Source organism: Malania oleifera, chromosome 13, assembly GCF_029873635.1.
Source record: "Malania oleifera isolate guangnan ecotype guangnan chromosome 13, ASM2987363v1, whole genome shotgun sequence".
Classification (NCBI taxonomy): Eukaryota; Viridiplantae; Streptophyta; class Magnoliopsida; order Santalales; family Ximeniaceae; genus Malania; species Malania oleifera.
The window spans coordinates 579199-629883 of record NC_080429.1 but is presented as its reverse complement, the minus strand read 5'-3'; the positions used below and the strand labels follow the sequence as shown (position 1 = coordinate 629883).

At 38.2% G+C, this 50685-nt stretch overlaps 1 protein-coding gene across 3 annotated transcripts; it reads right to left on the bottom strand.

The window, feature by feature from the left end:
- Nucleotides 1-22936: 22936 nt before the first annotated feature.
- Nucleotides 22937-48802, bottom strand: LOC131146020 (uncharacterized calcium-binding protein At1g02270). 3 transcript variants are annotated; one of them, XM_058095272.1, is made up of 11 exons: nucleotides 48483-48802; nucleotides 47992-48180; nucleotides 47786-47890; nucleotides 47570-47675; nucleotides 46563-46783; nucleotides 46360-46436; nucleotides 46152-46260; nucleotides 45914-46039; nucleotides 24373-24483; nucleotides 24161-24268; nucleotides 22937-23699 (listed from the first exon to the last, which is right to left on the bottom strand). In XM_058095272.1, the coding sequence occupies exons 2-11, from the start codon at nucleotides 48133-48135 to the stop codon at nucleotides 23466-23468; spliced, it is 1341 nt and encodes a 446-aa protein (XP_057951255.1). In that variant the 5' UTR covers nucleotides 48136-48180; nucleotides 48483-48802; the 3' UTR covers nucleotides 22937-23465. The 3 variants fall into 3 exon arrangements, with proteins under 3 accessions (XP_057951255.1, XP_057951256.1, XP_057951257.1); XM_058095273.1 differs by having other exon boundaries at nucleotides 22937-23696; XM_058095274.1 differs by having other exon boundaries at nucleotides 47786-47884.
- Between the last annotated feature and the right edge of the window lie 1883 nt (nucleotides 48803-50685).

The window sequence follows — 50685 nt, the reverse complement described above, 5'->3', positions numbered from 1 at the left end:
GTCAATTCTACACACTTAGGCAAACCTCGTGACCAAGTTAATCAATGAGCTATTGGTGTTTTTCTTTTTCTTTTTTCTTTTTGGTTTCATGGAAAGCTAATGCCCTTATAAGTACAAAGTTACAAATGCTATGCAAACATTATCCTATCTCTTTGTACCGATAACTTGTAACACTAAAAATTTTATATAACCAATATTCTTTGTTCGCAGTAAACTATTCTGGATGCTCTATTTGAGATTGAGGATCCTAGGTGATTTCTAATATCCAAGTGAAAGTATGCTTAAAATCATAATGAAAGAAATGAAGGAAAATTAAGCTTAAAAACCCTAATCACTATCCTTGGCCTTAGTATAAAGGGAATTTTGATTGTGATTGCTATTTTAATTCTAACAAGCTACTTATGCACATTTCAGAATTAGATCAATGCATAATTTGAATTGATGTTTCTTTAGCAAATCATTTGAGTTAAAGATGAATAAATCAATCTAGTAAAAACTTTCATTTAAACCATGATGTAAGTCAAAAGTTTAGGTAAAAGAAAGAAAGGATTAGAGTCTTTTCTTAATCAAATCATACTTCCATCATATTTCAACTTCCTTCTCAAATTCTCTAACCATTGGTCCATTGCATCATGCCCTAGTCAACCATAGGGCTTGGTAGTTTTCTTCTCTTTGTCCGGTGCCACCAATAGTTCCATCAATCTACTCATTTATTCTCTTAAAACATTCAAGTTTTGGTTGACCTCCTCTTGATTCTTCTATTCAAGCCTTGAATTATGCTTTCTAACTAATCCTCCATTATCCTTCATTGATGTCTGATACTGTATATATGTTGGAGGAGTGATATGTGAGGTTCTCTGATATCCAAGTCATTAATTCAAAAGTCATGCATGAATATGCAATAACGAAGTGCAAGGCTTATGTTAAGTGAATGCATGAATACAAAAATAAATAACTTTGTCAAACTCCTGCATAATTCAAAACATTTTTTCATTTCATTTATCTCAACTAAGAATACTTACACGATTCAAATACAACTAAAATAACCTCCTAACACATTAAATTCCCCTATATTTGAATCACAAAAACCCATTATATCATTTTGGTGGAAGATTGTATTAGAAACTATACTTAAGGCCTTAGATCCTCAAATGATGCTGAAATTCTCATCTAAATTATGCCCATTGGCTTGATCTTCTTCCCAAAATTCTTCTTCCCCAATAGATGGCATCCCGTAGCATTTTCAATATTTGCCATTTTGTCGATCATATTCCTGGTTCCAATCATGACATCTAGTTTCTAGACCATGAACCAATGATGTCTTCTCATTAAGTTGGCCTCTGTTCTAGCTAGCTCGGTCCTGTATATAACTTGAACTGCAAAAGATACTGCCTATCAGTTGATGTACTCTATGGCCTTTGGAAGAATCATCAACCCATATATGACAACGGCTACTAGTCTGAGCATAATTTCTTCATCTCCTTCCGTCTCTATAAAACCCCTAAAGTCATATGAGCTAATTGTTATACTTTATCCATTTTTTCTATATTCGAGGCACTTACATAGTTTGCCTTGATTCCATTGGCTTTAGCTAAATGCTTTCGAAGGGTGGCCGTGTTAATGATTCCATAAACTTTGAACTAGAACTAAGGTTTCACCTTAAGTCTGGTATATTCCTTAATAGTTGGTGACACGTCCATTTCATTAATAGTGAAACAACAATGGGGGGTTCCAAATTTGTAATAGTCCGTGATCAAATTCAAGTCAACTCAGACATTAAGCAACAACACTATGTGTAGTGACTCAAAGAATAATAGCATTTTAATAATAATAGGAGGGAGAGAAAATAGATACAGAAACAGAAGGAGGCCGTAGATTTCATCGACGAACACAGGGTCTCGTCGACGAGAAAATACCGAGAGAGGTTTCTGGCTGCTCTGAATTTCGTCGACGAACACAGGGCTTCGTCGACGAACCTGGCAGTATAAAAGGAGGGAAACCGGGATATTTTGTCATTTTCACCGCGCCTCTCTCTCTCTCTCTCTCTCTCTCTCTCTCTCTCTCTCTCTCTCTCTCTCTTTCTCTCTCTCTACGTCTCCCTCTCCTTTCTCTCTTCGATTCCGGCCCCACCAGTCGCCAGATCGACGATCCGAAACTACCACAACACTTCTGGCAGAGTTCTCTGCACATCTGCCGGAGTGGATAGTTGGGAAAACAGAGTTGGATTTCATCCCAAATTCAGGGTAAGGCCTTTTAGCTAGTTTTTGGCTTTCTGGCAGTTATAGGAAATGATATAGACGGAAAAATACCGATATTTTGTTCTGGCATATGTTGGTTTCAGGGTGTTTTATAGGAGGCCCTGCGGGTGTTAGGCTTGTATTCCCTAGAAGCTTTCCAGTAGTCAAATAAGGGAAATATGCTATGTTAGGCATTTCTTAAAATATGATACAATTTATTTAATTACAAAAATTATGTATTTAGTATGGTGTGGCTTGTGAATATGTATATAGTACAGGAATATGTTTTACGAATTTAGTTTCATGATTTTATGAATTTCAGTATTATGATTATGCGAATTTTAGTACCATGATTTTATGGATTTTAGTATCATGATTATACGGATCTCAGTACCATGATTACACGAATTTCAGTATTATGATCATGCAGCTTCAGTATTATGATTACTCAGTTCTCAGTATTACGTATGAATTAGAGTTACAGTTTATACAGCATCATGATTATTTCAGTACTTCAGAATCATGACAAATCATATATATATATATATATATATATATATATATATATATATATTATATGATATCAGACCCTATTGGACTTGCAGCTACAGAGCACGGTACCGTTGCTACAGATACTATGTTACTTATTTAGTGCAACCACCTATTCAGATAATACGTGGTAAGGTCGACCACCTAGGCCCTTGAAGAGGTTAGGCTCCCCATCCAGATGTGGGTTGAGGTGGGCAGGTCGACTAACGGAGTTCAGTGATTTATTCCTGGTTGGCCAGTTAGGGTAAATCCAGCCTACGGGCTGCATAACCCTGTCACGAGGGGGGCAAGTCATGACACACAGATAGCCACAGGGAACAGTTTTAGTTACTATTACATACGTACGGATTTACAGTAACAGGGACTATACTTATGTACACTAGAAGTATTTGAATTATATCTATAATACTGTCATGTTAAGCAATAGGGAAAAGGGGTGGTGTATTCTATTATTTGTACTATACTTTTGTACTCAGTTATTCATGTGTATATGAAAACAGATTTCATGATATATGTATAGTAGCTCATTTGCCACACACTAGCAATAGCATATTTTTCGTTACTGAGCGTTGGCTCATCTCAGTGTTGATATATTTTTTAGGTGATCCAGGTAGGCGAGCAGACCAGGCTCGCAAATAGAAGGGCTTCAGTAGTGCCCTGCCAGAGAGTGGGTATGTTTTTGGGAGTGTTTTTGTACATCCCAGTATAGTTGAGGGAATTTTTGGGAAAACATAAATATGTGTATATTTTGGGAAAAACATGGTAGCACTCTGGTATTGATATTATATGATATGGTCATGTTTATTCAGTTTATGTTTTTCGCTGCTTAGGTTTATGATTGGGTTTTTCCCTAGTATGGTATCAGAGCATGTAAAATATTATAGTATGGAAAGAAAAAAACCCATTTAATTAAGGTGGTCGTTACACTATGTCTTTATGACTAATGATTTTTGTAAAGATTAAATGCAGAATTACGTCAATACTCAAATTAATATTAGCCAAATTTTCAAGAATCAATTCCAATTTTTCAAATTGAACATGTTCTGAAATTTTGCAAATTGATTTTATCATACAATTCTCCTTACTTCTCAACCATTCTACAACATTTGCTTAATCAAACCCAACTTTAATTAAAATGACCAAAACTACATGCATACATGAAAATTTAAAGATACTTACCTCTTAGTCTTTTCCTCTCCAGCCACTATCTTTATTAGCAAAGCTCTCCCTTGTTCGAATTCCTCTTCTATGGTGATTTTGTGCTCTTTTGCTACTTCTTAGCAACTCCTAGCTATTCCTCTTTCTTTAGGGATTTTTTGGCTTCTCTTTCCTTTCCCATTTGGTAGAACCTTGTCTCTTTATTTTTTTTAATCTCTAAACCTCACCCTTAGCTTCTTCTTTTTTTTAAATTCTTACTTCCCCACCATTTCTCTAGAAAACTTTATTTATAAACCAAAGTGAGAACCATCAATTTAACTTTGATTGGTCAACCAAACCCATGGAGGCTGCACTCTCTTTGCTCCCCTTCCTCTATCGATTTGGGTTCATCAGCCTCCATGGAGCCCTCCCACCCTTCAGCCACAAAAATTCAACACACCCACTCAGCCTCCATGAGAGCCTATTCCCCTTCAGCCAAGAAAACACAACAAAAAAGGATATATAATCCTTCAAGAAGAAGACACAGAGTCAGGTATGTATATATTAATAGTGGTTGCAAAAATTTTATAAATAATGTTATTTGCAGTGTTCAATGATGTTAAAATCCATAAATAATGTTTAAATTTTTTTAAAAGGTTAACTGGTATTTTATTAGTAGAAGCTGCTCACAAATGACATTTTTTTTTTTGTTTTCAATAAATTCAATATTACTTCAATATAAATATTTGTTATGTTAACAATTTTCCAAGGTCAAGTGGTGAAGGGAGTCATCCATAATCTTATATTGACCAATTTTCCTGGAGAAAAAAAGTTGATTATTTCCCGATTATGCAAGTATTGGCTTGTAAGTTTTAAACTACTTACTTCAGTGTCAAAGACAAACGCTCAAGCCCCCACGACATGGTGCGGTGGAAAGGCATCAGCAAGTAAGAAGGAGCATCGGGGGTTCAATTCCAGGTAGATACACTCATGGAACTAGCGGTACCTGTGGATGGTGAGAGTTTACTTTGTGAGCCAGGGGGGATCGTGGATGGTGAGAATTCGCTCTGTGAGCTAGTAGGGACCGTGGATGGCGAGAGTTCTCTATAAGCCAGCGGGGACCGTGGATGGTAATGGAGATGTGTCCCGAAAGTCGGGTTGGCCGAACGTCCAACTGATGCATAGAAGTCGTGTTCGCATCCGAACTTTACCCTGATCAGTGAGACCTAGGGGCGAAGGACACTAATCTGTAAGTTTGGTGCCGCACCAGGAGATCCGAAGGACTTGTTGGTGGTTGGAGTTCCTACGTCAATGTTAGGAACCTGTGAGCATCCAGAAAATGTAACACTAGAAATTTAACGTGGTTCGGTCAATATCGACCTACATCCACGAAGCACACACCAAATATTCACTATTTCGCCAAAAAATTACAATTCTCCCTCTCTCTCTCTCTCTCTCTCTCTCCCTCTCTTCCTCCTCTTTCTCTTCTCTGCTCTCTGACTCTCTGAGCTTCTCACTTGTACATATCTTGTATTCCTCAGCCCTCTATTTATAAGGCTGATATTTAAATTACAATTTAATCACAATTAAACATAAATGGGAAGTTACAATGGAGAGATAAAATGGAGATTAATTTCACCGCGTGAGATTAATTGCACCGCGTTCCAACTCAGCTCCAGCTCCTGGCTTTCTACTGGCTCCAACTATAACAATCTCCCACTTAGAGACAAAGACACCTCCTCAATCAATACAATAAATAAATGATGTGCTCAAAATATGTCTTCAAACAAGAAGACCAACTAAAGTTGAACACAACTTCAATTTCTCTGAAGTCACCACCTTCATGTCTACTTGATTCCTGCGGACTAATCTGATGGTTGTTAGCTTCACAACTGGTGCAAAAATTCCGGTGTAGCCAATCCCTTCCTTCTGTTCAAAGTCTTTGACTACCAACCGAGGCTTGTACCTTCTGGAGCCGTCATGCTCCTCTTTGATTCTGTACACCCACTTGTTGTGAAGGCCTTTGGGCAACTCGGCTAGTTCCCACTTTCTGTTGGAGGTGAGGGACTTCATCTCATCCTTCATCGCAAGCTCCCACTTGCTCCTATCTGCCACCTGACATGCTTCATCAAAGCATTCGGGCTCTCCTCCATCTGTAAGAAGTGAGTAATATATATACCTTTTGTTTAGTACATGGGGCCGAGTAGATCTCCTAAGCTCCGGAGCTGGAGTAGGATACGGTGGTGCGACGATCTGCTCCACTGGTTCCTCCACCTAAGGATTCTCGGCATTCTGCTACTGTGTCCCGACACACTTCTTTGGGGCAGGGGTGTTTATTTGGAAACTGACCCTTTTCTGTTTCCTGACTATACAATCCTCACACAAGTCAATCTGCACTGACTGTAAACCATTCAATTTTCCCTTTGAGTGCATCACCCTGAGTCCCTTCTCGCTCATGTGGCCAAGTAAATTTACTTTTATGTTATGGAGAAAAATATTCTTATCTTTTAAAAGATAACTAAAACGTACTCCTAAAAGATTTAATTATAAATCAAATTATGGATAAATATATATTTTTTATTTGTAAAAGTAAATTTCTATAAGACCAACATTCCTAAAAAAAAAAGAGTAAATTTTTTTATATTGTCGCAACGTCCCGGAAAAAGGCTCGAAATGGTGAGGGATAATAAATATTGAAATTTAAATGGAGTCGTCACTAACCTATTATTTACCTTGGTGTGGTTAGAACACCTATTCACTACTCATTGATTAATCTTTAGACTATTCCTATGCCAAAGAATCAGCTGTAAGAACTCGAACCGTGATAAATGGGTTAAATAAATAAGAGAGGGGCAAAATTGAGAATTTGGCAGATTTCGTCGACGAAACCATATTTCGTTGACGAAACCTTTGTTCTTCTCATCGATGAAATTCAGAGACTCGTCGACGAGGAGAAGCCGAGGAGTCTCAGAAAAACCGGAGATGCCAGATTCGTCGACGAGGCCACCGATTCGTCGATGAAGTCAGTGAAAGATTCGTCAATGAAGGCACCGTTTCGTCGATGAATTGGGCCAGGTCAAAGGACTATAAATAGGAAATTTCATTTCTTCTTCATTAAGAAACTTCAAATATCTCCCTCTCTCTCTCTCTCTAAACCTCTCCCTACTCTCTCTCTCTATAGATTTCTTCGTTGATTGTTGATGGAATTGGAAATTTGAAGTTACCACGAAGATCGTGGAAGGATTCTCTACAACTTCTACGGATTAGAATCTCATTTCAGAGATTTTCGGGTTTCAGCGTAAAATTGAGGTAACGCTCGATTTTCAATTCTGATCCGGTAGTTTTGTAGTTAACAGTCTTGTGAGAATATTTTGTACTGTGACTTGTAGGTTTTGGAACTCAGTTCACTGTTTAGGGGCCTTGGAGTTCGTGATTTGTTATTCAGGGAAAAAGTAAGGGGAACTATGTTTATATTGGTTATTTTTTAAATCGAACTCGGTGGAACTGTGGTCCACGGTCCTATGTATGTTTTGACTACTCATTTGGGGGGATCTAACGGGGAAAACTATGGGTTTTTTATTATTACAGTTTTGGGAAAAAGGGAGCGACGGGTTGCATCCCTGGTTTTGTTGAAAACAGTGGGTATATGTTGATTTATACTGTGTTATTGGGATGGTCGTGTCTTGACTTGTTTAAACTATATTTGTTTATAAAACCATGATTTAGATTACCAAATGGGTGTGGTTTGTTTGGTTATATGAGCATGCATATGTTGTATTTTGGTGAAATAGGAACAGGATTCCGAATTGTTCCAGGTTTGAAAATACGGCTTTTGCCGAAGAGTGCGCAATACCACTAGATTGGCCGGCTTTCGAGCCGAAGGGTGTGCGAACACCAGATCTGCACCGGTTCAACGCTGATGCTATGTCAGGTTACCGGGGGCACTGGCGTTTGCCGAAGGGTGCGAAATATCACCAGATCACCGATTTTTACAGAAGGGTGTGAAATACCACCAGATAGTCCAGCTTCGAGCTGAAGGGTGTGAAATATCACCAGACAGTGCGGCTTTGAGCCGAAGGGTGTGATGACACCAGATTGTATTGCTTGGTTTGTGAAAATACTAGAACTGTTTTGATTGTTTTGACTATTGATCCATGCATGTTAGTGTATCATGATAACACTCAAATGTCACACACCGATATAACTTGTGTTCTTCCTTACTGAGGGGTGTCTCACCCCTACTGTACGTACATTTTTACAGGTCCTTCGAGTAACCGGAACTAGCGTCCTAGTGTAGGGAGCGTAGTGGCTGGTGTACTGCGTTTAGTACTTGGGTAAGTTTTAGGACTGTATTTTGATGGGTTGCCATTTTGGGATGTGCTGGGCACCTAGTTTGTATTTTTTGGTAGAGCCATGTTTGCTTTTGTATAGACTCTGGTATGTACTGCATATGTGTATACAGATGACCTTTTTCCGCTGCGTATATGTTTGTAATTGGATGTGTTTAGGGTGCCTGGGAACCCCACGGGGTCGGACCCTCATCCATTGTACTATATATTTGGATGTTTTATCGGATACAAAGATAGGTTAGATTACATTTTCACCCTTGGGTCCCATTTCGGGGTTCGGGCCGTGACAGCTTAGTACCAAAACTTACCAGGTTACTAGATCTTGTAGACTTGGTTAGGCTTAGTTATGAGTACATACCAGAGTATAGGATGTGGATATGGGTAGAGTTGGTTGAGGGTTGTTTGGTTGCTAGATCGGGATTTGTCGAAGGTATTCCGTGTTTTTCCTAGGATGACAATTCCAGTAAAAGTAGGGCAGATCATTGATGACTTTCGTGTCGGTGTGATAGGACAGACCTAGACCTAACAAGAAGTAGTTAACACGATTAGTGCAGATCATTGTGTTAACCATATGTGTTGTAGGGATACTAATAGATTCCTATTGTGCTGCATAATGGATCCCAAGGATAATGACCTGGGAAGTGGATCCGAGGAGACTGCAAGTGATGATTCTCCTTCTGTGCATCGAGGTTTGACGAGGCAGGTATTGCGGGAGATTGGGCGAAGTGTGAGGAGATGCGAGCGCTCTCCTACTGCTGCGGGGGGCACCATTGAGAGGTTCACACGCATGCATCCTCCGACGTTCTCTGGAGGACCTGACCCGACGATAGCAAAAGATCAGATGGATAAGACTGAGAGGATCTTGGAGGTCCTACACTGCACGGACAGGAAGCAAGTCCTTTATGCCACCTTCCAACTGTCTAGGGAGGCATGACGATGGTGGATTGCGGTGAGTCTGCTGGAGAAGCAGAGAACCAGTCCTGAGGAGATGATGTGGAGCCGTTTCAAGGAGGTGTTCTTCGACAGATACTTCCCAACTTCCGTACGTGATGCGAAGGCAAACGAGGTTTCTGGGTTGACTCAGGGGAGTTTGACGATGCAGGGGTATGCGGCTCGATACATAGAGCTGTCCCGCTTTGCACCATGTATGATCTCGAGTGAGTATGAGAAGACTCGGAGGTTCGAGAAGGGTTTGAGGAAGGATATCCACAGTGTAGCGACCTGCCTAATTTCCATGTTATTTCTTTTTATACTATGACATATAACAAGCTCTGATACCATTCTGGGAGTAAACCCAATCATTAGCCTAAGCAGCGAGAAGCAGAAATCACAAAGACATAATCATATGAAAATATATATACAATACCAATACCAGAGTACTAACATGTTTCCCCAAAGTATACACATATATCTGTTTCCCAAAATACCCTCAACTATACTAGGATATACAAAAATCCTCCACAATACTCACTTCACTGACAGGGCACTACTGAAGCCCCTCTATCTGCGAGTCTGGTCTGCTTGCCTACCCGGATCACCTGAAAAATGATTCAACACTGGGATGAGCCAACGATCAGTAAGACGAAATATGCTATTACTAGTGTGTGGCAAATGAACTACAGTATTATGAAAATATGTTTTCATATAATCATGTATAACTGGATACGTAAGTATAGTACAAGTAATAAAATACACCACCCTTTCCATATTGCTTAACATAACAGTATTGCAGGTTACTATTCAAAATACTTCTAATGTACATAAGTATGTTCCCTGTTTCTGTAAATCTATACATACATAGTAGTAACTGAAAATTTTCCCTGTGGATAACTGTGTGTTATGATTTAACCCCTCATGACAGGGTTGTGCGGCTCGTAGGCAGGATCTACACTAGCTGGCCGACCAGGGTAAATCACTATACTCCATCGGTCTGATCTGCCCACCTTAAACCATATCTGATGGGGAGCCTGTCCACATCAAGGGCCTCGGTGATCGACCTACTACCACATATTATCTAAATAGGTGGTTGCACTCATAACATAACATAATATCTGTAGCAACGGTACCGTGCTTTGTAACTACATAGTCCAACAGGGTCTGATACTATATAATATATTTCTATATATAGCTATCTGATTTACCATGATTCTAAAATAACCGTAATTACCATGACATTGAATAAACTGTAACTGTAATCCATATGTCATAGTACTGAGAACTGTATATTCATAACATTGAGAACTGCATAATCATAATACTGAAATTCGTATAATCATGGTACTGAGATTCGTATAATCATGGTACTATAATTCGTATAATTATGGTACTGAAATTCATAAAATCATGATACTAAAGTTCATAAAACATATCTTCATACTATATTCATATTCCCAAGCCACACCATACTTTAATACATAATTTTCATAATTTAATAAACTGTATAAGATTTCAAAATTTCCTAGCATAGCATATTTCCCTTACCTGACGACCAGAAAGCCCCTACGGTATACTGGCCTAACACCCGTAGGGCCTCCTACATAACACCCTGAAAACAACATTTTCCATAATAAAATATCAGTATTTCTTTGCCTATGCCATTTCCTATAACTGTCATAAGGTCAAAAACGAACTAAAAGGTCGTACCCTGAATTTGGGATGAAATCCAACTTCGTTTCACCAACGATTCGCTCTGGCAGACTTGCAGAGAACTTCACCAGGAGCATTGTGGTGGCTTCATATCGTCGATCCAGTGACTAACGGGACCAGAATCAAAGAGAGAAGAGAGAGAGTTCGTAGAAGAGAGAGAGAGAGAGAGAGCGCTGTGAAAATGTGATAAAAATTCAATTTTTCACTACTTATAGGGCCAGATTCATCGACAAGACACGTCACCTCATCGAAGAGTCCTTCATTAAATTCGTCGACGATACCTTGTATACGTCAATAAAATTTAGAGCAGCCCATTCTTCGCTTGGTAGTTTCTCATTGACGAAATCTTGCTTTCATCGACGAGGTCCTGAAGACCTTCGTCAACGAAAGCCTGTATTCATCGGCAAATTTCCTTATGCACTCGTCGACAAACCCCTGTATTTGTCGACGAAGCCTACTGCCTCCTTCTGTTCTTATTTCCATTTCTCTCCCTCATTATTATTTAAATAATATTATTCTTTGGGTCACTACACGCAGATTGGTGGGTATGCTTCAGATCCGTGAATTCTCGGTGTTGGTGGATAAAGCCACAGTGATTGAGACCGGTATCCGAGAGGGCGAGGTGGATCAGGAATCGAGGAAGAGGACAGTACCTTTTGGTTCTCAGACAGGATCTCGTCAAGGATCGTGGAAGAAGAGGAGTAAGGGCTCGGGTTATCGTTAGAATATCAAGCGCTAGGATTCTCAGATGAGCCAGACTGGTGGTCGTTGTACCAGGTGCTTCAAACGGCACGAGGGTGAATGTCGATCTTTTGATGGTAGCTGCTATAACTACGGTCGACCTAGTCACATGGCTCGTGATTGTCGTGCACCGAAGCGAGACGTGCCTACATTCAGTGGGGACCGAGGGAGCAATCAGATACCTCGGGGAACCGCTCAGACGAATACAGCTCCGGCTAGAGTATACTCTCGTACTCTAGCGGACGCTGAGCATGCAGGTAACGTGGTGACAGGTACCTTATTATTACTTTCGAATAAAGCTTCTGTTTTGTTTTATTCGGGTGCAACCCATTCCTTTGTATCTGTGAATTTTGTGGGACGGTGTGGGGTTGAGACCTAAGACATGAATGAGGTGTTATTTGTTACTACACCATCTGGGAGTGTATCTTTCTGTAAGAAGATGTTGGTAGACTGCCCAGTAGAAATTCAGGAAAAGCTGCTACCGATAAATCTTATTATATATGACATGTCGGGGTTTGATGTCATTCTGGGGATGAATTGGTTGTTCTCCAGTTATGTTGTGATCGACTGTGGTAGGAAAGTGGTAGTTTTCAGACCTCTTGGGGAGCAGCATGGCAGGGTAGTGGCGTATGCGTCCAAGCAGTTGAAAGAATATGAAAAGAACTACCCTACACATGATCTTGAATTGGCTGCAGTGATACACGCATTGAAAATTTGGAGGCATTACCTATACGGTGAGCAGTGTGAGATTTTCTCCGACCATAAGAGCTTAAAGTATTTTTTCACGCAGAAGGAACTGAACATGAGGCAGAGAAGGTGGTTGGAGCTGATTAAGGATTTTGATTATACCATCAGTTATCACTCGGGGAAAGCAAACCTGGTAGCTGATGTGTTAAGCAGGAAATCCAAGGAACTAGTGTTGGCAGCTATAAAGATCCAACATCCAATCATGATGGATCTGGAGAGACTCGGCATAAAGTGGTGGAGAGTGATCTTCCAGTGTGTATTTCCAACTTAGTAGTACAGCCTACTCTGCAAGAAAGAATTAAAATCGCTCAAAAGGAAGACCCAGAATTAGCAGAGGTGATGGATAGAGTGCAAAATGGTCAGGGGGAGGAATTCAGTATTGCAGATGATGGAGCTTTGCGGTTCCGTTCTAGATTATGCGTTCCTGCCGATACAGAGATCAGAAAGACTATTTTAGAGGAGGCTCACAAATCTTTGTATACAGTTCATCCCTGTAGTACGAAGATGTACAGAGATCTGCGAGAATCATACTGGTGGAGTGGTATGAAGAGAGAAATCGCCAAGTATGTAGCCCAGTGTTTGACGTGCCAACAGGTAAAGGCTGAGCACCAGAGGCCGACAGGACAGTTGCAACCATTATTTATCCCAAAGTGGAAGTGGAATCATATATCTATGGATTTCGTGTCAGGACTGCCGACGGCATTACATGGCCAGAACGCCATCTGGGTGATTATTGACCATTTGACTAAGACCACCCACTTTATACCTATCAAGATCAGCTACTCCCTCAACCGTTTAGCGGAGATCTACATTCAGAAGATAGTTCGTTCTCATGGGGTGCCAGTATCGATTGTGTCATATCGAGACCCACGCTTTACATCATGTTTTTGGAGGAGCATATAGGAAGCCCTAAGGTCTCAGTTATCGTTTAGCACGACATTCCATCCTCAGTCAGACGAGCAGACTGAGAGGACGATACAGACATTAGAGGATATGCTCCGTGCGTGCGTATTGGATTTTGGGGGTAGTTGGATTTAGTTCATGCCATTAGTAGAGTTCGTATATAATAATAGTTATCATTCTAGCATTGGCATGGCACCATTTGAGGCTCTATATGGTAGGAGATGTCGATCTCCTTTGTTTTGGGATGAAGTGGGTAAGCGGCTAGTAGTGGGGCCAAAGCTTGTGCAGCAAGCGCGTGATAAGGTTCGGCTTATCAGGGACAAGATCAGTCCAACTCAGAGCCGACAGAAAAGTTATGCTGATAATCGCTGCAGAAATCTGGAATTTGATGTGGGGAATCATGTGCTTTTGAAGATAGCTCCGTTAAAAGGGGTTATGCAATTTGGGAAGAAGAGTAAACTTGGTCCTAAGTTTATCAGTCCATTTGAGATTCTAGATAAAGTGGGACCGGTAGCCTACATGCTAACTTTACCACCTTTGTTATCCAGGATCCACAACGTATTTCATGTTATGATGTTGAGGAAATACATCCTAGATCCTTCTCATATCATCAGTTATGATGAATTATAACTTAGTGATTCACTGGTGTATGAGGAGGTACCCGTACAAATTCTAGATAGGAAAGTACAGGAGCTACGTAACAAGAAGATTCCTCAGGTAAAAGTTTTGTGGAGGAATCATGCAATTGAAGAGGCTTCTTGGGAATCTGAGGAACAGATAAAATAGAAGTATCCGCATCTATTCCAAGGGGTCTAAATAGGTAAAATGTAAGTAGTTAGGTGGTATTTTCTTTTGCAGGTATATGTAATGGTTTAATTTAGTGTAGCATTTAAGTTTTGGGAGAAGTTTTTTTTTTGTATATGTAATCTCCCAGGACTTGGAATGTAATCACGGTATTCCTCCTCTAGAAGTGAGGGTAAGTAATAAAATAAGTATACCATTTTGTCTAATAAGGGATGATGAATTATACGAATAGTAAATTTCGAGGAAGAAATTTTATAAGGAGGGGAGAATGTAACGACCCGAATAAAATGGAATTTAAATAATAAAGAGGAAGGGAAATGAAAAACAGTAAAAGAAGGAGGAAGTCGACTTCGTCGACGATATTGCACATTGGAATGAATAACCAAGGGGAATCATCAGAGAATTCGTCGACGAATACAGGGGATTCGTCGACGAGGGTATAAAAGAATTCGTCGAAGAATACAGGGGATTCGTCGACGAGGGCATAAGAAAATTCGTCAACAAATACAAGGGATTCGTTGACAAAGAAATACCAAGAGAGGTTTGAGCCGACTGAATTTCGTCGACGAGGACTGAATTTCGTCGATGAATTTATTAAAGGATTCGTCAACGAATGACGTGGCTCGTCGACGAATCCCCTACTCTATAAATAGAAAAATCTAGATTTTTAACTTCCTAAAGAAGCTAACTCTCTCCTCTCTCTCTCTCCCCTTCGGTTCTCTCTCTCTCTCTCTCTCTTCAATTTCGGGCTAGATTTACGCCGGATCGACAGTTTGAAGCCACTACGACGCTCCTGGGGAAGTTCTCTCCAAACCTGCCAGAATGGATCGTTGGTGAAAGCAAGTTGGAAATCATCCCTGAGTAGAGGTAAGGCTTTTTAAGCCAAATTTGGTCTTGCAATAGTTATAGGAAATGATTTACGCATGAAAATACTGAAATTTAATACTAGGAGTTTTCATTTTCAGGGTATTGGTCAGGAAATCTTACGGGTGTTAGACTAGAATATTTTGGAGGCTTTCTCAGTAGTCAGGTAAGGGGATAAATTAAGTTAGTATTTTATGAAAAATGTATGTATATTATTATAGAATTTGATTTCAGGGAAATGATTGTATTTATATATGATTTATATTTGGGAAAATATGGTTAAAATGATGGTATGTTAATTATGCAGAAAATCTGTTCAGTGTGGCATAAGTATAAAATGTTTGAAATACTTTTTTCTGGAATGAGATCATGATACGAATTTTTATAATGGGAAAACCGGCGTACGGGCCGAGATTTTTATATATGTTTGTCAGCGTACGGGCTATGCTATGATGTGATTTGCTAGTGTACGGGCTGTGCTATGATGTGATTTGTCAGCGTAGGGTTGTGCTATAATTTGCCGGCGTACGGGCCGTGCTATGATAAAATGTGTAATACCGGCGTACAGGCCGATGATTTTCATGATATTCGTATATATGCAAAATGATATGATTGATGTGAAAATTAATGATATGAAATATCCATGTATGACAATTTCAATATATGTTATATGGTATCAGAACCTGGTTGGCTTGGTCTAGGCTAGCACTTGCACGGTACCGTTGCTATGTGTCCATGGTCTTCGTGATCATAATATTTGTATTAACGCCGTTGTACGGAGTGGTGTGAGATTGGATGGTCGATGTGGTTTTTAAGAAGTGTGTGATCACCCCTGGTGTACGGACCAGGTCAAGCAGACCCATCAGACTTACAGACTGTACTTTTGACTTGACAGTGGTCGGCCAACCATTGTCAGGTCCTACCTTCGGACCACACAACCCAGTCATGTGGGGGTAATACATGACAACAGCCAACTAACCTACCAGGAATGTTTTTATGTTATTATTATTATATGAGATGAGATATGTTTATGAAAATGCAGTATGTTCTGCCATGATTTGATATATATATGTTTTCCCAGATTTGACAAAACAGTTACAACATATGTTATGTATGGTATATGTAGAATATGGAATACTCATGTTGCCACACACTGGTATTAGTTTATTTCCCTTACTGAGAGGTGTCTCACCCTTAAATTTTATAAACTTTTCAGGAGCCCCAGATAGGAGAGCGGAAAAAGCCTCACTGAATTAGAGTTGTTGTCTGCCCTTTTTGAAGGGTAAGTTTTGGTAGGTACAGTTGGATTTTTGGGAAAAATGTCCCTAAATTTTGTTTGAGATGTGTATATACTGAAATACAGTGGTATAATGACTCTGGTATTTGTAGTAATGTGATGGATGTTTTGTATTTACAATATTGTGATTATATGTTTCCTGCTGCTTAGGCTTCCGTGTTGTGCTCTGATTTATCCCTAGTACCCATGGGTCCAGGTGGATTATGATCTGCTAAGTTGGGATTTGTGATATTGATTTTATAAAAAAAATGGGGAAATTAAGCAAGTCGTCACAGAAGATCTGGTGACACTATCTGTACGGGGTGCAGTGTGAGATCTTCACTAACCATAAGAGCCTTAGGTATTTCTTCATGCAGAAGGAGTTGAATATGAGGTAGAGACGGTGGCTAGAGTTGATTAAGGACTACGATTGTACGATCAATTATCACCCGGGGAAGGCTAATGTGGTAGCTGATGCGTTGAGTTGAAAGTCAGGGCCTACGGTTGTATCTACAGTTGTAACTCAGTGTCACATTATACGGGATTTGGAAAGCTCAGGTATAGAGTTGGTGGTGGTGATCATCAGGCTTATCATGCTGGTTTGGTGGTCCAACCGACCTTGTTTGAGCGTATAAAAGCCGCGCAGGCTAGTGATGCAGAGTTGGCAGAGGTTAGGAAAAAGGTACAGCAGGGATTGGCTATGGAGTTTAACATCTCTGAGAGAGGTGTGTTGAGGTTTGAGACTGTGTGTTCCGAACGATGATGAGGTCAGAAGGACGATTCTAGAGGAGGCGCATCGTTCTATGTATACGGTACATCCTAGTAGTACGAAGATGTATCGAGACTTGCGCGAGACCTTCTGGTGGTCTGGTATAAAGAGGCAGATTGCTCAGTTCGTGGAGCAGTGTCTAACGTGTCAACAGGTGAAAGATGAACATCAAAGGCCGGCAAGGCCGTTGCAGCCTTTCCCTATTACGGTGTGGAAATGGAAGCATATTTCCATGGATTTTGTAACCGGATTGCCGCCAGTACTTCACGGGCAGAATGCTATTTTGGTGATCGTAGATAGATTGACAAAATCTACTTATTTCATACTAATGAAAATTGGTTATCCTTTGAGTAGGCTAGTAGATTTGTATGTGCATGAGATTGTGAGAATGCACGGGGTACCAGTGTCCATTGTGTCAGATCGAGATTCGAGATTTACTTCTCGATTTTGGATGAGCTTGCAGGAAGCATTGGAGACGAAGCTTACTTTCAGTACAGCATTCCACCCCCAGACTGATGGACAGTTGGAGAGGACGATACAAATATTGGAAGATATGTTGCGAGCATGTGTGTTAGACTTTGGTGGTAGCTGGATACAGTTTATGTCACTTGTAGAATTTGCTTATAATAACAGCTTCCAGTCTAGTATCGGGATGGCACCGTTCGAGGCTTTGTATGGTCGGAGGTGTCAGTCTTCTTTGTGTTGGGATGAGGTTGGTGAACGTCAGGTGTTAGGACCTGAACTTGTGCAGCAGGCGTCTGAGAAGGTGGGTTTGATCTGGGAGAGGATTAGATCAGCTCAGAGTTGGTAGAAGAGTTATGCAGATGTTTGCCGCCGTGATTTAGAGTTCGAAGTGGGAGGTAAGGTATTTTTTTTGTGTATCACTCTGATGAAAGGGGTGATGAGATTTGGGAGGAAGGGCAAGCTGAGCCCGAGGTATATCGGACCATTTGAGGTACTTGTGCGAGTGGGTCCAGTAGCCTATAAAGTTGCATTACCTCCAGCACTTTCGAGGGTCCATGATGTGTTTCACGTATCCATGTTGAGAAGGTACGTGTTGGATCCTTCACATGTTATTAGCTATGATGAGTTGGAAATTGGGGATACTTTAGTGTATGAGGAGATACTTGCTCAGGTTCTGGACCGTAAAGTTCGGAAGCTTCGTACCAAAGAGATACCGTTAGTGAAGGTATTGTGACGGAACCACGAGGTTGAGGAAGCCTTTTGGGAACTGGAAACGGAAATACGCCAGAAGTATCCATAGTTGTTTTGAGCACTTATACATGATCCTACTGTGGGTTGGGATAGGTGGTTAGTCGTCGGGAGTGCGTGTGTATTGTGAACTCCTGAGACTGTTGTATATGTAACCACGGTATTCCTCCACCATAAGTGAGGGTATGTATATGTATGCATATAATGGGGCTACGCTGTAGTGGTCGCCAGTTCTCGCTTGAGTTGTGTCTACGTATTCGATTGTATAAATGAGTTTGAGAATAAGAGATGGCAAATTTTGAGGACGAAATTTTTGTAAGGAGGGGAGATTGTAAGAACTCGAACCGTGATAAATGGGTTAAATAAATAAGAGATGAGAAAAATTGGGAATTTGGCAGATTTCATAGATGAAGCCATATTTCGTCGACGAAGCCTTTGTTCTTCTCATCGACAAAATTCAAAGACTCGTTGACGAGGAGAAGCCGAGGAGTCTCAAAAAAATCGAAGATGCTAGATTCGTCTACGAGGCCATCGATTCATCAACGAAGTCAGTGAAAGATTCGTCGACGAAGGCACCGTTTTGTCGACGAATTGGGCCAGGTCAAAGGGCTATAAAGAGGAAATTTCATTTCTTCTTCATTAAGAAACTTCAAATATCTCCCTCTCTCTCTTTAAACCTCTCCCTACTCTCTCTCTCTCTCTAGATTTCTTCGTCGATTGTTGATGGAATCGGAAATCTGAAGTTACCACGAGGATCATGGAAGGATTCTCCACAACTTCTACGGATCGAAATCTCATTTTGGAGATTTTCAAGTTTCGGCGGCATAAAATCGAGGTAAGGCTCGATTTTCAATTCTGATCCAGTAGTTTTGTAGTTAACAGTCTTGTGAGTATATTCTATACTGTGACTTGTAGGTTTTGGAACTCGGTTCGCTGTTTAGGGGTCTTGGAGTTCGTGATTTGTTATTCGGAGAAAAGGTGAGGGGAACTATGTTTATATTTATTATTTTTTAAATCGGATTTCGTGGAACTGTGGTCCATGGTCCTGTGTATGTTTTGACTACTCATTTGGGGGGATCTAACGGAAAAAATTATGGGTTTTTCATTATTACAGTTTTGGAAAAAATAAGGGCGACAGGCTGCATCCCCAATTTTATTGAAAACCGTGGGTATATGTTGATTTATACTATGTTATTGGGATGGTCGTGCCTTGACTTGTTTAAACTGTATTTGTTTTGAAAACCATGATTTAGATTACCAAATAGGTGTGGTTTGTTTGGTTATTTGAGCATGCATATGTTGTATTTTGGTGAAATAGGTTCCGAATTATTCTAGGTTTGAAAATCCAGCTTTTGTCGAAGAGTGCGCAATACCACTAGATTGGCCAGCTTTCGAGCCGAAGGGTGTGCGAACACCAGATCTGCACCGATTCAACGCTAATGCTATGCCAGGTTACCGGGGGCATTGGCGTTTGCCGAAGGATGTAAAATATCACCAGATCACCAGTTTTTACTGAAGGGTGTGAAATACCACCAGACAGTCTGGCTTCGAGCCGAAGGGTGTGAAATATCACCAGATCACCGGTTTTTACCGAAGGGTGTGAAATACCACCAAATAGTGCGGCTTCAAGCCGAAGGGTGTGACGACACCAGATTATATTGCTTGGTTTGTGAAAATACTGGAACTATTTTGATTGTTTTGACTATTGATCCATGCATGTTAGTGTATCATGATAGCACTCAAATGCCACACACCGATATAACCTATGTTCTTCCTTACTGAGAGGTGTCTCACCCCTGCTATACATACATTTTTACAGGTCCATCGAATAACCGGAACTAACGTCCTGGTGTAGGAAGCGTAGTGGCCAATGTACTGCGTTTAGCGCTTGGGTAAGTGTTAGGACTGTATTTTGATGGATTGCCATTTTGGGATGTGTTGGGCACCCAATTTGTACGTTTTGGTAGAGCCATGTTTGCTTTTGTATAGACTCTGGTATGGTATTGCATATGTGTATATAGATGCCCTTTTTTCGTTGCGTATATGTTTGTGATTGGATGTGTTTAGGGTGCCTAAAAACCCCATGGGGTCGGACCCTCATCCATTGTACTGTATCTTTGGATGTTTTATCAGATACAGGGACAAGTTAGATTACATTTTCACCCTTGGGTCCCATTTCGGGGTTCGGGGCGTGACATCAGCGATCTTAGTTTGCTTTACCAAAATCAAGATCGGGAGTTCAGTTATGAGAGGGGAAAGTACTAGCACCTCTTACACACCCGTTTTATGAACGATACCTAATTAATTATGAATTATTCCTAAATTAAATTTGATGGTTATAATTAAATCCTTTAAAATAAACAAATAAGTAAATAAACAAATGAATAAAATAAATAATAAATTTTAAAAAGAAAATAAAAATCAAAGTGCAATTTAGGAATGTCTAATAAGACCTCCAAATGAGGAGATCTTGTTAAATAAACCTCCTTCGGAAATAATAGAGGTGAGATCTGAAATATCTCTTTATCCTCTTTGAAATGATTGAGACTGTAACGCCTCGGACCCACCACGTGGGACTTAGAGTGTTATACATTTGAAAAATATCTTTGAAAGAGAGCATTCATTTTATTTTGGGCATTTATTTTTAATCATCAATAGCATTTACCCTCACTTGTTCATTAGTTTTGAAAATCATTTTTGAGTGTAAGCTTTGAATGTTTTCCATATTATTTCTTTGATAAATATTTATTGGGAAAACTCTACATAACTTTTGAATCTTTGCATATCTATTACAAGATTCAAATGCTCATATAGTATTTATTGCACAAATATTTTTAAGTTTAAATCCTATCTTCTTCAAACAATTTCTCTTTATAAAATCTTTATTGGAGAACATATGTATCACGTTCAAATCTTTGAAGTGCTTATTGCATATTTTATCTTACATCAAAGATCATATATATATATTGTTTGTGTAAAAATTATTTAAAGACAAATCCTTAGGTTCTCCTACATTTTTTATTGAAAAATATTTTTAAGAGAAAATATTTATTGGGGTCAAATCTTTAAATATTTATCATATACATTATTTTTTTAAAAGATTGAAAATATTATTTTGAGAAAAGCATCCTTACTCTCTTGAGCTTAATTTCATATCATACTAGAGTGTATTGAGTTTCATGTGTACATCTCTTCTTTATTGAAAAGTATTTTATATGTGCAAAAATTGTTTTATGTACCAGTTTGACTCAACCTGTTAATTAAGCTAGGAAGTCATTGCCTCGGAAAGGAAACTGATTTGGTTCAACCCGATAAATTGAACTGGGGAGTCTCTACCCCGTAAAGGAGACCGGTTGGGTTCAACCCGGTAAATTGAACTGGAGAGTTTTTGCCCCATAAAGGAGACCGATTTGGTTCAGCCTGGTAAATTGAAATGGGAGTCTCTGCCCCGTAAAGGAGACAAATTGGGCTCAACTGGAGTTTACCTCTCCCCGTAAGGAGAGGTTATAAACGGTTTCTACTCCACCCCTTAAGTGAGCAGAGTTAGTAAAATCCATGGGGGGTATGCTCAAGACGGGAACGTAGGCTGGTTTGGCCGAACCTCTATAACAAATCGTGTGTCTCACTCTCTCACTCTCTCTCTCTCTCTCTCTCTCTCATTTATGTTCTACACTTTAATTTCCATATGTGTATGCTTGTCTATTCATTGTTATAATTATTTGCATATATATATATATATATATATTTAATTTAAATGAGATATGCTGCACACATGTATGTTCACATTCATTGATTATTCATTTTACATACACATTTATATTTTGAATGAGATATGATATATGATAGATCGGTGTAAATTTAATTTATTTAAAAAGTTTTAAAACCCAATTCAGGCCCCTTTTGGGATCACATCATTCCTATCAATAAGTACCCATCAAATAGTAACTTCTAAATTTATTTATAAAAAAAACACTTATTAATTGATCATTAAATAAAAAAAAGTAACAATAATTATGATTATAGGTAGCAAATCACAACTTAGAAATTGTAATAGAGTTATTAATCTTTTTCAAGAAAGAAGTCATATAGGAGAGTTCTATAAAATAAGAAGTAATGAAAAATCTACTTATTAATTTATTATATATAATGTTATTTAATTATAAAAATTAATTATTTTGACATAATTTTTATTAGAATTGTGTCACATCATATCTAATATTTTTTAAGATTTTCACATTCCAATAATTATGCAGTGTTATAATGCATCTCATGTTGATATTTCTATATATAACTTTTAAACAAAGTATTAATTTTTATAAATAAATTTGAGTATTCACACTTTAATATTATTATGACAATATATCATCAATTTGTTTTGAAAATACATTTGACATTTATTAATAAAGATATTTTACAATATATTATTAATTTATTTTGAAAATACATTTAACATTTATTAATAAAAATATTTTATGCTATATTACTTATAATCATTATTTGGAAAATTGAGTTCGCAAACTAAGACCTCCAACTTTTGAAAAATACGTTTAGCATTTAATAATAAAAATATTTTATGCAATATTATTTACATATAATAAAAATTTTGTCCCCTCCAACACCTCATTCACAGTGTAACTACAAAGACCATACCCAGATTTTGTCGCATACTACAAGTTTTGGCATTTAGTTTAACAAGTAAATAGGGAAAACCAAAAGAAATGTAATAAGTAAATAAAATAACGAGCTTCCGTTGAATTAATGCATAACGCAGTCCAAAATGTCTCAAGGGTCTAGGAGGATGAATCTCATACTGCTACAAAAAATAATTGCTGCCAGGCAACATATTTTTTCGTCTATACAAATTCCCACCCTTCCATCTTCCCCCTCATTTTTATCTATTTGTCTTCTTCCCCTCTCTGTGTTAGGTAAATACAACAGGAAGCTAGATGATGCGGGTAGCTTGGACGAAGGGTTTTTGATGATGAGATAGGCCATCAACACCAATTGGCAAGTTAACAATTGACAATGCCAACCCTGCCAAAGCGGCACCAGCCAACTCAAGCAAGGATCATTGCTCATAGGAAAGTTGAAAGCCCCTGATGGCTATGGTGGCGTCCATTTGACAAGATTTGTATCTATAGCCCCCAACGTTTCTTTGCTCGTCTCTTTGCTTTTGTATCTACCATATATGTACAAATTTGGCACTCAAATTTCGTTGCATGGGAGATGATCTAGGATATCATCTGGCAGCATGGCATCCTCACTGGTGAGAACACCACTGTGAGGCGGGCATGGTCAGAGAGGGAGTAGTTTTCAGGCCACATTCCCTTCTCCACTTCAGAAGGAAAAAGAACAGCATTCTTCACACTGAAACCAATTGTTTGTTGCATAGAATCCTTCACAATATCATTTCGGACTTCACATTCATCTCTTTGCTCGGACCAAATTGGATTCCAAATTCGCTGCTGTAAAACCAATATTCCTCAATGTAACTGTCACAATAATCTAAAAATATGGGGAAAAAAAATTCAAAAATTTTCTCAAAATCACATCAGCAAAATGTTTACTTTGATGACAACAAATAATAACAGGACACAAGGTAAGACATCTAAAAGCTTAGAAGCTTTGTAACAACTGTCGAAAATGTTCAACCTTCTAGCCGCTGTAAAAAAAAATGGGCAACCATCTGGCTCAAAAATTTAAAGGTAAAAAAAATGTTGCAAGCAACCAAGGAAGGTATTGGTTATACCCTCAAGCTCAAATTACCCAGGATTGTTAATTCTGAGTCTCTATTTTGCAATATAATTTTTCTATCAATAATAACTTAAGTTTATTTTTTTACCAAATGACACTTTATCCTATGGGAAAATATTGACATGCAACATAAATAGGAGCATAAAAAACAATTTAAAAGAGCATTAGTTACCTGAAATTCCTTATAATCAAGAACACCATTCCCATCTATGTCTGCTTGGAACCACAATTCCTTTGTCCCTTCATCACCAAGTCCATGGCAATGGCCGGTTAAATTAAGCTGTACAGCGATGAAACATTAACAACTAGTTATCTTAACTCAAAGAAATGCCTTGTGTCTAGAATTTATTTAACGATCTTAACATGACAATGAATATATGGTACCTGTCGAAGTGCTTCGCAGAAACCTGAATAAGTAATGTAGTCAGCATGGTTATCAGCCTTTAGAAAGGCAAATGCATCATTTTCTGTCAGTGAAGCTCTTCGTAGAAGATACTGAAATGAGAATTTTCCACTATTAGACGTAGAAAACACTAGACAATTGTAAATATTCTTTCCCACTACTGAAAAATTAGAATCTTCAACCACTGTTGCTACACCCAATATATATATATATATATATATATATATATCTTCCACAATTCCTTGTCACTACTCTTTAGAAACTGGGAAAAGAATCCTTTCTATAAAATTTTAAAAAATGCCTGAATACATTTAGAATGCAAGATAACAGGTTTAAAGAAGCTACTAAAAGATTTAAGACATGTCATTATTTAGAAATTTGGGCCAATACATATCAAATCTTGCACCTCAAACATAAAATTTCTAGGGGGATAGGAAATCATGAAATGAGAGAATAGCTTCTTTAAATTTGGAAGTAATCACTTCCACATTGATAATTTGCCCCTAAAAATGAGGTTCTTCTTCAGTCTATGCTTAAGCACTTCCATAACAGCCCAACAACAACCCCCCCCCTCCCCTCCCAAAAGGGAAACATAAATATGAAATAATGAGATATGGAAAAAAATGAGCAATGATTGGAGGTAGTCGCTTTCACATTGATGATTTGCTCCTAAAAATAAGGTGCTTTTTTCATTCTATGCCCATGCATGCACTTCCAAACGGCCAAAGTCGCCCAAGAATTTCCCCTCCCCCAACAGCCCCTCCAAAAAAAAACAAAAATATGAAACGATGAGTTATGAAGAAAATGAGCAATTTTTTCACTACAAAAGAAGATAAAATCTAAACTTGTACTCCTGAAAAGATTGATCATGTTAGGAGGACAACTTGGGCACATTTAGATCCTCCATAATACAAGAAGCCAATGACTTCCATGGGTTTCCAACACATGCTTCTAGGATATAGTTTTAAAGTGACAAAGTAGGCAATTAAGATGCTCTCTCTCTCTCTCTCTCTCCCTCTTGTTGGGAAGGGATCTTCGAGCAACAATCGCACACAAGCAAAAATACACAAACAAGAATGGAACACTAGATTTACGTGGTTCAGTCCACTGTGACCTACATCCACGAGAGAGCACAAATCTACTATAACCATCGGGAGAAATATACAAGAAGAAGGAGGAGGCTACTGCCCTCAACTCCTCTCTCACTCTCTCTTCACTCTGCCTCACAACACAGCACCACACACTCTCCAACTCACAGCTCTCTGCACTCACACAACACAGCACCACAACTCACACAATCTGCTGCAACTCTCCGCACATAGCACACACAATTACAAACACATATATATAAACATGGGAGGGGGAAGAAGTCAAATAAGGAAGCTGTAATGTCAACGTGGTAGGCAGATTGTTGGTGGCCGTCCATCTCCAGCTTCAACATTTTCTACTGGAAGGTGCGGCTGCCGACACCCATACGAGCCACACATCCTAACACCTCTCCCTCTCCCTCTCCCTACTAAAAGATTTAAGACATATGTCATTACTTAGAAATTTGGGCCAATGCATATCAAATCTTGCACCTCAAACATAAAATTTCTAGGGGGATAGGAAATCATGAAATGAAAAAATAGCTTCTTTAAATTTGGAAGTAATCACTTTCACATTGATAATTTGCCCCTAAAAAATGAGGTTCTTCTTCAGTCTATGCTTAAGCACTTCCATAACAGCCCAACAACCCCCCCCCCCCTCTCCCATCCCAAAAAAGAAACATAAATATGAAATAATGAAATATGGAAAAAAATGAACAATGATCAGAGGTAGTCGCTTTCACATTGATGATTCACTCCTAAAAATAAGGTGCTTTTTCATTCTAGGCTCATGCATGCACTTCCAAACGGCCAAAGTCACCCAAGAATTTCCCCTCCCCCAAAAGCCCCTTAAAAAAAAAAACATAAATATGAAAGGATGAGTTATGAAGAAAATGAGCAATTTTTTCACTACAAAAGAAGATAATAAAATCTAAACTTGTACTCCTGAAAAGATTGATCATGTTAGGAGGACAACTTGGGCACATTTAGATCCTCCATAATACAAGAAGCCAATGACTTCCATGGGTTTCCAACACATGCTTCTAGGATATAGTTTTAAAGTGACAAAGTAGGCAATTAAGATACTCTCTCTCTCTCTCTCTCTCTCTCTCTACTCTTCTTCCTCCTCCTCCTTTCTCCTTCTTCCCTTCTCCTCTTTCTGCATGTCTATCTATTCTAATTCTAACTCCATCTTCTGCATGCAGCAATTTCTCTTCTTCCAACTTTTTTCTTCTTCTCTTTCTGTTTCTACCTGTCCTACATTAATTTGGCATCAAGCGAGTTCTGGTTCAGTAACACCGTCTTCCTTGCATTGGCCCCCACCATTGTTGTCTCATAATGGTATTGTAGTCATTTTCATTCACCTCCGTTGTTGCCAAAATTGTTGCAAAACAGATAATTCCAACTATTTAAGCAAAGCAGTCAAGCAAAATGGTAAATTTGAAGCCTTGTTCATCAACCTGCATGTTCCGAGAAAATTATATTTGTGCATCATTTTCTAAGCATCATTTTATGACACCATGGCAAGTAGAATCCCCACAAAAGCCCCTTCCTTAAATTTCATCGTTGCCCAATCATTGAAAAAGCTGCCACACGCCTGCCAAACATTTTCCAGTCGACACCCTACAATCCTAAAACTCCTGATCTTTTCTTCCCACCACCAGAAATTGACTCACCACCCCTCAATCCACTAGCAACCAAAACAGAATCCCTGAAGGAACCTCACTTGTGGCACATGTGCCCCACATGCCAATGACACGTGTAAAAAGATCCCATTACCTTTTGCGACTTCCAAACTCACGAGAAATTGGTTCTAGCCACAATATTGTGGTTTTCTCCCTGAGATTCTAAAGTTGTTTGATAGAAAACTGATTGAGCGAGTTCATTCACTTTTTTTTAGGATAACTTCAGCTTGTCAGAACCTTTCACAACTTCCATAACTAAGAGAAATTGAATTCAGCAAGTACCCATAATAAATTGAATTTCATGCACGATATTTTGAAGCTACTTAAAACATTCAGCTAGTGCTTGTTACATACTTTGCGAGATAAATTCAGTTCTGCCATCATAGCATTTGACATTTTGGAGTGAGAACCTCTACTACCAACACCAGATTTCAGGTTAATTAAGGAAGTTGTTCTAATTATCTGGGAGAAATTGAATGGAAATATTTGAAGAATCTATTGAAATCACTAAGTCAGCTTAAAAACATAAAATACTACTCGGCCCGTAGAAATTGACTTGATGTTAGTTATCTAATTGGTACTCGTTTGAATATGCATTGACCCATTTTTGCTCTCTGGTTATTTATTTGTTTTAAAAAAAAAAAAATGAGTCAGCCCCCCCATATCTAGTTTTTACATAGTTGGCAATTACTGACAATCGATAAAACCTAGGTGTCCTGATTTTGATAGTTGTTCAAGTCCTCATTATTTTAAATTGGCATAAGTGACCACTTGAATATTAATTAATACTTCTTGGTTCAGCAAAGCAATATTGGAAAAAAGTTGAAGGCAGCAAATAATTATTTCAGATAACTCCTACAACCACTTGGTCTAAAACAAGATATATTTTAAAAGAGAAATATGCCCTACATTCTTACAAGGAGCAATTAGTGGACCAACAGTGTAGTTTTAAGCAACTTTTTTCATGTTGCATCTTCTTAGTGAGGAACCTAGAGTGGTTATTATGTTAAAAAAAAGGTTAAGATATGAACTTAGGAAGCATATTATTTTGCAAAACCGAGCACGTCCCACCACTCTATCTAAGCTTACCATGTGGTTTTGGCAGCTGAGAGATTTCTCTAGCCATCTACCTATAACACCACTCCATTAAAGAGTTTCAACAGAATAGATAAATTTTTCAGTGGTCAAGAGGTAGTTATAGACCACCCCAAGATGTTCAAGAGAAAATTCAAAATTGTTGAGGATAAACAATCAAATTTTCAATAATAACAACAACAACAACAAAACCAAGCCTTAGTCCCACTAAGTGGGGTCGGCTATATGAATCCTTTTCCGCCAATTTATGCGATCATGGACCATTTCTTTTGATAGATTCAAAGATATTAATTCCTTACTCACTATCTCCTCCCAAGTTATTTTAGGTATACCCCTACCCCTTCTACTGCCCCCCACAGTAACTAAGTCACTCTTCCTCACTATAAGGCCTATGTTGCAAGTGTCCATACCATCTGAGTCGTCCTTCCCTTATCTTATCTTCTATAGGAGCTACACCTAACTTACCACGAATATGTTCATTCCTTAATTTATCTTTCAATGTTATACCACTCATCCATCTAAGCATCCTCATCTCGGCAACTTTTACTTTTTGGATAATATGTTTCTTCGTCGTCCCAACATTCTGATCCATATAGCATATCTGGTCTTATAGCTGTCCTATAAAACTTCCCTTTCAATTTTAAGGGTATTCTACGATCACAAAGAACACTTGAAGAACTTCTCCATTTTACCCAACCTGCTTTAACTCTATGCATTACATTATCTTCAATTTCTCCTTCAGCTTGCATAATAGATCCAAGGTATCGAAATCTACAAGTGCTATTTATTTCTTCATCATCAAGTTTAACTTTGTCTCCAATATTCCTCCTATCATTACTAAAATTACATTTCATATATTCTGTTTTATTTCTACTTATCTTAAAGCCTCTAGATTCCAAAGCTTCTCTCCATAATTCTAACTCAGCCTCTATTCCATCCCTAGTTTCGTCAATTAATACAATATCATCTGCAAATAACATACACCATGGAACCTCTTTTTGAATACTGTTAGTTAATTGGTCCATCACTAAAGCAAAAATGTAGTAACCCGACCCAAAAAAAAAAAAAAAAAAAAAAAGAATATTTTGGAAAAGATATTTTGAGATATTTATATATAAATATCTTGGAGGAGATATTTATTTAGATTACTTAAGGGCTAAGTAAAGATTTATTCTATAAATTCTCTTATTCTCTTTCATTCTCTCATCTCTCATGCTCCTCTCTCTCTCTCTCTCTCTCCTCTACAGGATTATTCTATAACATTCTCTATTCTTTCATTCTCTCTCTCTCTCTCTTTCTCTCTCTCTCTCTCTCATGTTCTCTCTCTCTCTCTCTAAGATCTTCGCCGCCGTCGTCTCCGTTTCCAAAAAAACGGAGGGTACTGCGTGGGATCAGAAGACGAAAATACTACACTTTTATGGGATCGGATCGTCGTTTCGAGAGTTTCGGGTTTTTCCCAAGAATCGACTGGTAGGAATCTGATCCCTTAATTTTGATTGGATATTTGGATAGATAGAGTAGAAAAAACATAGTAGGTTATGTTCTGTGGTTTTAGTTTCGGGGATCTGAGTTGTCGTTTTGGACCGTGTTTCGTACGAAGTTTCATTGTGAATATAAAGTCAGGGGGAACTGTTACAACAGCCTATTTTGGAAAAACTAAACGCTAAAAAACTAGTTTTATGTATAGTATGATTTTAAATGCTTATTTGTGAATTCTACCGTGTAGAAATTGCCGATTTTGACGATTTTACGATTTTGGTAATAAAAAACGGAGGATTTCAGTATGATCTCAAATTTTACAAACATCGTTATTGTGTGTTTATACTATAGTAGAGAGACTCGATTTCCTTTATTTATTTAGTAAACTATGTATATTGAATTTCTATCATTTAGCGGGTTTTTGTATTAAAACTTGTGTGATATATGTTTGAAAGGAATGAATGTATTTTCTATAATAACGATATAGAATAGGGAATGAAATTCCAATTGTTATATTGGACCATGTGATAAACAGCGGCTGGTGATGGTGATACGCCGAGCCGCATCAGTAAAAACAAAGAGGGTATAAACCAGGTGGAAAGACGCGGTTGAACCCGCTGGAATGGGAATTATTTCTATACTATGCATTATAGATTATGGGAAAAAATCTTATCATATTTGTCAATTGAATTATGCTTACAAGGAACACAGCTTGAGAGTCCCGGGAGGGGTATTGAAAACATACTTTCTTTGCAGAGTTGACATAAACTAGTTAGATGAAAGGACCGATATCGTAGCTAGATTGTACACGTGCAACCACACATACTAAAACGATGTGGGTACCAAGATGGTCGGGCCGGGGTGAAAAACATTGGCTGCTATTGCGGCCAATGGGGGCATCAGGTCGGATCGATGTAGGACTCGACAGTGTATCGACCCACGAACAGGGGCATTGGACGAGTACCAGTGCACAACCGAGAGCCAAGGGGTGGGTTTTAAAGGTGGGTATGGTGGTAAAACTGCGTTATAGGGATATTTTGCTGTTAGGTCATTCTGATAAATCATTAAAGTCGAAAGACGGATGTGGGAAATTTTTTACTATGAATTAATGAATCTATACCGGATTGCATTACTGCTATGAAAATATTTGATTTATATTCCAGATGTTGGAATGAAAATATGCATGTATGCGTCACACACTGTTTTGTAAACTCCTTCTTCCTTACTGAGAGGTGTTCACCTATATACACTTTGTTTCAGGTCCACCGTGCGTCGGTCTAGTAGATAAAGGACTAGGGAAGTTTATTTTGGTTAGCTTACGTAAGCATCTAAATTTGTACCAAAACCTTGTGAAAAGTCCTTTTTGGAGGGTTGTAATATTGACGATTACTCTAGTCCGAAAATGTATGTAAATTATGGATTGTATTAGTGACTCTGGTATAAGGCTAGTAGTAATCACAATGGATTGTTTATTTCTTTTTCGCCGACCATTTACATCATGATTATGTATGTTTAACACCTGTAGTCCCTGTTTAGGAGGGTTGTATTCATATCTTGAACAGGTATAGTATTGATGATGTGGAATGAAACCTGAGTCAGTGTTAAAGGAAGGGTCGTTAAAGTTGGATCAGAGCCCGTAGCCAGTCGGAAGTATGATTTGATCATACTGCCTGGTTAGGGATATGTGCTAAACTGCTAGTTGTTCAGTCTAGGAATATACCAGAGTATGGAATGGATATAGACCTTGAGTTTTTGTGTGGTAACCTGGAAGATGAAAGTGAAAACAATGGGCAGCACCCTTCTGTGTTTCTGGATCCTTCGAAAGGGTTCAGAAAATCATGGCAATCTATTGATGGTGTTGTTTCCAAGTGGAAACGAGCAGAACTTGAGTTAGAATGATGATGTCTAAATTACTGGAGTACCTCGATATTCAGGATGTGGATTTAAGGAACTGAGTTCTATAGTATGATAGTGTTAGTTGATGCTTAGGCTATTACCTTTAATGAATTCTCGTAAATGTTTAGGATGGAATCCAGGGAATATCACTGCCAATATAGGTGGCAGTAGTAGTGAGGGTGCCGGCCCGAGGCTGGCGTAACGATCTACTAGGTGTTACGTGAATTCGCCAGCAGCTTATGGCTGAGGTTAGTGTCGTACGAATAGAGGCAGGATCGTCCTATGACTGAGTTGGGTTGCTCTACTGGCCGTTCACCAGATGAAAGCCCTCTGCTTTTGTGGGCGGTACAGATCCAGTCGTGACTGAGAAATTGGATCCATGAATGATCGAGAAGATCTTAGGGTGTAAACTGCACTGAAAAGCAGAAGAAATCACCTTCGCCCACGTTCACAGTTGGCAGGGGAGGCGAGAGATGAGGATGGTGTGGGTCGGTTAGCAGATGGAGGAGAGCACGACCGATACGATAGGTTGACCAGGAGCCGATTCAAAGAGCTCTTCTTTGAACGTTATTTTCCGGCCCACAATGAGAAATGCGAAAAAATGGAGAATTTATGAATTTGAATCAGGGTCACTGACAGTGCGCAGTACGCTGCCAAGTTCTAGGAGCTGTCCGATTTGTCCATTCGTTGATTCCTGATGAAGCAAAAGAAGCTGGAAAGTTTAAGGAGGGGTCTGAGGAGCGAGATCCGTAAGCGACGGCGATCTGCCAGTTACAAAGATTTTGACTACGGTGGTTTTGATAAAGCCACGGTAGGTAGCAGAGGAGTGTTTTACTAGAGGATGCAGCGGTTAAGGTTACGGAGAAGAGGCCGCGCCTCCCTAATTATTCATCTGGGGCAGGACAGAGTAATGGAAGAAAGAAAATAGTGGTGGCCACTCCCAGAATGACCGCAACTGTTCCACATTGCTCTTTATGTGGTAAGAAACACCAGGGGCGTGTTGGTTTGTCTACGGGCGCCTGATGAAGTGTGGTCTAGACAAGGACATCAGGATGAGAGATGTCCGCCTGGAGGCAGATGAATGATGGAAGTAACACAAAGCAATACAGAGGGATCAGCTCGACACAGCGTGGAGGTCAGCAGGGGGGTATGCCAGGCTAGGTTAATCTCTCGACTCCTGTGATGCTGAGAAGAACGCTGGTGACGTGGTACACAGGGTATATTTATGTGTTTTCATGAAGCCGTATAGTACTTTGTTCTGGAGCTACGCATCTTTTATTCCCGTAATTTTGTTTAAATTATGTGGTTTGGAGGAGGTGCAAACTGTTGGATTATGAATTGGTAGTGATACGCCGTCTGGTATGCAATCGGGTGTAGTAAGTTAGTCCATAACTTCCCTGTGGAAATTCAGGGAAGAATACTACCAGTTAACCTAGTGGTCTATGACATGCATGGTTTTGATATCATCCTTGGGATGGACTGGTTGTCGGCCAGTTATGCTAGTATTGATTGCCGCAGGCGAGAGGTGTTGTTTAAACCACCAGGGGAGCAGGAATTCAAATTCCAGGGGTCGTGTGTGCGTTCTACACCACAAATTCTTTCAGCTTTGCAAGCTAGGAGGCTACTCCTAGATGGCTGCCAAGGGTATTTGGCGTTTGTGAAAGATACGCCGGTTGAAAAAAATAAGTTGGAAACAATTGCTGTAGTGTGCGAGTTCCCTGACGTGTTTCCAGAGGACTTGCCAGGGTTACCTCCGGATAGGGAAGTGGAATTCGCGATAGAGCTAGTTTCCAGGTACGGCGCCGATATCGAAAGCTCCGTACCGTATGGCTCCAGCTGAATTGAAAGAACTGAAGGAACAACTTCAGGAGCTCCTAGACAAGGGGTACATTCGTCCTAGTATTTCTCCTTGGGGAGCTCCCGTTTTGTTTGTTAAGAAGAAGGATGGGTCGATGAGGATGTGCATCGACTACAGAGAACTGAACAAGGTGACGATAAAGAATAAATATCCGCTACCTCGAATCGATGATCTGTTTGACCAACTTCAAGGCACGCAGATCTACTCTAAGATTGATCTACGATCTGGGTATCACCAGCTGAAGGTGAAAGTGGAAGACATTCCTAAGACGGCATTTCGAACTCGGTATGGCCATTATGAATTTATGGTTATGCCTTTTGGTTTGACTAATGCACCTGCAGCGTTTATGGATTTGATGAACAGGGTCTTTCACGAATATTTAGACCGGTTCGTCGTGGTATTTATCGACGACATCCTAGTGTATTCTAGGAGCGCTGCAGAGCATGAGGGGCATTTGAGGCTTGTCTTGCAATGCTTAGGAATAAGAAATTGTATGCTAAATTGAAGAAGTGTGAGTTCTGGCTAGAGCAGATTGCGTTTCTTGGTCACGTCGTGTCCAAGGAAGGTGTATCTGTGGACCCTGAGTAAGATTGAAGCAGTAGTGAACTGGGCGAGACCGAAGAATGTTCAGGAAGTAAGAAGCTTTTTAGGTCTTGCAGGTTACTACCGTCGTTTTGTAGAAGGGTTCTCCAGTTTAGCAGGTCCTTTGACGCGACTCACGAGGAAGAACGTGAGGTACGTTTGGACTGAGGAATGTGAGTTGAGTTTCCAGGAGCTGAAACGGCGACTGGTTACTGCTCCAATCCTGACCATTCCTTCAGGGGATGGTGGATTCGTTATTTATAGTGACGCCTCTAGGAAGGGTCTTGGTTGTGTTCTAATGCAGCAGAGCAGAGTAATTGCTTACGCTTCTCGGCAACTTAAAGAGTACGAGAAGAACTACCCGACACATGATATGGAATTAGCAGCGGTAGTATTTGCATTAAAAATTTGGAGGCATTACTTGTATGGTGAAAAGTGCGAGATTTTTACTGACCATAAAAGTCTTAAATACTTTTTCACCCAGAAGGAGCTGAACATGAGACAACGCAGGTGGCTAGAGTTGATTAAAGACTACGACTGTGTTATTAGCTATCACCCAGGAAAGGCTAATGTGGTAGCTGATGCTCTGAGTCGGAAGTCTGTTGATGCGTCTATTTCAGCGATTAGAGTTCAGCACCAAATTTGTATGGACTTGGAAAGGTTGGGCTTGGAAGTGGTAGAAGAAAATCATCAGGCTGTCCTTGCCAGCTTGGTGGTGCAACCGACCTTACAAGAGAGGATCCGTGTAGCGCAAAAAGAGGATCCAAAGTTAGTTGAGGTTATAGAAGGAGTTCGGAATGGTTTCAAGCCGGACTTCAGTATTTCTGGTGATGGGATACTGAGATTCCGCAGCAGGGTTTGCGTTCCGAATGATGCTGTGATTAAACGGGTTATTCTAGAGGAGGCACACCGTTCGCTCTACACTGTACATTCTGGTAGTACGAAAATGTACCGGGATTTGAGGGAATCTTTCTGGTGGTCTAATATGAAAAGAGAGATCGCCCAATTTGTAGAACAGTGCCTGACATGTCAGCAGATTAAAGCAGAACATCAGAAGCCGGCAGGACCACTTCAACCACTCGACGTCCCTGAGTGGAAGTGGGAACATGTCTCAATGGATTTTGTGACAGGTTTACCTGCGGCGATGCATGGGCAGAATGCCATATGGGTTATAGTAGATCGGTTGACAAAGACTGCACACTTCATTCCAATTAGAGTCAGCTACTCTTTGAATAAGCTGGCAGAACTTTATGTACAGGAGGTGGTACGACTCCATGGTGTTCCTATATCTATTGTTTCAGATCGAGATCCGCGTTTTACATCTCGTTTCTGGAAAAGTTTACAAGATGCCTTGGGATCGCGATTGATGTTCAGTACGTCTTTTCACCCACAAACGGATGGACAGTCGGAGAGAACTATTCAAACGTTAGAAGATATGTTGCGGGCTTGTATGCTAGATTTTGGTAATATTTGGATACGATATCTACCGCTTGTTGAATTTGCATATAACAACAGTTACCAGGCGAGCATAGAGATGGCACCTTATGAGGCTTTGTACGGTCGTCGGTGTCGATCTCCGTTGTACTGGGATCAGGTAGGTGAGCGGCAGATACTAGGTCCAGAACTGATTCAGCAGACCTCTGCAAAGGTTGCATTGATCAGGGAAAGAATTAAAGCAGCTCAGAGTCGACAAAAGAGTTATGCTGATACTCGTCGGCGAGAGTTGGAATTTGAAGTAGGAGATATGGTATTCTTGAGAATCGCTCCGATGAAAGGGGTGATGAGATTCGGGAAGAAAGGGAAGCTAAGTCCTCGGTATGTCGGGCCTTTTGAAATCCTTGAAAGGATAGATTCGGTTGCTTATCGAGTGGCTTTACCTCCAGCATTATCCCGAGTTCATGATATATTTCACGTGTCTGTACTGAGGAAGTACATACCAGATCCATCGCATGTACTGAGTTACGAACCTCTAGAGATCAGTGAGACTTTATCATATGAAGAGGTACCAGTACTGATATTAGGTCGGAAAGTTCAGCAGTTACGGACTAGGGAAATACCGCTAGTGAATGTATTATGGCGTAACCATACAGTGGAGGAAGCTTCATGGGAGTTAGAGTCAGAAATACGCCAGAAGTACCCGCAGTTATTTTCGGAAGGTATGTAATTATGTATAGTAGTATAGGTGGTATGGTCTTCGGGAGAGTTTTGTGTGTGTAATCTTCCGAAGCATCACATTGTAACCACGGTATTCCTCCGCCATAAGCGAGGGTAGATAATAACTTCGCGCCGAAGCTGCTTTGAGGGTGGCTGCCGACTCTTCTGTAGGTCTCTGACGTAAGGTTGAGTACGTTTGGTATCAGTTGGTGAATTTCGGGGACAAAATTCTTATAAGGAGGGGAGATTGTAGTAACCCGACCCAAAAAAAAAAAAAAAAAAAAAAAAAAAAAAAAAAAAAAGGGATATTTTGGAAAAGATATTTTGAGATATTTATATATAAATATCTTGGAGGAGATATTTATTTAGATTACTTAAGGGCTAAGTAAAGATTTATTCTATAAATTCTCTTATTCTCTTTCATTCTCTCATTCTCTCATTCTCTCTCTCTCTCTCTCTCTCTCTCTCTCTCTCACAAGGATTTATTCTATAAATTCTCTTATTCTCTTTCATTCTCTCTCTCTCTCTCTCTCTCTCTCTCTCTCTATCTTCTTCTCTCTCTCTCTCTAAGATCCTTCGCCGTTCGTCATCCGTTTCCAAAAACGGAGGGTACTGCGTGGATCAGAAGAGAAAACTCTACACTTTTAGTGGATCGGATCGTCGTTTCGGAGAGTTTCGGGTTTTCCCAAGAATCGAGGTAGGAATCTGATCCTAATTTTGATTGGATATTTGGATAGCAGTAGAAAACATAGTAAGGTTATGTTCTGTGGTTTTAGGTTTTCGGGATCTTGAGTTGTCGTTTTGGACCGTTTTCGTACGAAGTTTCATTTTGAATATAAGGTAAGGGGAACTTGATTACAACAGCTATTTTGGAAAACTAAACCGCTAAAAAACTAGTTTATGTTATTATGTATGATTTAAATGCTTATTTGTGAAATTCTACCGTGTAGAAATGCCGATTTGACGATTTTACGATTTTTGGTAAAAACGAGGATTTCGACGTATGATCTCCAAATTTTACAAACATCGTTATTTGTGTTTATACTATAGTAGGAGAGACTCGATTCCTTTATTTATTTAGTTAAACTATGTATATTGAATTTCTATCATTTAGCGGGTTTTTGTATTAAACTTGTGTGATATATGTTGAAATGGAAATGAATGTATTTTCTATACTACCGATATAGAATATGGGAATGAAATTCCAATTTGTTATACTGACAATGTGATAAACAGAGGCTGGTGATACGCCGAGCCGCATCAGTAAACAAAGAGGGGTAAACCAGGTGGAAAGACGCCGGTTTGAACCCGCTGGAATTATTTCTATACTATTGATATAGATTATGGGAAATAAAATCTTATCATATTTGTCTAAATTGAATTTATGATACACGGAACCACAGCTTGAGAGTCCCGGGAGGGTTGAAAAATACTTTCTTTGCAGAGTTGAAATAAACTACTGTTATATGATACGGCACGATATCGTAGCTAGATGTACACGTGCAACCACACATACTAAACGATGTGGGTACCAAGATGGTCGGCTAGCAGGGTGAAACCATTGGCTGATATTGGGCCAATGGAGGCAGTCGGATCGTATGTAGGTACTCGACAGTGTCTGCACGAACAGGGCATTGGACGAGTACCAGTGCACAACCCGAGCCACGGGGTAAAACTGGTTATAGGGATATTTTGCTGTTGGTCATCTGATAAATCATTAAATGGTCGAAAGACAGATGTGGGAATTTTGTAATATGAATAATGATATACCTGATGCATTACTGTATTGAAAATATTTGATTTATATTCCAGATGTTGAATGAAAATATGCATGTATGCAGTCACACACTGTTGTAACTCCTTCTTCCTTACTGAGAGGTGTCTCACCCTATCTTACAACCTTTGTTTTCAGGTCCATCCGTGCGTCGGTCCTAGTAGATAAAAGGACTAGGGAGTTTATTTTGGTTAGCTTACGTAAGCATCTAAATTTTTGTACCAAACTTGATGAAAGTCCTTTTTGGAGGGTTGTAATATGACGATTACTCTAAGTCCGAATGTATGTAAATTATGGATGTATTAGTGAACTCTGGTATAAGGCTAGTAGTAATCCCAATGGATGTTTATGTTTTTTCGCGACATTTACATCATGATTATGTATGTTTTACACCTGTATGTCCCTGTTTAGGGAGGGTTGTTTCCATATCTTGAACAGGTATAGGTATTTGATGTATGTGAATGACACCTGAGTCCGTGTAAAGGGCCGGGTCGTTACAAAAAAGATAAGGACTCAAAGCAGATCCTTGATGTACACCTATGGTAATTGGAAATTCTCTAGTTTCTCCATCCATAGTCTTTACACTAGTCATTACTCCATCGTACATATCCTTAATGACATCGGTATACCTACAACATACACCCTTTTTTTCTAAAACCCACCATAGAACTTCCCTAGGTATCCTATCATATGCTTTCTCAAGATCAATAAATATCATATGCAAGTCCCTCTTCTTTTCCCTAAACTTTTCCATTAATCTTCTTAAAAGATAAATAGCTTCTGTGGTAGATCTCCCAGGCATAAAACCAAATTGATTTTTTGAGATCTTCGTTTCTAACCTTAATCTTTGTTCAACTACTCTTTCCCATAGTTTCATCGTATGACTCATAAGTTTAATTCCACGATAGTTATTACAATTTTGAATATCTCCTTTATTTTTGTATATAGGTATTAAAGTACTTTTCCTCCATTCATCTGGCATTTTCTTAGTTTTTACAATTGTATTAAATAAATTAGTTAACCATATAATTCCGTTATTACCCAAGCATTTCCAAACTTCAATTGGGATGTTATCTGGTCCCATAGCTTTCCCATTTTTCATCTTTTTTAGTGCAAACTTAACTTCCTTAACTCTAATTTTTCGAATAAATCTTATATTTTTAGTCTTTTCCTCATTTGACAATTCTAAATTTAAGCCTTTTATTTGGTTTTCGTTAAACAACTTACTAAAGTAACTTCGCCATCTTTCTTTAATATCTTCGTCCTTAACCAAGACAATATCATCCTCACTTTTTATACATTTTACATTTCCTAAGTCCTTGTTCTTCCTTTCTCTAGCTTTCGCAAGTTTAAATATATCTCTTTCCCCTTCTTTTGTACCTAATCTATCATACAAACTATTAAATGATCTATATTTAGCTTCACTAACAGCCCTTTTTGCATCTTTTCTTGCCTCCTTATATTTTTCAAAGTTATCGCTGTTTCTACATTTTTGCCACGTTTTATACCAAAATTCTTTTTGTCTTTATGATTTTTTGTACATCTTTATCCCACCACCAACTTTCTTTGCTATTTGAGAATCTTCCCCTTGATTCGCCTAAAATCTCTTTTGCTATCTTTTTAATAGAGCTAGCTAATCTATTCCAAAGAGTATTTGAATCTATCCCATCCTCTAAGGTCCAATCCCCATCTTTGATCATTTTATCTTTAAATTTTATTATATTTTCTCCTTTTAGGTTCCACCATCTAGTTCTCCTACACTGGTTTATTTTATCCTTTTTCTTCCATTTTTTAATGCATATATCTAACACTAAGACTCCATGTTGTGTGGTTAGACTTTCACCTGGAATAACTTTACAATCCTTGCATGATACACGATCTACCCCCCTAGTTAAAAAAAAATCTATTTGACTTTTATTTTGTCCTCTTTTAAAGGTTATTAAGTCTTCTTCTCTCTTCTTAAAGCAAGTATTCATTATACAAAAATCATATGACATAGCAAAGTCTAAGATCATCTCCCCAGACTCATTTTTGTCTCCATATCCATATCCTCCATGTATCCTTTCATAATTTTTATTATCTCTTCCAATGTGTCCATTCAGATCTCCTCCTATAAATATTTTCTCAGTCCCTGGTATGTCTTGTGTAATACTATCCATATCTTCCCAAAATTGTCTCTTAAGATTTTCTGCTAAGCCAACTTGAGGAGCATAAGCACTAGTGATATTTATTATCTCTTGTCCTAATACCATTTTGATTTTTATAATTCTATCCCTTACTCTAGTTACATCCACAACGCTATCTTTTAAGTTTTTGTCTATAATAATGCCTACTCCATTCTTATGTTTTTCTTTTCCAGTGTACCAAAGTTTAAAACCTGATTTATCGATTTCTCTAGCTTTCTCCCCCACCCACTTAGTTTCTTGAAGGCAAATTATATTAATTCTTCTTCTAATCATTGTATCCACAATTTCCATGCTTTTACCCGTAAATGTCCCTATATTCCAAGTTGCTAATCTAATCCTAGTTTCCTGAACTAACGTCTTTACCTGCCCACGTCCAGAATGATGCAGGAACCCTCGCATATTTGACACCGTACCCGGGCGCCGACACGGCGCGTCGCTTCGAGGCGACGACCTAGCCCACCCTCGCCCACTTTTCGCTACACCTGGGTGGTTCAAGTGCAACACGTCGCTCGTAGGGGACGCCCCAGCAAATATTCGGTAAGGATTCATATCATAGTAATCTGACAAATTTTACGCTGGCTGTCAGCTACCTAACGCAACCCTCCTCCTTAACCCGGGCTTGGGACCAGCTGTGTGTGAAAAAAATTAGGACATTTAAGTGCATCACAGGCGGAGTTTCAAAATTTCAATAATGCTTATGTAAATATTGTATATTAAGTTTTGTGACTACATAAATAATTTGCATATGTTGGTGCACAATCTGGACATGTATCTTCTTATTAAAATAGGGCCTTAGACTTGTCTCCAGAGAATCTAAACACTGTGAGTGCTTCTATGCCAGACTTGGTAATGATGGCCTTGACTTGTCACCAAACTTGGTTGTTGAGACTTGTAAATGAAGTTAAGATCAGTTGCCAACAACTAGGATAGATATGTTTGTTAATGACCTTGCTATCAAACCTCAATTGTCCATTTCTAAACCAAAGCATGAAAATTTAGTTGTCCAGAGTTTGTTAAAAATTCTTTGATCATAAACCTATTGTTGAACTCTTGAGAGAAGCTTCTATATCGAATAAACAATTCCAAATCTAGATAAACATCCAAATCCAGATAAACATTTCCATCTTTCTAGAATACAAACTGAAGGCACATTTATTGGAGTTGGCAATAGATTTGGATGTTAAATTAATTCATGGTCAGAGGACTCATTATTTATTAGATGACATTGGAGCCTTCTGTGCTACTTGCAGTTCAAGGGTCCTTCTATACTCTTTCATAGCTATTTAGGACGCAAAGCAGTTCATGCCACCTCTTGATATGTCAGACTTTCTTCCCATTCATGGAGTTAATGCTATTGGACTACTTCAAAACTAGAGATTGAGTTTTCACAAGGAGCGTTTGATGGAGGACGCTCCAATGGAAAACTATAGATGCTTCTATTATAGCTGTAGATTTAATGTTAAGGTGTAAGAAGTGCTGACAAAGTATTTGATAAAAGGCTAAGGAGATATTCTGCAGAATGAATTAATCTCTTGCATTCATTTTCAATGATTGATTACACAGTGATAGGCCTGAATATATAGGCCATTACAGGAAACAAACTTGACTACATTTTACTATTTTGTCCTGCCACCTCAGCCATTCTGTTAGCTTGAGATTCCTCTGGAATATTTGGCAGTTGGCTGATTTCCTTGCTGTGCGCTGAGTGGTGCAATCTGGTGTGCTGAGGAGGAGACATGGCTGTATCTTCAATATTTAAAAATTAGGATTTTTACTTTATTTAGGAAAAACTCTAGTTATTTTCGAAGCTTTTTTAAAAATAAATTCAGATATCTTGTGTATTTTAAGTAATTTGGAATTATTTTGTAATTATTTGTTTTAGTTGTAAGGACTATCTTTGTGTATTGTATAGGAGAGTTATCAAATTGAATACAAAGTTTGAGAACTTGTTTCTTTCCCTCTCTCTCTCACATGCAACCTATCATTCGTCTCTTCTTCTTCAATTTTCTCCTCCTGTTTCTCTCTGTGCTCCATTTCTAGCTTCCAGGTCTGCCTACACCCTTTAGCAGTTTCTCTTCTTCTCCCTCATTTTTTCATCTTCTTCTCTCTGTTTCTCCCCCTTAATTCTCTCTTTGTTTCTATTTCTTCCTGCCTTACATCAATCAATCATCTTGTGAATTACATATTACCATCTTATTGGTACCTTACGGTGGAGGGTGGCTAAAGCGTCATAAATTGGGGAGGACAACACCAAACTAAAGAACTACAGGGGCACGAAGGATTGTAACAAAAGATCACTTCACAAAGCAGTGGCAAGTTCTCCTGCTTGCATCAACAAGCAACAAAGAATGGTTCTTGACCTCAGAAAAAAATTTTAACAGAAAAAGAAGAGATTTTATTGAAAAGAAAAGGAAGTACAAAAGGATCACACAAAATCTTCCTTATGAGACATAAGGAAAAAATTCAAAATAGCACTGCCTATCAATCATGCTCTAAGTCTGAAAAGGACAATCCTATGAAACATCCTTTGTCAGAGATGAACTAAGAACATCAGCATAAGACTTCCTCAGCGTAGTACCACTTCCACTTTGTTTGATCCTTCAAAGAGTTGTTGAACCATCACCAAAGAAAAGCATCATCCTTCCAGCCTTCAATTGTCTCTCTTCTCTACCAAAAATCACCTTAAAGAGCATCCACCACCCAATAGCTTCGACACCTCATTGGAAACGAAAAGAACTGCTTTGACCTCCCTCTTTCTACTCTGCAAGCAAAGAAACCTACCCTATATGTTCCAAGTAGCTTCAAGTGAAGAAATCCTCCTTCCACCCCAAAGAGCAAATGCCATATAACTCCTAGCTAACGCACAAAGCCCTGATCAAAATTTGTAATCTAATGCAAGACCCACTAATTTTCTTCATTGTTAAGCACCAAAAAGGGCATAATGGCTACCCACAAACTTGGTTATATAAAATCAAATCATTATCCAATCTGTCAAAGTTAAAAACCTTTCTTTCTACCTTGAAAGAATGATGATATCCCAGTTTCTCCAGGTTCTGGTTTTAAGATTGTTTAGGGTTCATAGTTTGAAATTAAGGTTGGGTACTTAGGCTGTCAAGGTATGATACTGGTAAGATGGTAATATATTGAAATGGTTGAATGGGAAAGAAGTTGGGTAGGATTCATGGGAAAAATCAGTGTGATGCAGAGGCAGCATCAACGTTTTGCAGCCATAGAGAAATTACAAGAGAGGAGATACCAGGGGGAACTCACGTTCAATTAACAATTCACATTCATCAATAACAGCCTACAAATGGCGTTCATAGACTATTTATAAGAAAGCCTCTTTACATGAAATTATACATAAACCCCAAAAACTACATTACATTACAAATGTACCCCTACTTTACACAAATATTACAAACAACCCCAAAATACACATAATCCTATACTAATTAATACTAAACACACACTATAAACTACTAACTTAACCCCACAATTCCTTAACCCAACTATTCTTAATTATTTTCCAGCAAGGATCTTCCTTAGGTTTTACTTCTTGTCCTACATCACAGTGTTATGGTTGAAAGGTTTTTAAATTGCAGGCACAAAAAATATAAGGCACTGGTAAAAGTGGAATGGCAATGGATTTTATCGTTGGAGTTCATTAAAGTACATCAGAGTCATCATTGGAGTTCATTAAGAGTACGTCATTGGAGTTCATTAGAGTAAAACAAAACTGATAAGTTATGCAATCCAGCCTGGCCTCGGACAATATTAACAACTTTTTTACTTTATTTTATTTTTGGAAAAGAGCAATTTAAATTTCACATTATTATTATTATTATTATTATTTCATTGTGGTTATTATTGTTCATCTGTTATCTACTATTAATTAAGTCGCAACTTCCTCTGATGTTCAACCCCATCTAATGACAAAATAAGTCTACAACCAATCTTGGTAACATAATAGCATTAAGGGTCAAACTGTACCGCTCATTTCCAATGTCTTCCTGTAGATGAGAGAGTGCGGAAAAGATGAATTGATATGGTCTCATGTTGCAACTGCTGTGTGGATAAAAAAGAGGAGTCTCTCAATCATGTTCTAAGTTAGGATCCATCGCAAGTATGGTTTGGAAGAGAGCAGCGTCTGTCTTGGGAATTCTAAATTTTGAGGTTGAACCATGGAGGGTGAAAATTAGTGGATGGTTCAGATGTGCCATAAAAATCAACCCAAAAAGGTACAATCATCAGTTTATTACCTACTATAATTTCTTGGAAACTATGACTCAGACATTGCAAAGCCCACATGGAAGATAAGTATGAGTCGGGAAATGTTGTTTGGTTATCTATGAGGTTTTGGCTCGCAAGAATTGCAGAAGACGTGAAGGGTTCTCTACCCTCTATAGATAAGAATTTATTGGAAGAGCTTTAGGTGTAAACGAAAATGCCGAAGTTTAGAACTCCTAGAAAAGTAGTCTGGGAAAAGCTTTCAGTAGGTTGGTTGAAGCTAAATATAGATGGCACTTGTAGAGGGAATCCGGGTTCCTGTGGTGGTGGTGGTATCATCCGAGACTCATCGGGTAATATTAAGGCCACTTTCTCTAAAAAATTTGAGTTAGGTACTAACAATGGAGCGGAGTTGCAGGCTTTTACTAGTGGTGTTCAGCTTTGTAAAGAGTTGGGATATCATAATATTTGCATTGAAAGCGACTCGGAATTGGTGGTGAGATGGCTCACATCTGGAATTTGTTCCTCTTGGTACTTATGGGACTTTTGGGAATTGTTACAAGAGGAGTTACAAGGTGTTCAGTTCTCTATAAAGAACCAATTTAGAAAAGGTAATCAGGTGGCAAATTTCTTGGCTCGTCAAGGCAAGGGAGGCAATATGAGGAGATATTTTATAGGTGATGTGTTGCCAAGTAAAATGAGAGGTCTCATTCATATAGATAAGATGAGTATTCCAAGCCTTCGTCTTTAATTGTCATCATTTGGTTTTCTCTGTTTTCCTCTGATTTATGTTTGCGAGTAATTGACATCATTTTGCAAGTAATTTGTTTATGTTTGTTATGTTTGGTTTTAATTATATTTAAGCATGATTAAATTGTTTTAGTTGGATAATGGTTCTAGTTTTTTAGTATTGGTTTTGATGCCTGGGATGGTTTTCTTAGTTTAATTGTAAATCCCATGTGTCCTACTTGTAACCACGGTATTCCTCCGCCATAAGTGAGGGCTATTAATAAAATTGGGGTTTTCGTAAAAAATAATAATAATAAATAAATTGCAGTTGGCAAACCTACTTCACAATAGAACACAAACCCTTATCATGTGTACAAGATTGGAACCAATTACTAACAAAAGTTGCTACTATTTAAGTAAATTTCTATCCTCTAAGAAAGCATATGTTGTCATGTGCACAAGCACGTGCATTATTTGTGCACCACTTATTGTTAATAATAATAATAATAATAATAATAATAATAATAACAATTATTATTATTGTTATTGTTATTATTATTGTATTTTTCATTCCAATTTGAGTGACCTCAATTTCAGTTACATATTTATTATTATTCCAATTTGAATTACCTCAATTTCAGTTACTAACGATCAGATATGAGAAACAAAGAGGCATACAAAGTAAACACACAAAAGCATAATCACCGCATCTAAAATGTATCAATAAATGCAGGCAAAATATACAAGTTAAAAAAGATGAATGGCTCACCTTGAACATGCCGAATACAGCTTCATTCCAGCTTGTTTTTAGTAGTTTCCGGTACTTATTAGGATTAAGAAGCCATATAAAATCTACACCACAGATGTTCCCCCGATGGTTTCGGTGGCTAATCCACTTCATAAAATATACAAAATACACGAGGAACATGATAAAACAATAAAAGCATTGAGACAATTTTCTACCAAAAACAAATTTAAATTGTGATAGTGAATGTGAAGATGGTGACCTTGTGTGCATCTGCATCTGTGTATTGATGAGCGGTGTCATATGATGATACAAACCCCTGGGACCTGAGGAACCTGTAAACATGCCCACGCTTGCTTCCATTCCAATCACTACAAAGAGCAGGGAGGAAAAAATGCAGAAGAATTAAGCAATTACAAGTAATTCCAATGAATGAAACTTTTAAAACAGAGAGTTGACTGTGAATTTACCCACAAAGGATGATGGGCATGGGATTGAGGCTATGTTCTTTCTGATAAGATTCAACATATTGCAAGATTTTGTAGACCTAATACAACAAAATAAAGAAATACAAGTGAAGATGAGGAACAGTAACTAAGGTCACTAAGGTTAAGAACTCTTGATAAAGCAGAAATATGCCCAAAGGTAAGACAAAGAATACAAAATAATATACCTGGTGCAATCGTACCAGACACAGGCTTGAATCGTGGGGAAATAATAAGTGAGTGTTCACAATGAGAATTTCTTGCCGAGTATTGCTGTTTCGGCTTTGTGAAAAGGGGACAACTAACTCAACGTGTAACAGTTGAGCAACACGATCGCCACAATCATTGAAATGTAATGCTCGATGGTTAAGAACCTTGAAGTAGTCCTTATGTACAGCAGTCAGCAGACCTGTAGGCTTGAACAGAAAGATCTTAAATTGGGAGGGAAGACAACATAAATGTCAACCAAAATATAGATGACTTTATCATTCCCCACACAAGTTAGAACATCATTTAGTCAATTTATCATTTCAATGATTTATTTAACACGACCATCGCTTTCATCCCACCCCTTCCTTTTCCGAGAACTGACAAATGACAATTACTCATAGAACACAAGAGAGTGTGGCAGAGCAAAGTAGGAGTATCTAGCATTCCGTATATAAAGAGAAAGCATACAATTATCTATTTGCTATCCAAGAGCATTGGTACATAAGAATGAAATTTAATTCGGTGGAATGAAAACTTATCACTTGATTTCTTCAACTTTTCTATTCAAATTTTCATCTGATTCCATTTACACCCCATTTGATTCCACAAACTAAACATGAGGTAAATTGCTCCAATAATTAACTACATATGCGATCAGGTTTTTTGTTTTTTTCCTTCTTTCGCAAAAAAAATAAAATATAAAATAAAATAATAAATAAATAAATCACAAAATAAAAGGATCTGGAAAACTCTAGATGGTACTTCTTCTTCTTATTATTATTACTAAACTGAGCACTCAAGAACAAAATATATTGGTTAGGAATTCTGACACCCAATATATTGGTTACAAAGAGCTTGATTTCTCAAAAGCATATAATCTAAATCACATAGAGAATTCAAGTATTACATTTACTAATGGTATTGGAATCAGAAGGCGGTAATCCCTAAAAATAACCAAATTAAAATGAAGGATCATGATGCCAACCATCTCCACGGTTGTTGGTCCGAGCAAGCTTGAGGGTGGTATAACCAGCATCGCCCAGTCTCTTCTCATATATATTCACAAGCTCTTCATTTCCAACCCAGAACTCCTATGGCAAACCAAATACCAACTCAAGTTGGTCAAGTCGGAATGACACGTTGTGGAAATTTATTCAAACCAAACATTGGATGGGAAAGATAAGTTTGTATAAATGGGAACCTGAAGACAAATGATGGAAGATCTTTCGCACAACAACCAATCCAATATTCTGTGGTTCCTGGCAAGCCAATTGGCTCTGTTATCGCTCTCGCGGCGATCCTGATCCTTCAGATGTTCAACCAACACTCACCATTACAATATTGAAAGAAAAGAACATGAAAACGATGAGAGAGAGCGAATTTGATATGAACTATTAAGAAGAAGACCTCTTGGTTGAGGCGTTTGTAGATGGGAGCAAGGATGTTGAAGGTGGTGCAGGTAATGCAAGATCGGTCAGTGACGCAAGAGGCGATGGCATAGCTCCCGATTCTCGATACCCTGGCTCTCACCGTTCTTCTACCCTTCACCATTCTTCTTCTTGAAAATTCTCAAATCAATGGTCGTCCTCAGCAAACCTGATTGATTCATGAAGAGTTTTTTTTTCAAATAAATGCAACAGATTTTGATTTTAAATTTCATTTACATTAAAATTGAATCATTGTTTGAAACTAGAATAGCTGTTTATGAAGGTGTTGGGGGAATGGAAATGAATGGGGATTAATAGAAAAAGAGAGGGAGAGGGAAGGCGAAGAGATGCAGGGGTTTGTCTTGATGATGCGAGGATGGAGTTGGCGGGGTCTAATCAAATATAATATAATGTAATGAAATGTAAATGATGATGTAAAGTATGGGAGGGGGAAAAGATAGAAATATTTACAAATTGGAAGGAAGTCTCCGTCCACCGGTGCTGGTGATGAAGTCGCTGCAATATAACTAAGGTGGCGGTGGTGGGGGTGGTGGTGGTGGTGGTGGCGGTGATGGTGATGGTGATGGTGACGGTGATGATGACGGTGATGGTAATGGTGGTGGTAGGCGTGGTGGAGGGGCACAAATTTGATCAGCATTAATGGCAGGGGAGAAGAATGGAGAGGAGTAAAGAAGAAAGATAGGGAAAAGAGGGAGAGGGCGGCGAGCGATTCAGGATCTCAGAAATCAGAATGTGTAGAATAGAAGAAGAGGTGGTGCAGATGGATTGTCAGATTCCATAATTATATTTTTATCATTATTAGTTAATTAGTTATTTTAAATTTTTTATAAAAAAAAACAACTGTATCTCATATTTATCATATTTGTAATGATGAATATGAGAAAAATGCAAATCAGTATTTTCATTTTTTTTATTGTTATAAAAACCACATGTATAGCATTATAATAAATTTAGAAGGAGGAGTGGGATTGGTAATTCGGAAGCGCAAAAAGCGGCAGCGGGGGTCCAGGCAGGCGAGCCACCTCCCCTTCCGCCCACCAATTGCATTGCCCATTTCACTACTTTTAAATGCCACTTGTTATTGTCTTTATTTTTGTTTTTTTCACTCATTTTTTATAAATTATTAATTAATTTGTTTGCCTTGACATGACATTCCGCCATGCTCAACTTTAAAAGGAAAGACAAATTAATAAAATAATAACAAGAATATTTAATAAATAAAAAAGAGATAGTCTTGTCTTTATTGTCGCCTCGTAACATAAAAACCCATGATCCTTTATAAATATATATATATATTTCTTTTTGAAACGGTGTATCCATATCCACTATAAAAGAAACTAGTCATCATGTTAAATAATAGGACCCGTGACATTATAAGCCTATGTAGTAAAAATTAATATAATAAAATAGGTGAATTTCTCTTGTTTTACTTAAATTATCTCATCTATGATGTTATGGACGTATAACTTTTTTCAAATGAAATGAATCTTGTCAGACCACAAGACTTTTGTCCACCTCTCATCTTGCCTATTCATCATTTTTTTTTATAGCTAATTATGTACACAGTATAAAAGTTTTATTTATAATTTGTTTAACTAGTAATTAGTCATGTGGGTTTTATTTCGTTTTTTTTTTTTTTCCTTAAAAAAATGGCCCATGAGTTGATGTACTCCATTTTATTTATAATTTTAGGTAGACTTTGTACAATGAGATAGCTGAAAAAATTAATTTTTAGAATGCATTTTATTCAGATACTCATATCTAGAATCAAATCATGAGCCCATTCTTATTCAAAACATTACTAAAATCATTCAAAACTCATCTTTGACGCATGAGCAAAATAAGTTTAATTTGTTGGAATGGTAAAGCTTTTTAAATAATTAATTTACGCAACATAAATAATGTTTTTTTTTTCAATAAACTTAGCAACTTAATGAAGGGAAGCCAAAAAAAAGTTCCAAGCCAAAAGCACCAAAAAAATTAACATGATAAACTATAAAAAAAAAAAAAAAAGCATAATAAGTATGTTCTCAACCTTTTTAATAGTTTAAAAAGTAAGTTATAAGGATTAATTGAGATCAACTTTCTTATCTTTTTATTTGAATGCTAAAAGTTAATTTCTGCAATTAAATTTCATAGATGTCAACAATCAAACAATGTATTAATATACATTTCATCAAATATATCAAATAATATAGTTCACATCTTTTGATAAAAATATTTTAAAGATTGACTATTTTGAAATGGAAAACTTGTAGCAAAATGCGTAAGTAAAACAAACAATAAAGGTGAAAATATAGAGCGATGATGAGAACTTGACTAATATATAAATTAATTTAATGTGTCTAGATGATGAAACAAGCTTTCTTTAACATCAATATCACAAAGCAAAATGTTCCTTAATATTCATATAATAATTCCTACAATTTTATTTTTATTTTAACGTTAATAAGTTGATTAATGTTGTATAAATCGATAGAAAAATTTTGAAACCCAAAAGATTAAAAAAAAACATTTTTTTATGAATAAGGAAAAATCCTTAATTTACATTGCATAATTTTTAAAATACATATACTAATGTAAATATAATATTGACAATATTAAAGCTTCCTAAATATAAGCAACGAAAAACCACCACCGAAAAAAATATGAT

What these genes read in the sequence shown, in the direction of transcription:
- LOC131146020 (XM_058095272.1), bottom strand. Translation starts at nt 48,135, where the DNA reads ATGGTGAAGGGTAGAAGAACGGTGAGAGCCAGGGTATCGAGAATCGGG. An exon ending in CTGTATTCGGCATGTTCAAG is followed by an intron (nt 24,484 to 45,913) that starts GTGAGCCATTCA and finishes TTCTCATTTCAG; the next exon opens with TATCTTCTACGAAGAGCTTC. An exon ending in TTGATTATAAGGAATTTCAG is followed by an intron (nt 23,700 to 24,160) that starts GTAACTAATGCT and finishes TTGGTTTTACAG; the next exon opens with CAGCGAATTTGGAATCCAAT.